Below are 60948 nucleotides of genomic sequence, written 5' to 3' on the forward strand. Positions count from 1 at the left end.
TTCTTGGTCCTTTCGGTAAAGTCACGTAGAAGGGAAACAATCAAATAATAAAATATAAAACAATAACATTCTCACGACGTTTCGACTGCAACACAAGCAATTATCTGGCAACAAAATTGACACCTTTTTTTACAAGGAGTCATGTTTGTATTGACCACAATACCTGCGGTCGTAATGAAAACAAAAAAACACAACGATGATCATCATTTGCAACATTAGCATTTTTTGTAACAATAGAGGTTATTCATTATGACCAAATCACCTGCAATGCAACCCTGAATAGTGCTTGGATGGATGACCACAAGCAGGGTTTTAATCAGATGCGAGGTTACATGGTGGGCAGCAGAGGGCAGTGCAGTACAAGCCGTTGTTATACTGTATGTCTATGCTCCACAACATTGTATACCCAGTGTATCTTCAAGAGACGTCGTGTGACTTGAAAATGATGTTAAATGTATTCTTTGCAAATGTGGATTTAACGTGTCCAGAATTTTAATTGGTGCATATTGCAGCAACCAGGAATGGCACATGCTGCAGAAACATTGTATGCACCAATCTTGGGCGGCAAGTTTTTCCCTTTTTCTACGACATCTTACATAATGAAACATGGATTATTTTAAGCGTTAAGGAATAGTTTTCACATTGCTTTGATGAAGTACAGATATGAGGCAAAGTCATGTATTCGAGGCAAGAATCTTTCAATACAGGGGGGCGGTGGAGCGGTGACGTGGCATGGGGTCTGGCTTAGTGTGGCATGGGGTCTGGCTTAATATGGCAAGGGGTCTGGCTTAGTGTGGCAAGGGGGTCTGGCTTAGTGTGGCATGGGGTCTGGCTTAGTGTGGCATGGGGTCTGGCTTAGTGTGGCATGGGGTCTGGCTTAGTGTGGCATGGGGGTCTGGCTTAGTGTGGCAAGGAGTCTGGCTTAGTGTGGCATGGGGGTCTGGCTTAGTGTGGCATGGGGGTCTGGCTTAGTGTGGCATGGGGTCTGGCTTAGTGTGGCATGGGGGTCTGGCTTAGTGTGGCATGGGGTCTGGCTTAGTGTGGCAAGGGGTCTGGCTTAGTGTGGCACGGGGGTCTGGCTTAGTGTGGCATGGGGTCTGGCTTAGTGTGGCATGGGTTCTGGCTTAGTGAGGCATGGGGTCTGGCTTAGTGTGGCACGGGGGTCTGGCTTAGTGTGGCAAGGGGTCTGGCTTAGTGAGGCATGGAGTCTGGCTTAGTGAGGCATGGGGTCTGGTTTAGTGTGGCACGGGGGTCTGGCTTAGTGTGGCAAGGGGTCTGGCTTAGTGAGGCATGGGGTCTGGCTTAATGTGGCAAGGGGTCTGGCTTAGTGTGGCATGGGGTCTGGCTTAGTGTGGAATGGGGTCTGGCCTAGTGTGGCATGGGGTCTGGCTTAGTGTGGCATGGGGTCTGGTTTAGTGTGGCATGGGGGTCTGGCTTAGTGTGGCATGGGGTCTGGTTTAGTGTGGCATGGGGGTCTGGCTTAGTGTGGCATGGGGGTCTGGCATAGTGTGGCATGGGGTCTGGCTTAGTGTAGCATGGGGGTCTGGCTTAGTGTGGCATGGGGTCTGGTTTAGTGTGGCATGGGGGTCTGGCTTAGTGTGGCATGGGGTCTGGTTTAGTGTGGCATGGGGGTCTGGCTTAGTGTGGCATGGGGGTCTGGCTTAGTGTGGCATGGGGTCTGGCTTAGTGTAGCATGGGGGTCTGGTTTAGTGTGGCATGGGGGTCTGGCTTAGTGTGGCATGGGGGTCTGGCTTAGTGTGGCATGGGGTCTGGCTTAGTGTGGCATGGGGGTCTGGCTTAGTGTGGCATGGGGTCTGGTTTAGTGTGGCATGGGGGTTTGGCTTAGTGTGGCATGGGGGTCTGGCTTAGTGTGGCATGGGGGTCTGGCTTAGTGTGGCATGGGGTCTGGTTTAGTGTGGCATGGGGGTCTGGCTTAGTGTGGCATGGGGTCTGGTTTAGTGTGGCATGGGGGTCTGGCTTAGTGTGGCATGGGGTCTGGCTTAGTGTGGCATGGGGGTCTGGCTTAGTGTGGCATGGGGTCTGGATTAGTGTAGCATGGGGGTCTGGTTTAGTGTGGCATGGGGGTCTGGCTTAGTGTGGCATGGGGTCTGGCTTAGTGTGGCATGGGGGTCTGGCTTAGTGTGGCATGAGGTTTGGCTTAGTGTGCAGTTGGGCCTGGCATAGCATGAAAGAAGGCCTGGATTTGTGTGAAAGATGGTCTGTCTTGGTGTGGCATGGGCTTTGGCTTAGTGTGAAAAATGGCTAGGCTTGGTGTGGCACGGGGCCTGGCTTAGTGTGGCATGGGGGACTGGCTTAGCGTAGCATGGGGTCTTGCTTAGTGTGGCAAGGGGTCTGGCTTAGTGTGGCATGGGGTCTGGCTTAGTGTGGCATGGGGTCTGGCTTAGTGTGGCATGGGGTCTGACTTAGTGTGGCATGGGGGTCTGGCTTAGTGTGGCATGGGGTCTGGCTTAGTGTAGCATGGGGTCTGGCTTAGTGTGGCATGGGGTCTGGCTTAGTGTGGCATGGGGTCTGGCTTAGTGTGGCATGGGGTCTGGCTTAGTGTAGCATGGGGTCTGGCTTAGTGTGGCATGGGGTCTGGCTTAGTGTGGCATGGGGTCTGACTTAGTGTGGCATGGGGGTCTGGCTTAGTGTGGCATGGGGTCTGGCTTAGTGTAGCATGAGGTCTGGCTTAGTGTGGCATGGGGTCTGGCTTAGTGTGGCATGGGGTCTGGCTTAGTGTGGCATGGGGTCTGGCTTAGTGTGGCATGGGGTCTGGCTTAGTGTGGCATGGGGTCTGGCTTAGTCTAGCATGGGGTCTGGCTTAGTGTGGCATGGGGTCTGGCTTAGTGTGGCATGGGGTCTGACTTAGTGTGGCATGGGGGTCTGGCTTAGTGTGGCATGGGGTCTGGCTTAGTGTAGCATGGGGTCTGGCTTAGTGTGGCATGGGGTCTGGCTTAGTGTGGCATGGGGTCTGGCTTAGTGTGGCATGGGGTCTGGCTTAGTGTGGCATGGGGTCTGGCTTAGTGTGGCATGGGGTCTGGCTTAGTGTGGCATGGGGTCTGGCTTAGTGTGGCATGGGGTCTGGCTTAGTGTGGCATGGGGTCTGGCTTAGTGTGGCATGGGGTCTGGCTTAGTGTAGCATGGGGTCTGGCTTAGTGTGGCATGGGGTCTGGCTTAGTGTGGCATGGGGTCTGGCTTAGTGTGGCATGGGGTCTGACTTAGTGTGGCATGGGGTCTGACTTAGTGTGGCATGGGGTCTGGCTTAGTGTGGCATGGGGTCTGGCTTAGTGTGGCATGGGGTCTGGCTTAGTGTGGCATGGGGTCTGGCTTAGTGTGGCATGGGGTCTGACTTAGTGTGGCATGGGGGTCTGGCTTAGTGTGGCATGGGGTCTGGCTTAGTGTAGCATGGGGTCTGGCTTAGTGTGGCATGGGGTCTGGCTTAGTGTGGCATGGGGTCTGGCTTAGTGTGGCATGGGGTCTGGCTTAGTGTGGCATGGGGTCTGGCTTAGTGTGGCATGGGGTCTGGCTTAGTGTGGCATGGGGTCTGGCTTAGTGTGGCATGGGGTCTGGCTTAGTGTGGCATGGGGTCTGGCTTAGTGTGGCATGGGGTCTGGCTTAGTGTGGCATGGGGTCTGGCTTAGTGTAGCATGGGGTCTGGCTTAGTGTGGCATGGGGTCTGACTTAGTGTGGCATGGGGTCTGACTTAGTGTGGCATGGGGTCTGACTTAGTGTGGCATGGGGTCTGACTTAGTGTGGCATGGGGTCTGGCTTAGTGTGGCATGGGGTCTGGCTTAGTGAGGCATGGGGTCTGGCTTAGTGTGGCATGGGGTCTGGCTTAGTGTGGCATGGGGTCTGGCTTAGTGTGGCATGGGGTCTGGCTTAGTGTAGCATGGGGTCTGGCTTAGTGTGGCATGGGGTCTGGCTTAGTGTGGCATGGGGTCTGGCTTAGTGTGGCATGGGGTCTGGCTTAGTGTAGCATGGGGTCTGGCTTAGTGTGGCATGGGGTCTGGCTTAGTGTGGCATGGGGTCTGGCTTAGTGTGGCATGGGGTCTGACTTAGTGTGGCATGGGGTCTGACTTAGTGTGGCATGGGGTCTGACTTAGTGTGGCATGGGGTCTGACTTAGTGTGGCATGGGGTCTGACTTAGTGTGGCATGGGGTCTGGCTTTGTGTGAAAGTGTATCTGGCTTTGCATGGCATGGGGGGGTGGGGTGTTCGAGGGAACGCGTGGAGGCGTGGGTAACCCTGAAAGGGGCGGTTCTAATCTGGTGGGCGGGGCTTACATTCGAAAGGGGGCGGGGTAGTAAGGTGTGGGTCGCCCCCCCCCGCCCCCTCGGTGCGCGCCGGCTCCTTAGAGCTGCCAGACGCTCCAGAGGGAGGAGGAGGTGGTGGTGGTGCTGGTGGTGGCGTGCGTGAGAGAGCGAGCGAGCGAGAGCGCGAGAGAAAGCCCCCTTTGTGTTTGAACGAAGAGGAAGCCCGCCTGGCAGGGGCCATGCAGGACGCGGGCGCCAGGCAGCGCAAGTCGGCCTCCAGCGGCAGCGGCTCCTCGGGTGCTGACAGCATGGGAGCTCCCTCCGCCACCGGCACCACCACGGGCACCACCACGGGCAGCAGCAGCAGCACCACGAGCAGCAGCAGCAGCAGCAAGGGAGCGCACGTGCTGGGTAAGGGTCGCTGCGCGGTCGTGACAGCGGCAGAGCGGTGGGAGTGGGGGAGGTGCAGGGGGTGGTGGTGGTGGGGGGTGGTGGGGGGTGGTGGTGGTTTGGGGGGGGTGGTGGTGGTGGGGGTGGTGGTGGTGGGGGGGGGTGGTGGTTTTGGGGGGGGTGGTGGTGGTGGGGGGGTGGTGGTGGTGGGGGGGTGGGGGTGGTGGTGGGGGGGGTGGGGGTGGTGGTGGGGGGGGTGGGGGTGGGGGGGTGGGGGTGGTGGTGGGGGGGTGGGGGTGGTGGTGGGGGGGTGGTGGTGGTGGGGGGGGGGGGTGGTGGTGGTGGGGGGGAGGCGCGGGTGGTGGGGGGGAGGCGCGGGGGGTGGGGGAGGTGCGGGGGGTGGTGGTGGTGGGGGGTGGCAGTACTAACGCAGTGCAGTAACAAGGCGGTGTGTAGCAAAGGCAGGGCTCCAGAACGACAACAACAACAAAAACCCACAACAAAGCAGCGCAATGCAGTGGGGACGTCGCGGCGCGGTTCCAGCAACGGCACCGCGATCAGCCCGGGGCTGAACTCCGGAAAATGTTTGCCCGCTTCAGCTCCCTCGCTGTTGGGGGTGCTGGACAGCCGCATGCAGCAACAGCACAGGACTGAGTGTGTGTGTGGACGTGGAACAATGCAGCAGTACAACACTCGGAGAATAACAGTGCAGTGTTTTCTGTATGAAACAGCAGCGGCAGTACGCGGTGCAGCTCGCCAACAATGCAGAGCTGCACGGCACAGCAGAGGGGAAGGCCAGCACAAGATGCAGCACTAGCAGTGCGCAGGACACACACGCGGCAGCACGCACAATAACAACACAGCAATGGGGAGTACGCAATGCGTTAGCAACACAGGCATAGCTGTAAACCCCTTAGCAGTGCCCTACCTTATTCGAGACAAATTCAGACCGTATTGGTCACCCCGTGCCCCTTTAAAATGTCAACGTTCATCCTACAAAGTCACATCACAGCAGCTCGCGATGCAGCACAACGCAGCCGGACAGCACATTACGAGCACAGTGAAACTCATTGCAGTATGCAGCAGCAGCAACAACAGCACGTGGTTTTCCTATCCTCTTGCAATACCACGTGAATGTAAGACATTGCAGGGTGCCACAAGGTGGCGTAGGACGCGCCCCCGCCGCGGAGATGGAGCAATGAAACCCCACGCCCTTGCAGGGGCTAGGCGGATTGTTGCCATGCAGGACCGTACATTTAGAGCCCTTTGTCAATTCACTCCTAGATGGGCCCCCATTGTCGTGTGGGCCACGGGAATTATTTTACCTAACTTGACCATGCTGGTTAATTATGGTCCAGGCACTATCCAGGCTTTAAGCCTGCTTAGCGTCCGAGAGCTCGTGAGATTGGGCGCAATTCTGGGTGATTTTCTCGCAAGCCCCAGTACAATATGGGACTCGAGCATTTCACTTTTCGCAGCACGGCATGCAAACCTGGCGCAACGTGGCTGCTTTGCTAAACCACGCTTTGTACGGTCCAGCAGCGCCAACCACTGGTCTTGACGCCGGCCATCGAGGTAGCCACCTTGATACTGGCCTTAGCCTACAGTAGGGTTCGCCAACTAAAACAACAAAAAGAGATTTTTTTTTTCGAATTCTGTGAAAAACCGCCAAATATTTCCAATGCGTGTGAATACTAGACGGGGGTCCTTAATAAATAACGCTGCGGAGCAGTCGTTTATCAGCCCCAGGTTGCTGACCCCTGCCCATGGTGAACTGGACTCCCATGGTAAACTGGACTTCCATGGTGAACTGGACTTCCATGGTCAAGGGTCCGCAACCAAAATAACAATAACATTTTTTTCGAATTTCAAGAGCCGCACTGCAGCCCTTAAAAGATCAGCAGGTTACCATCCCCTAGTCTAGAGGATCTGGCCTTGCCTGGCCATGACAAAGACCTCAACCTAAACATCTCCAGGCCGTAGCCTTGGCTTGCGCCTTGTGGCTCCCACGTAGACCTGCTGCCACCCTGTCACGGTTGTCCGAAGATTGTCCCCTTTATGTCCTGGGAAATCTAGAATAAGTCTTCCCCGTGACGTGAAAGGTCTTGCTTTCTGTCCGTTGCGTAAAAAATACACCATTCGAGACCATATGTTTACGTGGTTCTCTGGTCATCTTGTATTGTGAGGTTTTCATCTTTTTACCACGGTGTCTCCCCCCCCCCCCCCTGTTTTTAACTTATAGGTGTTAACCCTCGCTCATGGCCTCAGCCTCGGCCTTGGCCTTGCGGATCCAGGCCTTTAATCCAAAACTGGTTTCCGGCCAAAAGGTCGTAGCACAGCTTGGGAGTCTGTGCCGTTCTATTTTGATCAGATCACCGGGGGAAAGAATGCACGGCAGCGATAGGCGTCAGTGGTTGGCATGGGCACCCCCGGGTTGCAACGAATGAAATGGGGATGGTCCCACCATCCAATTTCCTCATTGCCCCTTTATAACCTGGTGCCTGGGCACCCTCACCCCCTTCGAGCTCCCCCCACACCACCGGTAAGCACGCTTGGCAAATGTACGGTGTGAAAGAAGTTTAAGCGTACACACATCCCGGTGGGGCTCGGTGAAGTTACGCCGCCTGCAGTTGTGATGGGACAAGTTGCGTAAAATATCCCCGAGTATAATTCTGTCGTAATTTGACAATTTGCCAACATCATCATCATTATTATTCGTGTTTTTTTAATTCCAGCTGTGCTGTAAGTGGTTAATGTCGCTCAGGGGAGGTCAGCCACGCTGAGCTGGTGCCACCGATTACCCGGTTTCAAATCTGTGCAAACAGCCGTAGTGTCTAAACCGGATTCTCAAGTGGAGCTAGTTGATTCTCTCATCCTGGACACCCTTGACTTCACACGCCGCTACCGCCCCACCACCTCCACCCTCTCATATGAAATCTGGTTTTGCATTAAATTTGACTACATTCCTCCTCGAAGAATGGAACCAATCAATTTTGATTGACATGTGATGAACACTTATTGCAAGGCATGTACATGGCGTGGCCCTCGAGTGGGATGAAGTGGCCTTTTGAAGTTGCTTAAGAAGTTGTTCTACGACGTCACCCAACGCGGCCATTCTCCGGCACGGGGTGATGCGCTGCTATCTTCGGATTTCCAAATGCAAAAATATTGCCCTCTTCGTGACGTGATACTGTTAGGGCAGTTGAAATATAATTGGGAGAGAGAAAAAAACCCATCAATTTCTACCGTGCTGCTAGTGTCATGATACAAAGACATTCTGCAGTGAGCAGTGCACCACCTTGTGTCAGAGAGTGGGCCCCAGAAAACAGTGTCGCAGAGAGACTTGTTCACCTGTTATTCAGCCAGGTGAAACGCACTTGAATTGATATCCCACACCTCCAAATTAGCACGGTAGGCTACGTACGGTGCGAAAAAAGTTCAGCATACATATTCCAGATGGAAACATACTGAGATTGGTGCAAGTCTGGTGATGGATTTTAAGATTAAGTCAAATGAAAGTTGAATGTATTGGTCATCATTGCCCTTCGTCAGGACTTCCGCTGTGATGTCTTATTTGTTTATTTACTTGCCAATTCCCATCGGTCACGCGCCATGAGACGAATCATGCACTCGGATCTCTCGGAACAGGGCCAATCCATCACGGTAGAGAATGTCCCGGGGAAGAAGATACCGCAGAGCCAGCTCTAAGAGCCCTTCGAGTGATATGCATATGAGAGTAATGTTCATCGTGTAACGATAAAACCGTTATTTTCATTTGCAGAGCTGTAATTTGGCCAAATTCGTTGCAGTGACGTTTAATCTGATGGGTTTATTTTTGTGCGCAGTCGTTGGTGACCAGGCCTAGTCCCATCAACTGACGACAATTTAGGTCGCCCATTTGCTCACGGGCGGCTGGAACCCGGATTCGAACCCAGGTTCTCAGCGGTGCCGGCTGTGCGCTTTGACCTCTTAGCCACCTGGTCATCTCGGCAGTTTTTTTCAAATAATAAAACAGACCTGGGTGAACCACGGTAAGGTGTTGGTTACGGTCGAGGGCACATTTGCCTCGAAAGATGATGTATAACGAGATAAGAATAACAATGACAGCAGCTTAAAGATCTTTTTCAAGGCTTCTTTTTTTCAAACTGCCAACAGTCAGGTCAAGTTTTCTCCGTACACCGTGGCAGGGAATGGTGGGGCGGCACTTGCCGCCCTTGCTAGCGCTCTTCACTCGTTTGCCGGCAGCGTTTCTCTCGTTCGCCGGGCTACTCTTGAAGCCCTGGGCGCAGCGGTGGTGCAGTGTTTAGCGGATCTCGCTTTGAATCCGTTTCCCCGAGTTTGACGACGAGCGGTGTCCGAGAGAGCCCTGGGTCCTCTTCTTTGCAACCACCACTGACCAGTGTGGAGGAGGAATCTCCAAGACCGAAAGATGGAGTGAGGCCTTCATTCAGCAGTGCATTGGTCATGGCTAATGATAATGATGATTCGCTTCTACGGCCGTCTGGAACGCTCTTCCTTCCAACAGGAATCCACTGGAGCTATGCACTTTTAAATAATCTAGATTGAAAACTCATCTCTTTAGAATTGCTTGTGGTATTTAAATTTTTGTCCTTCCCGGCACCTCCGATTAGCACGGTTGGCTACGTACGATGCGAAAGAAGTTCAGCATAGATACATATTTGACAGTGAGGATATAACTCTTTTCATATCAAGTGCTGTATGTTAAATATTGAAGGGGGGGGGGAAGTAGTGGCGAAGTGGCACAGCAGTCAGCAAAATGTATTTTGACCCTAATGACCTCGATTCAATTGCCAACCATGGCAAATACTGGTATCAAGTGGAGAGTGACATCCGAACTGGTTCTGCGCCCCCCCCCCCCCACAACTCTCGGAGCATAGTAAGGCCTTCGTCTAGCAGTGGATTGGCGAAGTCGTGGACATGTACACGACCTGGAGTAGTGGCCACCGGAGCAATGTGACGGTGTGCGAGACCGAACCCTGCACACTTGCGGCACATCGGCCGTAGTCGCGTGTGGCCGGCGCCTTGTGCAGGCGATGGTGTTGTCTCTCCGTGCGACCGCCCGACTCGGAGAGTGCTTTGCAGCACGTGGGGGTGCACAGAGCGCCTCAACCCGACTCGAGCCACGGATCCCGTCGACCTTCCTGCTTTTCCCGTCGACGTCTCTCACCTTTTCCCATGGACGTTCCTGCTTTTCCCGTTAACGTTCCTCCTTTTCCCGTCGACCCCTCGCCTTCTTCCCGTTGCTCTCTCCTCCTCCTGCAGCTGCGACACACGTGGCCCAGCTTCACGAAAACTCAGCTGCGATTAATGAATTTGATTCGAAACGATTTAAGTTTTTTTTTTGGCAGTCAATAGTTGGGGCGAATTGTCGCCCGGCTTTAGTAACTATGGAAGCGTTGCGCACGTCGCTCGGGAGCTGAATTAAATCGTTTTGGCCGACCAGAATGTCACACATTCACCAGGCTTGCTTCTAAAGCCGTCCGCTGGCTCGCAATCCTTGCCGACCTTAAGAGGTGCTCGCTCACGACACATGTCCTCTGCGGCCTACAATACTCTGTGCTGATGGGTCTTTGTAGAATGCAGCGGAGGAGGCTCTGTTGGTGGATCCTGTTGTGAGCGTTTAGCTGCAAAAGTAACGATTCTATCCTTGCGATTACTTGCAAGGAGATATTAGATACATGTGCTCTCCTGCCTGACTCCTGTTATCCGCGAAAATACGTGGATATATGGAATAATTTTCACCCCTGTAGTGGCCACTTTTGTAGATGCTTATTGTCCATGAATAGGGTGACTTTGCCTTGCTAATCTTGTAATTAGTAATGATGTGTGTACGGTGAACTTCTTTCGCACCGTACGTAGCTAACCGTGCTAATCGGAGGTGCGGGGGAAGGACAACAAACTAAACGATGACAACTTAATAAGAAAAAAATGTACTACCCTTCGTCAGTCCCCGGATGGATGAAAGGTCTCACTGTGCTCTTTCATTCACGGGGTGTCGTTTAACCGTACTTCACCAAACTGCTCGGTGCAGATGGGCGATGGAAGTGTGGGTAACCCCGACACACATTCAGATCTCACTCGCTACTGATGTTAGCCGTGGCTTGGGATTTTACTAATCGGGACCACCGCTGTTGATTGTTCGTATTCTAGATTTGAAGTTTTTGTGACTGCAATGATCCATACTCTTTGGTTCTTTCGGTAGTCACGTAGGTAAAAAAAAATGAAACCAACTAAATTAAATCACGACGTTTCGGGCGCAACACAAGCGTCCTTCATCAGGTGGGGACCACCACAGCGAAAACAATCGCTGAAGTGTGGATACTTCAGCGATTATTTTGTATGCATACTTTACCAACAGATCCGAAGATTGTACGAATCTTCTTGGTTCTTTCGGTAAAGTCATGTAGAATGGAAATAATAAAATAATAAAGTAAAACATTATAAGATAATTCTCACGACGTTTCGGCCACAACGCAAGCAGCCGTCCTCAGTTGAAGACCAGGTCTGTCGGGGAGACAGCTGTCTCCGTCGTGAGAATTATCTTATAAAGTTTTATTTTATTATTGTATTATTTCCATTCTACGTGACTTTACCGAAAAAACCAAGAAGATGAATCCCTGCAGTCACGAAAGCTTTAAATCGAGATTGTACGAATGTTCAACTTCCTTTGCACCGTACGTAGCCAACCACGCTGATCGGAGGTGCGACTGTCCAACAACGTGCTGCTCCTTTAATCAAGCCAGGAGCAATCATATGGGCTGACATTCGTGAAGATGATTCTATGTACGTCCTGCGTGTTTGTCATCATCACTATCTTCATCCATGGTCAATCCACTGCTTGTTTCATTGTATGTAACGGCAGAGATTAGAGATTAATAAAGTGCAACCATAACCACAATCATATAAACAGACATTTATTTAATAGCAATATACTGGAGGGGACATTTTGAGCATATTTGAATTTTGGGGGGGGGGGATGTGTCCCCCCAATATATATTATAATTACGGCCTTGCTTCACGGTACCACGACGCAACAATAGATTTTACTAATTACCATGGCATATAAAAAAAATAGTATACCACGTAGGCGCTCAAGTTTAATTTGTGTTATGTATTATATAGTTTTGCATCAAACTAGGACCGATTGGCACCGTTGGCTACGTACAGTGCGAAAGAAGTTGAACATACATAGCACAGAAGGTAATTGCCTATAGGGCATTTGGCAGTTTACCAGCGTTGATTTAGTCAAGCTGTGAAGCCTTGACTGCTGATGATGTTTTTGTGTTCTTTGTAGAGTGGCATTAATACAAATTGAATCTCACAATCGCTGAGGGACCACATGACAAGCGGGGAAGGCAGCGGCGGCCACGTGGTGAGCCTGCGCTCCCCACAATTGCCCAAGTTCTGTGGTCCTCTCCATACGGAATGTCGAAGGTGCTGCAGAGCTCGCCTGTTTAAAACCGATGCTACCGACAAAATTCTCTCCCGGAAAGCCTTAAAATACTTTTTTGTTTGTTTTACACGGAGAGGCAAATATGGGACGGAGGTGTATCATCCGCTAATTTAATTTAGTTAAAACAAAATAAACGCTGAATGTGCAGACATAGCAAGACTGTATTTGCCACGATCAAAGGGTAAGCAATATATGGCCGGTAATCAATGATTTAGGTTGAGTAACAACAAAGCCTGTTGCACTTTCTGGTGTCGTTGAAAAGTGAAAAGCAAAACTGCTCCTCGAGGATTCGTCAGCAGTCCACGAGGAAATGGTTGGGTTGCACGCAAGTTGCACGCAAGTTGCACACAAGTTGCACGCAAGTTGCACGCAAGTTGCACGCAAGTTGCACGCAAGTTACACGCAAGTTGCACGCAAGTTGCACGCAAGCTGCACGCGTGGTACGGGCCACCAGGATTGCGGGCTGTGACGACGCGACGCGCAAGGGCCACGCGGCACGCGAGTCGACGGCGTGTGCCCGCGTGCGGAGCAGCACAGCAAGTAGGTGGTGGCTGACCCAGCTGCCCCCCCCGTACCGTGAGAACCCGTTGTTGCTTGAAGGCTTCTCAAAGGTGGCTCTGCGGTGTCCGTTCCCGCGGGCCGTTTTCTCTTTTTGCGCGAAGGTTGTTGCGAGTCGATGGTTTGAGGGCGGCCGCCAATGACGGCGCAAGATCTCATCGAAATTTGGTACCCGCATTTAATTTTGGCTAAATTTCACTTCTGGGAATGAAACATTTCCGTCTTGACGTGTGCGTGTGTTGCTCTCTTGTGGCAATGACAGGAGGGCACTGCTGCCCCTTTAATGTGTGAACCGGAGGTTACTTAGAGAGACCTCGGCGGTAACTCTGTGAAGTCCACCTCAGGTGAGACCACTTCTCTAACCAGGGTGGGTTGCACATTCCGCTGCGAGAGATCCAAAACGATGCTTTGTCTCGTCACATGACGGGGGTTTATGTGGGCAAACAATATTTGCAAAGAAATCAGTCAGCAGTTTCTGCAGCACAGGCTGTACTTTAACCAAAAGCCGTCTAACCTCGGGGCAAACGTGATTGCATTACAAGATCCACACACGGTGGCATGGCATTAAAGCTGATGTGGAACTGTCCTGGGAGGGGCTTCTTACCTGTTTGAGTTTCTATTCTGAGCTAGGAGTTGTTATGGTGGTGGTGGGTGGTGGTTGGGTGGTGGTTGGGTGGAGGTGGGTGGTGGTTGGGTGGTGGTTGGGTGGAGGTGGGTGGTGGTTGGGTGGTGGGTGGTAGTTGGGTGGAGATGGGTGGTGGTTGGGTGGAGGTGGGTGGTGGTTGGGTGGTGGGTGGTAGTTGGGTGGAGGTGGGTGGTGGTTGGGTGGTGGTTGGGTGGAGGTGGGTGGTGGTTGGGTGGTGGGTGGAGGTGGGTGGTGGTTGGGTGATAGTTGGGTGGAGGTGGGTGGTGGTTGGGTGGTGGTGGGTGGTGGGTGGGTGGTGGTTGGGTGATGGTGGGTGGTAGTTGAGTGGAGGTGGGTGGAGGTGGGTGGTGGTGGGTGGTGGTTGGGTGGAAATTGGGTGGTGGTGGGTGGTGGTTGGGTGGTGGTTGGGTGGTGGTGAGTGGTGGTACGACTGCACTGGGCATCATGTTAAATACAACACAGAGTACATTGGCAGCCATTTTGCCAAGTTAACTGCTTGATGAAGGCCTCGCCATACCTCACCAGACTCTGTTTAGTGCGGGATCGTGAAGGCAGGTGCATCAACATGGGATTGTAGTAGAGTACGACAAGAGATTCCGCTGCCCACACACACACACATCAGCCTGTAACGCCTGTTCCATGCGTGCCTGTCGCCAGCGCTGTCCAGGCTCTACTGCCTGACGGGATCGGGCACATTCCGGGCGATTTGTTCAGGGGCTCTACAATGTGGAGAGTTGTACAGCGTAGACATGTGGCCGCATGTCTAGACGCGACAGACCCTAGAGCAACAGCAGGCATGTGTATTGTACGGAGCGGTTTTCTTCATTGCAAGATCCCGCGAGCCACTAACGGCCACTGGCGGCCCCGAGGGGCCTTCAGTTCGGGCCTAGACAATCCGCACAGAATTAAGTCGCCCTCCATCATCATCATCGTCGTCGTGCTGCTGTCAAACCCAGCAATGGTTTCAAATGTGTGGCGGCCCCCACATTGACGATGTCTTACCGGCCAAAGTGCCCCCACCCCCCTCCTCCTCTGAAAATGAGTGATGACCACCGGTGATGTACAGGGAGAAAGCCCGTCCAGTCAGAGACAGAGCAAAATACCAAAAGGAGCATCGTGATGCGCAAAGCCCAGCAGCAGATTGCGCGGCTTCGGTCGGCGGTCGGCACTCGAAGTGAGGACCGCGATCCCCCTCCCCTGTGGTCCCCCCCCCCCCTCGTACTCGCCCCCCGCGATCAAACAAGTCGCTGAAGACGCCAGTGCACAGCAGCCAAAAGCAGTTCATGCGAACGCCGTCGCAAGAGGTCACACGATCGGTGCCAAAGCCCCTTTCCGCTGACTGCGGGCGCGATGAAGGAATGAACGTCTCGAGCCTAGACTTGTTGTACACGGGGGCAGGGAGTCGACGGCACAGATGGCTGGGAGAAGGGAGTTCCGGACAATGGGGGGAGGTTGGGGCACAGGGGATAATGAGCGACCTCCCGGATAGCAAAATGGGTTGTAGTGGATTGGGCGGGGGGGATTCTTGCGGAAGCTCGGGATTTGGTGGCTGTCATGCCACCCAGTGAGTTTCGTGCAAAGGTCGTCATTCATCCCTTCGTCTGTGATGTCTTTGTTCCTCCATTTGTGTCTCTTTCCCCGTCACGGTGTTTTGCGTACGCGCAGAGCGCTTTGAGATGTCCCGGGCATTTGAGCACCGCTCGGTGAAATGCTATCTTTACCCAATGTAGCCGGGGAAGAGAGATTTTTTTTCACGGGAATTCTCCGGGAATAATTATTACGGAAGTTGCGGGCAGCATAGCATCTTAAAAGGGAATCGGGCTGGTCTTTTCCTCAACTATCGTAGGACAAACCAGAACAGCAACCGGTTCGCTCTGGGCTCAGAAAACCAATATCGTAATTGGGGGGGGAAAAAACGTGACCAAATTTTTTAACCGAATTTTAATGCCATCGTGACATTAAATGACGACAAAGAAAATTGTTTATAGTTTAGATCGCTCGGGTTGTTGTGACCCTCCCATGCGCCGCCCGCGCCCACCGTGCTCCCAGAACAAATGACCGCGACGACCATCGTGATGAACGCAGCCAAGTGACGAGGCGGGCACGATCATCTCGAGGACAACCGTCTCGGGGTACATTTGCCAAGGGCCAAGGCACCGGGACCGGTTATAAAGAATGTGACGGTGAGCCGGCCTCACGGAAGAGAGGAAACTGTGTCCAGCAAAAGGCACATACAGTCTAATAATTAATAATAATAAACACAACTCCGGTGCGCGTCTCCACATGTGAACAACAAATATGATGACGAGTAATTACATATGTGGGTTCAGCAGCGTAGTATGTACGTATGTTGAACTTCTCGCATTGTACGTAGCCAACCGTGCAAATTGAAGGTGTGGGGGAAGGACAACAAACTAAACGCAAAGAGCAGTCCTTAAGAAAATGAGTTTTCAATCAAATCTATAATGTGCCACAGCAGTGCATAAATGAAACGAGGCTGTCGTTGCACCTGGCAGGGTTGAGGTGGATCTTCTATCAGTGGAAGGAGACTGTTGCGATTCTGGGACACGGCAAACAGTGGAGGGGGGTCATCAGTGCTCTCGTCTACAGTGCGATGCCTCGCGAGGAACATTGGTCGACATCGTCCACTGCTGAGTCGCAGACTGAGCATTCCCATTGGTCAACATCGCCACTGCCAGGTGGCAGACTGCGCATTCCCATTGGTCGACATCTCCACTGCCGAGTGGCAGACCGTGAATTCCCATTGGTCGACATCGCCACTCTTGTGTGACGACGTTGCAGAGGTTCGCGGTTCGAGCACCGAGGCCTCCCTGGTTAATACCACGATAAATACGTGCTCCGCATCACAGTGGGCATTATCAGAAAATGGTCCACATATTGCCAAATTTGAAATATTGCTCGCGAAAATCACCTAATTGGCTCAGACCATATACATAGCAGCATCGCCCCAACTTTTAAACCACCGTCGACTGTAACAATTTAATATAAACATAGCGCCTCTGTGACATCCCTGCGCAATGAGAGCGGTGCAAAATACCCTTGATTTATTTTTTAGGTTCCCGCTAAGATACGATCTCCCTCCCAGCAAGCGTCCCCCCCACCCCCTGCCACGTCCGTCTCGGATCGTTAAAGGCCCCTTTTAAATCTCGAAGATTGCACACCTCGCCTAGCAGAGGTAAACGTTAGCGATTTTTCGCCCCCCTGAATCAGCATTTTGGCAAAGCTCTTGCCATTATATTTAACGCTCGAACGATTCCGGCGACAGCGGCGCGCCCTTGCACGTTCATAGCGTGCGGAGCCGACGATAAACGTGGCTCCCTCTTGGATGACCCAGATTCTCTCAGCTCGAGAACCTCCTGGGTAGTGGAGGAGGAGGGGGGAGGCCATGGGGTCGGCCTCATGCTGCATCAGATTGACCGCTCGTGTCGAGACTCGGGGATGGGAAGAGAGGTCACTTGGTGTCAGGAGGGACCCTTAGGACGGTGACTCGCTTGGGGGCTTTGAACCAGGAGGGGAACCCTCGGAGTTAGGGCTGGAGGAGGGTAGATGCCGCAATGCGCCGTCTCTGCGTAAACTCCCACGCTTATTGTGACTCGGTGCTCTGCTGCATTGGCACGGCAATCGTGAGTTTCGTCCGTGCTGCATTGTGGACTAAATTACTGATGTGGTTTTTTTTTTACTTTATGCTGCAATGCGGTGTCAATTTGCAGGTGGATTTTGCCTAGCAGGAACTGTGGCAGATCTTAGATGTTTATGTTAATAAGAGGATCGGTTGTTCAAGTGTTGTGGGTAGGTCAACGGGTCAAGAGGTCATCTGAGCCATTGTTGACGAAACTCAGGTTGCCGGGTTCATAGCGCAGAGCACCGACCACTGCACCACCGCTCCCCCCCAATATGTAATTAATTGGTTTTATCATGGATGTTTAGCCAGATCGTTTACAAACATTATCTGTTTCATGGAGACCCACAGCTGAGATAGAATCTAGATAAATTGCTTTACCGATGTTTACGCCGGGGTATTATTGACTACGGAGTGGTGGCACGCAGGCTGGCTCGCTGTTAACCATTTGCCGTCCTTAGTTTGACCGCTGTAAACAGTTAACATAAGTGTCGAGCCACCTGCCTCATCGCTGTAGCCACCACTCCCTCGTGGACTGATAAAGAGATGAATTAGGTACATTTTTGACTATGCTGGTATGTGGTCAGAGTGGTGGCGCAGTGGTTAACACGCTGCATCATGGAGCTGGAAATCCGAGTTTGACTGCAAGCCATGGCTAACATCAGTGGCCACAAGCAGCCTTCACCAACCCGCACTGACCAGCGGGTTGGTGAAGTATGGTCAAACAACCCCCATGACCTATACAGTGCGAGGAGGCCTTCACCCAGCAGTGGCTTAATGATGAAGAGGTCTGAAACCGATTGTCCATATTATTTGACGAATCCGATCATTAATCGGCCGGTGGTTGGGTGGGTGCCAGGCGGATTGTCGCATCATCGCAGGATCGCGATGATCGATCGATGGCGGTGGCGACAGGGCGAGGCAGTCGTTCCCTGCGTGGCCAACGCGGCAATCTCTGTTTGCGTGCCGCGTGGCCACGCTGGGTTTGATCGCACCCACCGCGCCAGCGCGCGCTGCCCCGATGGCGCGTGGGGCAGCATTATCCTCGCGAGCCACCTGGCCCCCCTGGCGATTTATCGGCTTTCGTCGGCGGATAACGCGGAGCCGCCGTGGCTCAACGCTTCCAGCTGGCCGGGGCCGTTTCACTTTTTGCCTCTCGACCGGACGGCTCTGGTTGCGGGCGCCAGCTCGGAGCCCGAAAGTCTCGAATGATCAAAATGTTCTCCCGCTGTAATCGATGTAAACTGGATCATGCTCATTTTCCTGTTGTACAACCTCGAATAAGTGGTGTGGAAGTTCCTCACCGCCAAATCGCTTATGAGGGGGGGGGGGGGCGACCGTGGCCGCAATCAATATACATGTGTGCTCGTGCAGCCATTTTTTTTTGTCAACATCGGAGTGTACTATGCCATGCTCACACACAGAGCCCGCCATAGGAACGTGGAGTTCCACCGCTGGCTCGAAGGTTGTCAAGGGGGAAGCCGCCCGCAAGAGATGAGCGCCTCCGCCGTGCTCGTCGGAGGAGAGGAGAGGGATGGACTCGATTGTCATTGTCGCGGTGGGATTGGTAGAACGAGGAAGGAACGTGCATTTTACGTGCATTTGAAAAGTCACTCTAGCGCTGGTGTGGGTCTCCCCCAGTTCTCGTCAAAGCCTTTTTAATACATTTCACAAATTATTTGGTGATGCCGCTGCTACTGCTGCGTTGGCAGTGGGTGCACAAGCGAAAAACTCAACACATTCCTCAATAACGCTGTGGCCTTAAAGTAGGCGATTTTTTGCGTAATCGCCCTTTGTATGTATGATGTGTTGAACTTCTTTTTTGCACCGTACGCACCCAACCGTGCTAATCAGAGGCCCTTCTCGATAACACACCACGTTTGATCTCACCCCGTTTCGTCGGTTTGGCCAGTTTTCAATAGGACGAGGCCCCAATAGCAACACGATTATACACGACAGTTCCGTTTGCATTGGATCATCGTTACTAGGGTCATCGCGACCCCACGTGACAGAAACAGACGGAACGACGTACAGACGTACGCACGGCTGAGTTTTCAAGAGGGTTAAGTCCGCATGTGAGCAACACGACTTTTAGCACTGCAGATGTATTCATATTTGGACGATCGTTACAGTTATTAAATAGCTCCTGCTCCCTCCTCCCCGTTAGGGACAGATGGGCGGCCAGAGCTGATGCATCAACGCTTTCAACCCGAGTCAGATAAAACAAAAAAAGCTGAGAACGTGTGACAGTGTAAATGATACAGACGTTGGCAAGCAACAAAGACATTGCAGTGGGAGGTTGTCGCTCATTCTCTTTCTGCCGCCCCTATAATCTGGAACTCCCTTACCCCCCCCGGCCATCCGTGCTTTGAAGACTTTGCTACCCTGTTCAAGTCCAGGCTCGAAGTGTTTCCTCCCCGCACCGCCACCCCCTCTGCCTGCGACTCTTCGAAAAACCAACCGTGGCCACCGTTGACGCACAGCGCACCCTCGTTATACGTGGCCGCGTTTAGGCGCAAATATATAACCCCGCCTCGCAGGTGCGTGACCTGTTGAGTTGTATCGTAGATTACATTTATCGTCGACGAGAGGAAAGAAACGGTGCAGGCGAGATAGACGGTACCGACTGAGTACACGGCAAGCGTGTATTAGGGAGCCACTGGAGCGATGCACTTTAAAATGTTGCCCTTCCCCCGCACCTGATTAGCACGGTTGACTGCGTACTGTGCGAAAGAAGTTCAACATACATACGTACGTACTCACACAGAGACCCATAGACGCATCACACAGAGATCCATAGACTCATCACACAGAGACCCATAGACGCATCACACAGAGACCCATAGACTCATCACACAGATACCCATAGACTCATCACACAGAGACCCATAGACTCATCACACAGAGACCCATAGACTCATGCTCATCACACAGAGACTCATAGACTCATCACACAGATACCCATAGACTCATCACACAGAGACCCATAGACTCGTCACACAGAGACCCATAGACTCATCACACAGGGACCCATAGACTCATACTCATCACACAGAGACTCATAGACTCATCACACAGAGACCTATAGACTCATACTCATCACACAGAGACTCATAGACTCATAGACTCATCACACAGAGACCCATAGACTCATCACACAGAGACCCATAGACTCATCACACAGAGACCCATAGACTCATCACACAGATACCCATAGACTCATCACACAGAGACCCATAGACTCATCACACAGAGACTCATAGACTCATCACACAGATACCCATAGACTCATCACACAGAGACCCATAGACTCGTCACACAGAGACCCATAGACTCATCACACAGATACCCATGGACTCATCACACAGAGACCCATAGACTCATCACACAGATACCCATAGACTCATGCTCATCACACAGAGACTCATAGACTCATCACACAGATACCCATAGACTCATCACACAGAGACCCATAGACTCGTCACACAGAGACCCATAGACTCATCACACAGATACCCATAGACTCATCACACAGGGACCCATAGACTCATACTCATCACACAGAGACTCATAGACTCATCACACAGAGACCTATAGACTCATACTCATCACACAGAGACTCATAGACTCATAGACTCATCACACAGAGACCCATAGACTCATCACACAGAGACCCATAGACTCATCACACAGAGACCCATAGACTCATCACACAGATACCCATAGACTCATCACACAGAGACCCATAGACTCATCACACAGAGACTCATAGACTCATCACACAGATACCCATAGACTCATCACACAGAGACCCATAGACTCGTCACACAGAGACCCATAGACTCATCACACAGATACCCATGGACTCATCACACAGAGACCCATAGACTTATACTCATCACACAGAGACTCATAGACTCATCACACAGACCCATAGACTCATTCTCATCACACAGAGACTCATAGACTCATAGACTCATCACACAGATACCCATAGACTCATCACACAGAGACCCATAGACTCATCACACAGAGACCCATAGACTCATCACACAGACCCATAGACTCATTCTAGATTTGAAGCTTTCGTGACTGCAAGGAATCATCTTCTTAGGTTTTTTCGGTAAAGTCACGTAGAAAGTAAAATAAAATAAAAACAAAAATCACGACGTTTCGGAGGCAACACAAGTCTCCGTCATCAGGTGGGACCGTCACAGCCAGATTAGCTGTATCAAGTGAGGCAATGATTCAAGATGTAATCCTTTAAAAGCGAGTTGAGGGGGGAGGGAGAGGGAGGGGGGAGCTCATCAGACTATGGTAGCCAATGAAAGGAACGTATCGGGAGGGAGGGGGGGCGAGGCCAAAAGGGTGGGCGATGGACGTGGAAGCGCTTGTGCGCAAGCGGCCAATTACTGCACACGCCAACACAATGGAGCGATTGTGCGCAAGCGGCCAGCCACTGCACCCGCCAACCCAATGGGCAGAGAGGAGGAGGGGAGGTCTAATACACATGATAGACAAAAGAACGAAAATGATGATGGGTACAAACTTAGGGGGAGCTCATCAGACTATGGTAGCCAATGAATGGAACGTATCGGGAGGGAGGGGGGGGCGGGGGGGGGGGGGCGAGGCCAAAAGGGTGGGCGACGGACGTGGAAGCGCTTGTGCGCAAGCGGCCAATTACTGCACACGCCAACACAATGGAGAGAGAGGGGGAGGGGGGGTCTGATACACATGATAGACAAAAGAACGAAAATGCCCATGTTTATACCAATGCTGGCTGAACAATGAAGAGAGTACTGTTAAAATAACTGGGGATGTTAACACTCGGTAAAGTACAGTAAAATAGTGCCTGTCAGATAAGATGGTCCAAAAAAATTGTGATTAAGTCTTTTTTGCGTGGTTGATAACATCTTTCCAATGATTACTAAGTTTGTACCCATCATCACAGTTGAAATTATGTCTGTGTTTGTATATTTGTATGGCTTCGTGTACAAACCTTTGATGGTAGCCGGGAGGTTTGCAGAGAACCTTGGTCTCGGAAAAGGCAATTTCATCTGTGAAGGATGTCGTTCCTGACTTACAGTATCCTGGAGTCTACAAATTGAGTTGCATTTGTGGTGATTGCTACATTGGAGAAACGAAACGTCATGTTTCTGATCGTGTCCGCGAGCACAAGTCAGATCTGAAACACGGCAGAACTGATTCTTCTGCCGTGGCCGATCATTGCTACAACTCGGTGGGCTCTCATGAAATTGTCTTTTCCGAGACCAAGGTTCTCTGCAAACCTCCCGGCTACCATCAAAGGTTTGTACACGAAGCCATACAAATATACAAACACAGACATAATTTCAACCGTGATGATGGGTACAAACTTAGTAATCATTGGAAAGATGTTATCAACCACGCAAAAAAGACTTAATCACAAATTTTTTGGACCATCTTATCTGACAGGCACTATTTTACTGTACTTTACCGAGTGTTAACATCCCCAGTTATTTTAACAGTACTCTCTTCATTGTTCAGCCAGCATTGGTATAAACATGGGCATTTTCGTTCTTTTGTCTATCATGTGTATCAGACCCCCCCTCCCCCTCTCTCTCCATTGTGTTGGCGTGTGCAGTAATTGGCCGCTTGCGCACAAGCGCTTCCACGTCCGTCGCCCACCCTTTTGGCCTCGCCCCCCCCCCCGCCCCCCCCTCCCTCCCGATACGTTCCATTCATTGGCTACCATAGTCTGATGAGCTCCCCCTAAGTTTGTACCCATCATCATTTTCGTTCTTTTGTCTATCATGTGTATTAGACCTCCCCTCCTCCTCTCTGCCCATTGGGTTGGCGGGTGCAGTGGCTGGCCGCTTGCGCACAATCGCTCCATTGTGTTGGCGTGTGCAGTAATTGGCCGCTTGCGCACAAGCGCTTCCACGTCCATCGCCTACCCTTTTGGCCTCGCCCCCCCTCCCTCCCGATACGTTCCTTTCATTGGCTACCATAGTCTGATGAGCTCCCCCCTCCCTCTCCCTCCCCCCTCAACTCGCTTTTAAGGGATTACATCTTGAATCATTGCCTCACTTGATACAGCTAATCTGGCTGTGACGGTCTCACCTGATGACGGAGACTTGTGTTGCCTCCTAAACGTCGTGATTTTTGTTTTTATTTTATTTTACTTTCTACGTGACTTTACCGAAAAAACCTAAGAAGACCATAGACTCATATTCATCACACAGAGACCCATATACTCATCACACAGATACCCATAGACTCATCACACAGAGACCCATAGACTCATCACACAGAGACCCATAGACTCATCACACAGAGACCCATAGACTCATCACACAGAGACCCATAGACTCATCACACAGAGACCCATAGACTCATACTCATCACACCGAGACCCATAGACTCATCACACAGAGACCCATAGACTGGTCACACAGAGACCCATATACTCGTCACACAGAGACCCACAGACTCGTCACACAGAGACCCACAGACTCATCACACAGATACCCATAGACTCATCACACAGAGACCCATAGACTCATCACACAGAGACCCATAGACTCATCACACAGAGACCCATAGACTCATCACACAGAGACCCATAGACTCGTCACACAGAGACCCACAGACTCATCACACAGAGACCCATAGTTTGTTGGCCTTCCCCCGCACTTCCAATTAGCACGGTTGGATACGTACGGTGCGAAAGAAGTTCAGCATGCATACAAGACAGGTACAGGCAGCATAAACACCAATTCACCAATTCCAGAATTCGGTCCTGACGAGCGGACCGCTGAATCTTCCCTAGAATTGGCAGTCGTCACGCGTGCGGTCCCGGTCCGAAACAGCCGAAGCTCCAAAACGACCAGAATTGATAAACCCGCGGTGAATTTTAATTGCCGTGTGGGTTGGCGGTGGTGAGAAGTTATCCAAGCCGCCGGGCCTGTGTTGGCTGCCTTGTTTAAAGACCAGTGGCAGTCATGCATGTGCCTTTGTTTTAATGACGTAAGTAAGCCGTGACAAAGGGGACCTTGTTACGTTCGGAGCCCTTTACAACTGGAAGCGACAGCGGCCGTGCGCTGTTTGCTGAATGGGGCTGCGATGTCGCCCAGCGTTTGTTAAGCCCTGGGTACATTTCCCCATCCTTCTCAAATGACATTGACGTCCGGTAATTTCCCATTGTTAACCTGACTTGTAAATACCTCTCAATTTGCTTCGGTGACTGATATCCCAGGTCGCCGCACACACGCACACACACAACAAAGACAAAGGTCCGCCCCCCCCCATACAGCCTGTAACAGACTGTACGGGCAAGTGCTGTTAGCGAGTGGCACCTATGGAGGCCGGCACGGTACACGAAGGGGTGGTGTGACCAGCATCACGCCCGGCCGCCTTTGTCTCACCAGTGGCGATGTTTACACACTGCACCAGGCGCTCATTTGAGGCTGAGTCGACCTAGGGGAGGTCCCGGACCGGTTCAGATTAATTGTCACTGGTGGTGGCCGTGAGCGGGAATCGAACCCAGGTGGCCTGGTTCGTAGCGCAGTGCGCTAACCGCTACACTACCGCTCCCACACACACGCACACACGTACACACACGCACACACACGCAAACACGTACACACATGTACACACACTTACACACACGCACACACGTACACACATGCACACACTTACACACACGCACACACGTACACACACGCACACACATGTACACACGTACACACATGCACACACACGCACGGCCGTTGATGGACCCGTGCAATGCTATAGGTGTTTTACCCATGATCCTGAGCAGGCTAAATATGCTTTAAAGAACTTGTTGTAAAATGTGAAGAAGTGTGGTCGAATATACCCTCGCAAGTCTGCACGGTTGTGTTGAGCTCCTCATCCAGCAGTGGATTGATGAAAAGGGCTTTACATGCGAATATTACAACTACAACAGTAGAGGCTGGATATAAGCACACCCCTGAGGAGTAATGCGCAGCTGTGCTACAGTTTGATGCAATGAAAGATGATGGAGGCAGGGTGGTGGCACCGTGGTTAACGCCCGTGCCTCAGAGCAAGAAGGGGCTAGGAGATGTTAACTCCCTCGCCTGGTATGCAGCAGGTCGTGGGTTCGATCCTGGACCCTGACACCTGCTGCTGTATATTTGGAGTTTGTGGTGTTTCTCTCCCCGTGGTCGCGTGGATTTTTCTCCGGGTCCTCCAGTTTTTCCCTCCGCATTTAGAATGAACGTCACGCCTGGAGTATTTGGCTGCTATAAATGTCCACGTGATAAGCCACTTTGTTGAGCTATCATTTGTGGCCAGGTCGCTTCTGAAAAAGAAGCTAAATAGCTCAGTGGGCATCACCTGGAAAAAGAAAAAAATTGTTTATTTTATAGTTTTTAAGAAGGACCTGGGTTCGAGTCCAGACTCGGGTGCCTTTCTGTGTGGAGTCTGTTTGTTCTCGCCCTGTTGGTTTCTTCCGGGTTCTCCGGTTTCCTTCCATAGTTAACCCCCCCCCACCAACACGATCTATAACTGGTATTGGCCAAAACATCCCAATGCTGAAAAAAACTTTTCTCAATGGGGATTACACAGCAGCAGCATCGCCCCTGGATTGCAAAGCTTGGCCGGATCCTCCTGACAACGAGTCCTGAGACTCGGTGAGCATTTACTGAGTAAACCAGCGGGATCATCGCATGTGGAATAATAATAATAATGAACATAACTCCGTTCTGTGCCTCCCCATAAAACGGGGTTCCATCGTTTATTTGGAGTGCGCTTGCCAATGACATCTGCTGAATCCCGCACCGTTTGTCGGACAAGTCTGGCTGCTCATGAGACCCATCCATCTGAAACCAGTCCAGAGTTTGTTCGCTCAAACAACTGCCGAGGGATAACATTGGTCTGGAAAGCCATTCGGCTGGTGGGAGTTGTGTTTATATTTGCCTTCACCCATAATGCTTCCCGACAATGCATAGCGAAGTTTGCGTTGTCGAATATGTGAGGATGTGTTGCTTATATTCAGAACTGTGCTTGTAGGGTTTGCTTATATCCAGTTTCGACTTAAATTATAAAACAGCGCTCAAAAGTGAAATCTGTTCTATTTGTAGACTATTTTTTGCCCAGAAATCTTACAATACGATACAATTTTTATTTTCTAGCGTCGCAATGCAACCGCTTCTCCGGACGCTGCACGGGAGACGTGTAGCATCGACATGCGATGGAATCGAAACATTGAACTAAAAACCTCTTTAGCCGTACGGTAGAAAGTGGGTCCCCAAATCTCGACTTGAACAAGGGGGGCAGAGAGCTGCGGTTGTCAACGTCGCATCAGCGACGCACATCCTGGTGTGCTCGGTCATTGAACCGCAGCATCGATCGGATGCCCAACCCCGCACCGCGCGATGTTTACGCACGTGCTGGGGAGAAAAAACTAAAGCATACGAGCGCTTTAGTTTAGAGAGTGATACGAGTGCTTTAGAGAGAGAGAACCGCAGAGACGCTTTCAACCGGCGGAGAGAGACACGCGCATGCAGACGCGCGCGAGATCAAGCCCCACGACCGCAACCCACTCGTCCCTTGTGGCCGCAAGACGACGCCACTTTGATTCGTGTGGGGTAGCGCTTCCCCCATGCGTCTGTCCGCCGAGAAAGGAGAAAGGGATAAACCGCCACCCAGAGGCTTTTAGAAACCAATTTGAGGTCCAAAGCAAAGGTGACGGATTTTTCCATCGGGAGGTCGCTGGGTGGGAGCGGCGGTGCAGCAGTTAAAGCCGCCGCCCGTGAACACGGCGGAGCCGAGTTCTCGTCCCGGCCACGACTAGCGCGTCCGCGTCCATTGATACCTGAAACCGCTCCTTGCGCGTCTGCCGCTTTCGCTAACCCGCACTGACCAGCGTGGTGAAGTATGGTCGAATGCCTCGTGATGCGTGTAGCTGCGCCCAGTGTCTGGGGTGGAGCGGTGGCGGAGTGGTGAGCGCACCGTGCCATTTCCTTGAGTTTCATTCCTGGCCACGGCTACACATCAGGGGTGATTGATATCTCAACCGGTCCTGGGTAACACCGCAACACTTGAACACTTAACCCGGAGTATTTTCTTAGTCAGTATCGGCATTATAGGTAAACATTTCTCGAATAAAAATTAAATAACAAAAATGGCTCAACATTTACGGTATTTACTTTTTAATGAAGAATCTCAACGTCGTCGTCCCCTCCCGACAGACGAATGCTCGCTTGCTGGCCCGGTGTCTCCGTCACCTCGTGCTGCACAGGGGCAGCAGTCGCGAGTGGTGGGAGGGGGTCCCCTAGGCTAAAAATATTAGTAAACTACAGCTGGGCCTTTGACATTACAGTATTGAGTTGCGATGCAAGGCGCTTTGAGATGCCGGGGTGGGAGAGCGGGTATTTAAGTGCCCAATGAATGGACCTCCGATTAGCACGGTTGGCTACGTACGGTGCGAAAGAAGTTCAGCACGCGCAAGTACACACATCCTAATCCTTGAACATACGCGACCGTTTGATTGAAGGCTCGCTGTCATTCTCACCTGGGTGCGTTGCGATCCCCTCCACGGATGAAACCGCTGTCATCTGTGAAAAAGAGCTTCATAGCTCATCGGATTCCTCCAGTCAGACAACTTGAGGCACTCCACTGGCGACTCTCTTCGCTTCGCTGGATTGGCTGTTGGAATTCTCAGCTGAGCTCGCCCCTCCATCGCCTCCCCCTCTTCCCCCCATCTCGCTCCCCCTTGCCCCCCCTTGCCCCCCCCTTGCCCCCCCCTTGCCCCCCTCTTGCCCGCCGCTCGCCCCCCCTTGCCCCCCCCCCCCCACAGCTTGTTCTGGCTTAATTACACAACGGCGTGTGATGATTATTCCGCTAATCCCAAACCTCTCAAGATTAGTCTCCGGTTTCAATTACGCAGGATTTGCCATCCATCTCAGGCTTTACGGATCGCACAAAGACAAAGAAATATATCCCCCAGTACAGCCTTAACAGACTGTTGGGGCAAGTGCTTTGAGCGAGCACCTATGATGGCCAGAACAGCACACGTCGGGGGGGGGTGAGTGGCCAAAACCACGCCCGGCCGCCTTTGTCTCCCCAGTGGCGATGTTTACACACCGCACAAGCTACTCATTTGAGGCTGAGTCGACCTAGGGGAGGCCCAGGACCGGTTCAGATAATCGTCACCAGTGTTGGCCGTGAGCGGGAATCGAACTCGCTCACGGCTACCAAAGACCAATGAAATATCACCGCTGGGGAGACAAAGGCGGCCGGGCGTGGTTTTGACCACTCACCCCTCGTGCGCCATTGCTGTCCTTCATAGGTGCCACTCGCTTAACAGCACTTAGCCTGTTCAGGCTAAATTTCGATTTAAAGCTTTCGTGACTGCAGGGATTCATCTTCTTGGTTCTTTCGGTAAAGTCACGTAGAAGGGAAGTAATTATTTTATTACTGTTCAGGCTACACGGGGGATCTTTGTCTTCTTCGTAGAGGCTGCATGCTGGCATCTTCACAGTGGTGGGGGGCCATCACAGTTGGCCCGTGAGCGCGGGGCACTAATTGGAACTGCGTAAAAGAGCACGTGAATTATGAATGTGGTGGCGCAACAGCAGGGGCAGCAGCAGGAGCAGGAGCGCGTGTGTGTGTGTGGCCGTGCAAGAGGCAGAAGGGCAACCCTGCAATTGCTTTCTCGCTCGCGCCGCCGCTCGTGGCGGCTGAGCAGTCTCTCTTCGAGAGGGAGCTCTCGAGATTCCCTCTCGAGCGGGGTTCTTCGTTGCAAGGTCCCCGCGGGCCACTGGCGGCCCCTGGTGGCCTTTAGTGCGGCCCCTGATGGATGTGCGGCCCCAGACAGTCCACACAGAGTGAAGTCGCCCCCCACCATCATCATCGTCGTCGTCGTCGTGCTGCTGTCAAACCCAGCAATGGTTTCAAACTCGTGGCGGCCCCCACACTGATGATGTCTCATCGGAGAAAGTGACCCCCACCCCTCTGAAAATGAGTGAAGGGACACCGCTCTAGAGGGCACTTGGTCTGCTCTTCTACCCACACTGACCGTCCGTCTTGCAAGGGACGTCTGGTTAAGCATGGCCACGTGCGTGTGTGTGTGTGTTACGTGAATTCCTGGATTCACACGCCCGTTCGGTTTAGCCAGCTTCATCATCGTCGTCGTTGTGATTGTCATCGCCCATGATGAAGGCCTTGCCAGAAATTTACTTTTCGGAATGGGAGTGAGTGCCGTCTCAGCACGGCCAATGCATCTCTGCGCCGTGCAAACGGAACTGCGCGAGTTACGTTGTTGTAGGGCACTTGTGCCCACGTGGCCCCCAAGATTATTTTTGCGTTTCCTTTCGTTTGTCCTTTCCGCGCACCTCTGACGAGCATGGTTGGCTGTGTGCGGCACAACGCAAACTCGACATGCCTTAGGTCGTAGTCGTCGTCGGTCATTGACGGTCGGGTAGCTCGGAAGGTCGGAGCGCCGAGTCGGCACCGTTGAGACGCCGTGTTGGATTTGAGCCGCCCGTGCTTTGACCGGGTTCTCAGGTTCGGCGAATTGACGGTCTCGGCACGATCGCCAATGTCTGCGTGAATGACACCGCATTCAAGAGAGCCCTTCGCTTTATCCGACTAAATTCGTACTCTGGGAAATTAGATTATTGGTTTGGCAGGCAATGCTGTCAGTCGCAGTGCGGGCTGGCAGAGTCGTGCTGCCCTTAACTCCGTACACCAGCGGTCACGTTAAAGCATCTCCTAGGTAGCTCTGTGATATACACTTCCACAGGCCAGCCACTGGCGGCCACTGGGTGGCCTTTAGTGTGCCCCCTGACGTGCGGCCCCTGACAATCCACACAGAGTGAAGTCGCCCCCCATCACCATCATCGTCATCGTGCTGCTGTCAAACCCAGCAATGGTTTCAAACGCGTGGCGGCCCACACACTGACGATGTCTCATCGGAGAAAGTGACCCCCCCCCCCCCCACCTCTGAAAATTAGTGAAGAACGCAGCTTTCACACGATGGCGTGCACTGCCCTACCACTGATCTGAATGGATGCTCGTGACACCGTGAGCACGTTCAGGATGACACGGTGGGAAGAAAACACGGAACGTAACAAAACGCCTGCAACGTCCGCCCTTGCTTGGCTTTTTGCGGTCAGCCGTGGCATCTCAGACCACCTCCCCGCGCTGCTGCGGTGGCGTACCATGGTTGGCACGGGCTTCGGTGTCTCCGTGGCCAGTGATGGACGGCGGCTCCTACCGTGGTGGCTGGAGTGGCGGGCACAGCGGTTAGCGCTGCACCGCGCTCCAAACAGCACGCGCTGTGACTTTGAGTCCCGGCCACGGTCAACGTCGGTGGCGAGTGATGTGCCAACCGGACCTTGGGCCCTCTCCTGGGTCGACTCGGCCTTAAATGAGGACTTGGTGATGTTGTGTAAACCTCGCCACTGGGGGTGAACAGTGGCCAGGCGTGGTGCAAAGGATGAGGATTTCCACGTGTTGGGCGTTTGAATGGCCTCGGCACCTGACATCTCGACTCGTGATAATATGGTTGTCCCCTTTCTGGCAATGAAACAGTTGTGTTAAGATGTTAAAACACCAAACTGAAACCTTTTGCAAGGAATCATGTCTGCATTAACCACATATACTTGTGGTGAACATGCAAACAAAATAACATGCTCTGACAGTATATGCATTGTCTTTGAAACTGATTGGTCCACACCAGAAACAGCTTTCTTTAGAGCCGAGTCTCAAACAGCGTTAGATCAGAGGACGCCAAACGGCGAACAGCACAAAGACAATGCCACTGTCAGGGCATTGAGAGCTCGGGGTGAGCAGCTGCATCATGAGACCTTCTTTGCCAGTATTCAATTATGATAATAGGGGTTTCCCCTTTCTGGTAATAAAACAGGTGTCAGTTTCAAAGACAATGCACATACTGTCAGAGCATGTTCACTACAAGTATATGTGGTTAATGCAGACACGATTCCTTGGAAAGGTTTCAGTTTATGTGTTTTATCATCTTAACACAACAGTTTTATTGCCAGAAAGGGGAAAACCCTATTTTCATAATTTAATTCTGGCAAAGGAGGTCTCATTATGTAGCGTCTCGACTCATCTTTACCATTCGAATTCCCAGACTGCAGTCTAGCACAGTGTACGCAGCACGGGCCTGCCAATGTGCCGCAGGCCGATGCTGGCCACGCTACTCCCTCGTGCGCTGTGGCCCCCCTTCCCCCCGCCCGCCCCCCTCTACTTATTTATTAGATGATCTCAAACAGCACTTGCCCCCCCCGACAGTCTGCGTAGACCACGTGGGGCGTCCTCTTTGTCTCTGTGGTTGCACAGACAAGCTGTTTGGCAAGAAGCTGGCGCACACGCTGGTGCAGACGCGCTCCTGGATGAAGACCGTGCCCACCGACGACTGCGACGTCCTCATGGTCCTGCCAGGTACAGACTTCATCGTCGTGAGCCATGTTCTGTCCACTGCTGGGTGAAGGCGTTCCCCGCGCCGTGTGGTTGCGCTGTGGCGTGGTGACCCTCTGTGTGGTTGTGCTGCGTGGTTGTGCTTCGGTGATCCTGTGTGTGGTGTGCTGCGTGGTTTCCTGTGTCGTGGTGACCCCGTGTGTGGTGTGCTGCGTGGTTTCCCTGTGGTGTGGCGACCCTGCGTGGTGTGCTGCGTGGTTTCCTTGTGTCGTGGTGACCTTGTGCGTGGTGTGCTGCGTGGCTCCCTGTGTCGTGGTGACCCTGAGTGGTGTGCTGCGTGGTTTCCCTGTGTCGTGGTGACCTTGTGCGTGGTGTGCTGCGTGGTTTCCCTGTGTCGTGGTGACCCCGTGTGTGGCTGCGCTGTGTTGTGGCTACCCTGTGCGCGATGCGCCGCATTGTCGTGACTCACTGGAATCCGCGTGTGGCCGCCGTGGCCCCCGCGTGCTCCCGGCAGAGAAGACGAGTGACGCCACGCTGCTGTGGCTGCTGAACAAGCTGCGCGTGGGGCTCCCCGAGCTCGTCGTGCAGGTGCGCCACCACCCGTGCACGCGCGCCTACGGCCTCTACCTCACCGCCTCCTACAGCCAGTGAGTGGACCCGCACGCAGAGGGGACAGCGGTGCCGCCCCGCCGGCGCCCCCCCCCCCACACACACACACCCCCCTTGCGCCGTGCGTCAGAGATCGCAATCGGGTACCTGATACCTGTACCCTACCCGATACCCGGCTACCCGTACTCGGCCGGGTACGGGTAGCCGTTTGCGACCCTGGTGCGGCCGGGTACGGGTAGGCCGTGAGTCACTGGTGAGTAACCGTTTGTCACTCATTTCCCAACGCCTTGTCTCTTCTCACAATTCAAGTTCCTAGAATCAACCCACCCGCGCCTGCAACATGGCTTCATCCCAGAGGTCGCAATCGGGTACCCAATACCCGTACCCTACCCATACCCGGCCGGGTATCGGGTACCCGTTTGCGACCCTGGTGCGGCCGGGTACGGGTATGGGTAAGGAATCAAAACCCGTTTGCGACCTCTGCCGTGCGTAGCCCTGGAAACGGACCGTTGGGGCGAGCGCTGTTTTGCGAGCGCCTTCGAAGGGCTGGCACGCCCACCGGCCCGCCCGCCCGCCCACCTTGTCTCCCCGCTGCCGATGTTAGCTACGCACCGCACCAGGTACTTATTCGAGGCCTCGGCATACCGTCGCTGTCGCTCGCCGCTGTTTATTGGTCACGAGCGGGGAATCGACCCGGGTTGCCAGGCTCGTGGGCGCGGCACGCCGACCAACCGCGCTGCCGCTTCCCGCGGTCCGCACACATCTCGCGACCCGCCGCGGAGACGCGTTCGTGCTCGAGCGGCATTTCAAGCGTGTCCCGGTTTGGCTCACGAGCCAGGTCGGGGACGAGAGTTGGCCGGTTTCGCAATGGGCAGTGACGCGGCCCGCCGCTTAATTGCGGCGGTTTGAACGCTGGAGGTCGCCCGCCCCCCCGGTGAATCCCGCGGTCGCGTGCGTGCGTGTTCACCGTTAAAAAGCACCATGCGCCGCCCGCTTCGCGGTGGACGTCATTCGCAAAGAGCAGGGCGTTTCATGCCGGTGTCTTGGTCCAAGCTTGCCGAGTTTGACAAGTGACCTCAAATGACAACTTGATGCCGGCAGACCGTACCCGTCTGTGAAACGTGGCACCTTCATCGTAGCCCGGCGCTATAGGATGACGCAAATACCTAACGTACTAAAATATTATTATTGCGTTTTTGTTATCTGGTTCTACGTCTTCCCATTTGTCATTTGATGGTATGTGTATCTTTGTGTATCTGTGTGTGTGTATGTATGTGTATATAAGTGTCATGTGGTGTCGCTTTTCCAGACACGCCGGGGAAAGGCTTGCGGAGCCCCATTGTGGGTTCAGGCCGGGGCAGTCCTGCACTGAAGCCATATTCTCTGTCCATTCGCTACAGCGGATGCATAGGGAACCTCCATCTCTGCTTTATCGACCTGGTCAAGGCCTACGATACCATCAATAGGCCAGGCCTCTGGGTTATTCTTCATGCTTTTCGGGGTCCCTGACTCTCTGCGAGCCTTCGACCTAGCCTGGCACAAGCGCCGTGGTGACATCACTGCCACTTAGTGATGAATGCCGTCGGCTGTTGTTGTTGACGTGCTTTGTGTGTGTTGCTGTGCGTGTCCCCTGCGTGCAGCCTGCTGTGCGGAGTGGAGCTGCTGTCGATCCGCAAGCCTGTGAGGGCCGAGTTTGGGGGCGGCATGCAGCCCTTCATGCGCGACGAGGACATCTTCGAGAACGTTGACAACGAAGCCCTCTTCCTGTCGTCCCAGGTCGGCGCGCTCACCCCGCGCTCACCCCGCGCTCACCCCGCGCTCACCCCGCGCTCACCCCGCGCTCACCCCGCGCTCACCCCGCGCTCACCCCACGCTCACCCCACGCTCACCCCACGCTCACCCCACGCTCACCCCACACTTACCCACACTCATCCACCCAGCCCCACCCAGCCCCACCACACTCACTCAGACTCGCCCACACTCCGCTACGCTCCACACTCACCCACGCTGCACCCAGCTCCACACTCACCCACGCTCACGCTCACCCCACGCTCACCCCACGCTCACCCCGCGCTCACCCCACGCTCACCGCACGCTCACGCCACGCTCACCCCACGCTCACCCACACTCATCCATGCACCACCCAGCCCCACCCAGCCCCACCCAGCCCCACCACACTCACTCAGACTCGCCCACACTCCGCTACGCTCCACACTCACCCACGCTGCACCCAGCTCCACACTCACCCACGCTCACGCTCACCCCACGCTCACCCCGCGCTCACCCCACGCTCACCGCACGCTCACGCCACGCTCACCCCACGCTCACCCACACTCATCCATGCACCACCCAGCCCCACCCAGCCCCACCCAGCCCCACCACACTCACTCAGACTCGCCCACACTCCGCTACGCTCCACACTCACCCACGCTCCACCCAGCTCCACACTCACCCACGCTCCACCCAGCTCCGCCATATTCACCCACACTCACTCAGAGCTCCACCACACTCACCCAGGGCCCAGCCATCTCCACCTAACTCTACCAATCTCCACAGTACTTCACCACACTCCACCCTACCTTACCACACACTCCACCGCACTTCACCATGGCCCTGCCACCAGGGTTGTGCGATAGCGATGATGTGGCCGTGTCGTTATGGCGATTAGTGTTTGTGGCGTTGGTGTTGTGGTGTTGTTGTGGTAATGTTGGCGCAGTAGGGGGGCACAGCTGGTGCATCTGCCAGTCATCTCAGTCAGTCAACCCATGGCACCTGCCGGGCCTGTCCCGTGCGTGACCTCCTGCCAGCGATCCCAGGACACTTCACGTGGCCTCAAAGTGTACCTGGCCTGGCACGGGCGCCGCGGTGACGTCACCGCCGCTTCGTGGCGAACGGCGGGTGCTGCTGTTGTTGCTGTTGTTGTGGTGGTGGTGGGCGGTGGTGGTGGTGGTGGTGATGCGTGTGGTCGTGTCTCGCAGGAGAGGCAGAGCATCATCTTCACCTGGCTGCAGAACCTGCGGGCAGGGCCTGGGGAGAGGCTGCATGACGTCTGCTTCCTGGAAGGACAGCCCATCGGTGGGCGCGCACATTCCCATCGTCGGAAAACAGGGGAAAAAATACTCGCAAATTACTTGAGAAATACCACTTGGAAAACGACTGTAAACTAACTCGCTTGCGTATCTGTATTTTACCAGGTAAGGCCCACTAGAGCTATGTGGCTATTTTTCAGACACGACCTCGGCACAAATGATCGCTCAACGAAGTGGCTTTATCACGTGGAAATTGAAGGGTTTTTTGCCATGAAGAAGGATCATTGCCTATAACATGACCTGTTCTATATTTTTCCTTTCAAAGCCATAGTGTTATCGATGAATGTGAGTTTGTTTCTGTGTATATTCATGTATTATGACACAGGGTCCATCATCACAGCTCCTGCGTGAGGTTTCCCCCGTGAGCGGTGGCGCAGCGGTTAGCGCACTGCGCTGCGAATCCGGCGACCCAACTTTGATTCCTGCTGACAGCCGCCAACCCCAGTGACGATTATCCAAACCGGTCCTGGCCCTCGCCTAGGTTGACTCGGCCTCAAATGAGGAGCTGGTGTGCTGTGTAAACATCGCCACTAGGGAGAAAAAATGCGGCCGGGCGTGGTGCTGGCCACCCAATCCATTTGTGTATCGTGACCGATCTTCATAGGTGCTCGCTTAACAGCACTTGCCCTAAAAGTCGGTAAAGGCTATACGGGGGGATCTTTGTCTTTGCTTCCCCCGTGCAGTGCTGGAGCTGCTGAACAGGAAGGTGATCGACCAGGTGTTCCCGCTGCACGATCGCGGCACGCTTACGAAGTTCATGAAGAGCTGGGTCCGGCCGTCCTTCCACCAGCAGCCTCTGGGTGGGTGTTGGTGGGTGGGTGTTGGTGGGTGGTTGTGGGGGTGGGTGTTGGTGGGTGGGTGTTGGTGGGTCGGTGTGGGTGGGTCGGTGTGGGTGGGTGGGTGTGTGTGGGTGGGTGTTGGTGGGTGGGTGTTGGTGGGTCGGTGTGGGTGTTGGTGGGTGGGTGTTGGTGGGTGGTTGTTGGTGGGTGGTTGTTGGTGGGTGGTTGTGGGGGTGTGTGTTGGTGGGTGGGTGTTGGTGGGTGGTTGTGGGGGTGTGTGTTGGTGGGTGGGTGTTGGTGGGTGGTTGTGGGGGTGTGTTGGTGGATGTGTGTTGGTGGGTCGGTGTGGGTGGGTGGGTGTTGGTGGGTGTTGGTGGGTGGGTGTTGGTGGATGTGTGTTGGTGGGTGGATGTGTGTGGGTGGGTGTTGGTGGGTGGGTATTGGTGGGTGGATGTGTGTGGGTGGGTGTTGGTGGGTGGATGTGTGTGGGTGGGTGTTGGTGGGTGGGTGTTGGTGTGTGGGTGGGTGTTGGTGGGTGGATGTGTGTGGGTGGGTGTTGGTGAGTGGTTGTGGGGGTGTGTGTAGGTGTGTGTTTGGGGGAAGCGGTGGCGCATGGTAAGCGCACTGCGCTACGAAACCGGCGACCTGAGTTCAATTCTCGCTTGTGACCAATAAGCGGCGAATATTTGAACCGGTCCTGGGCCTCCCCTAGGTCGACTCAGCCTTTAACGAGTACCTGGTGCGGTGTGTAAACATCGCCATTGGGGAGACAAAGGGGGTCGGACGTGGTGTTGGCAACCCCACCCCCTCGTGTGCCGTGCCTGCCTTCATAGGTGGTCGCTAACAGCACTTGCTCCAACAGCCTGTTAAGGCTATACGGGGTATCTTTGTCTTTGTTTGCGTGGGTGGGTGAGTGGGTGGGTGCTGACATGGCCAAGCAGGTTCTGCAGTGCAATCACGGCAGCCACCCTGGTTAATACTGCGGGCGTTTTGTGAATGTCAAACATCCGATGACATTTTTTGCCGTGATGCAGAGAGCACAGTTGGAGTAAATTGTAAGCAAAGACAAAAACACATTGAACGTATTCGAATTGTATCCAAGATGAAAGCTTTGTGTACAATAGTAAGATGATGATGAGTTCCTGAGAGTTGAAGATATATTGTGTATGATTGAGAGACATGGGTGCTTGTGTGCCAGCGTGCAATTGGTAAATTGGGTGCCACGGTAGCGAGATGTTCACCGCCTCGCCTGGTATACAGGAGGTCGTGGGTTCGATGCCGACCCTGCCTACCGCCTGCTGCTGTATATTTGGAGTTTGTGTGTTTTTCTCCCCGTGGCCGCGTGGATTTTTCTCCGGGTCCTCCGGTTTCCCCCTCCACATTTAGAATCAACATCACGCTTTGAGAGTAGTTGGCTGCTATACATTTGCACGTGATGATGATAAGCCACTTCGTTGAGCTATCAATTGTGGCCAGGTCGCTTCTGAAAAAGAGCAAAACAGCTCGGTGGACCTTACCCGGTTAAGCAAAACAATTGTGCAGTTTAATAGTAACAAACATTCCGTGAATTAATTGGGATAAAATTGTGGATTAATAAAAAGTAACTTGGCCATGGGACGTTCACGCGCTCATCCAGCTCGGCGAAACATCCCTGGATGAGCATTCCAAATTTGGAAGCGTTCATCAGCAGCAGGAGTGGCGTCGCCCAACGTGCGTTTGCGTTCGCCCCTCCCGTGGTGTCCCGCAGACGAGGTGTGCGAGTACTTTGGCGTGAAGGTGGCCATGTACTTCGCGTGGCTGGGCTACTACACGTCGGCACTCGTCTATCCGGCCGTCTTGGGCCTCCTGCTCTGGGTCTACTGCTACACCACGCAGGTGCTGGGGAATGAGTCGAAGCACTGGTTGCACTGCCCTTGCTCCAGCGATTGTCGAGAGACGCCAACAGAAGCGGGTCAGTCAGTCCATTGTCTAGAGACGCCATCAGAGGTCGGTCAGTCAGTCTATTGTCTAGAGCAGGGGTCCCCAACCCCCGGGCTGCGGACGGGTACCGGTCCGTGGCCTGTTAGGAACCGGGCCGCACAGCAGGAGGTGAGCGGTGAGTTCGCGCGTATCCCGCCCATTATTTAATTATTTGCCACTTCCGTCCGCGCCTCTTTCCCGCACTGCGCCACTTGTCTCAGTCACCGTTGTGGTAAGCACACAAGCTGCTAACACCGAGCCACAATGAGTAAAAAACAAACGTCGCTGGAGAGCTTCTTTGAAAAGGGGGAAAGACCCAATGATGACCCCCCCCCTCCCCCGGTCCGTGAAAAAATTGTCTTCCACGAAACCGGTCCCTGGTGCCAAAAAGGTTGGGGACGGCTGGTCTAGAGGCTCAATCAGAGGTCGGTCTGTCAGTCTATTGTCTAGAGACCCCATCAGAGACAGAAAAAAGAGCCAAGCTTCTTCAATGCCTCTTTAGCCATTATAGTAATATATTCCTGGACAGGGTCAGATGAGATTGTTGTGCCAAGGCCGCTGAATGGCATTACAAGGGCTAAGAACAACACTGATGAATATCACGGGGCATTACCCCCGCGAGCCACCTGGCCCCGGCGATTCATCGGCCTTCGTCCACGGATAACACGGAGCAGCGTGGCTCAACGCGGCCAGCTGGCTGGGACCTATACAAGTGGACTCGCAGCAGCACCGAGCACCGAGCCGTGCCAATGTTGAGGGCTGTTTAGTCATCGCGCGTCACAAAGATCCCGTGAACATATTTGTCATGCGCAAGAACAGAATTATTCGTGTTATCAGGGGGTGTGGATGAGGGCAATTTATTAACGCCAAATGGGAACATAAGAGGGCAAATTACTTGATTGGGAAGTCGCTTAGCAACTTTTATTCATCACACGTCACAAAGACAAAGATCCCCCAGACTGCTGTGGAAAGTGTTGTTAGCGAGCACCTATGAAGGCCGGCACAGTATACGAGGGGGTGGGTGGCCAGCACCACGCCCCACCGCCTTTGTCTCTCCAGTGGCAATGTTTACACACCCCACCGGGTACTCATTTTAGGCTGAGTCGACCTAGGGGAGGCCAAGGACCGGTAGTTCAGAATAATCGTCACCGGTGTTGGCGGCCGTCGGCGGGAAATCGATCCCCGCTCGCCGGGTTCGTAGCGCTAACCGCTCCACCACGGCTCCCCACACGTGCGTGCGTGACAGTCCAGCCAGGACGCGGGCTTCGTGCTCTTCTCGCTGTGGAACGTCGTCTGGGCCTCGGTGTTCCTGGGCGGCTGGAAGCGGCGAGGCGCGGAACTGGCGTACCGCTGGGGCACGCTCGACGCCACTGTCGACCTGCTGGAGGAGCCGAGACCCCAGTACCAGGTGGGGGGGAAGGGGTATTGGAGGGGGGGGGGCGGTGCTGATTGGGCAGCGCACGGGAGGGCAGCACTCTGGCAGCACGGGGGGCAGCGCTGGAGAGACTCACATGGGGAGGGCAGCACTCTGGCAGCACGGGGGGCAGCACTGGGGAGACTCGCATTGGGGGCAGCGCTGGAGAGACTCGCATGGGAAGGGCAGCACTCTGGCATCATTGGGGGCAGCACTGGAGAGATTCGCATGGGAAGGGCAGCACTCTGGCAGCACGGGGGGCAGCGCTGGGGAGACTCGCATGGGGAGGGCAGCACTCTGACAGCACGGGGGGCAGCACTGGAGAGACTCGCATGGGGGGCAGCACTGGGGAGACTCGTACGGGAGACTTGACCATGGCCGCCCCTCCATCCACCTTCATCCACCGATGACATCTCTCGCCGCGCGTACAAGTCACACACGCACGTGCCCCCCCGAGTCTCCCGCTCTCTCTCCCCCCACCCACCCTCCTCTCTCTCGCTCTCCCCCCCCTCTCCCCGCCGCGCAGGGCGAGAAGCGCGTGAGCAACGTGACGGGCCGCGAGCAGCTCTACTACCCGAGCTGGAAGCGCGAGCTCTTCCGCTGCTTGGTGAGCGTGCCTGTGTGCGTCGCCGGCCTCGCCCTCGTCTTCGTCACCATGCTCGCCTGCTTCCAGCTGCAGGTACTTGGGCGAAGGGAGGGAGTGGGCGGGGGGCGGGAGGGGGGACAGGGAGGGTGGGAGGAGGAGTGAAAATCGCACGAAGTTTAATTTTCAAGAGCAGAATGAACGATGCTTGAACCACGCGTCGTTTTGTTGATAACTCAAGCCTATCGCCTGCAAAACGAGAGCCAATTTCATCGCTCCATGTCCACTTGGAACGTCTCTCTCCGTTGTTGGGAGTCTCGATCAGCGGCCATCGCCCCGGCCACGATGTTGTCCTGCCCAAGCCCATTTCACCAGAATCAGGATCTGTATTTATACTGGAGGAGGAACGCCAAGAGCTATAAAGATGTTCAGTAGGGGCGGGTCACAATGTTACAACAACACAACAATACACAAAGTATAGGAAAGGTAAACAAATCACTCGTAAAATATATACAAATAAAAATAAACTATTTTTTATCTTCCCAGGTAAAGCCCACTGTGGTATTAACTTATTTTACAGAAGCGACCTGGCCACAAATGAGAGCTCAACAAAGTGGCTTATCATGTGGAAATCTATAGCGGCAAAATAATCCCGATAATTGAAAGATGGTGTCACACGTCTGGCTTCTGTTCGCGCTGTAAATCCGAGTTATTATTTTCGTTAATGATGCACCTCGCCCAACCCCCTTCTGGGATCACGCCGCTACTGCTGTCACCATCCTAGAATCTCACCCAGAGCCAGATGAACGCTGCAGCTGCTGCTGCTGCCACCATCCTAGAATCTCACCCAGGCCCAGAACAACGCAGCTGCTGCCACCGTCCTAGCATCTCACACAGACCCAGAAGAACGCTGCTGCTGCTGCCACCATCCTAGCATCTCACCCAGAACAACGCTGCTGCTGCCACCATCCTAGCATCTCACCCAGACCCAGAAGAGCGCTGCGAGCAAACTGAGTGGAACAACGTGGACGTCCACAATAATTGCCTCATCCCAGACCGAAACGTCACACCTGCTCCTGGCTTTGACATTCTGCCTCGAAGACCCCGGTGGTGGTGGTGGTGGTGGATCCATCATCCCCATCAGAACATCACCACCAGGCCTATGATGCTCACCTCTCCCTCCTGAGTAGAAAATTAAAGACACAAGCCACAGCAGTGCGTTTTTGCCCATGGACCACGTGGTAAACCACTGTAGTCTACTCTCCTTCAACGGAGGGGGAACAGCAAAACTACACAAACTATCTCCTTGAAGTCCTCTCGTGGCTATAGCAGACCCCAACATTGGCATCGATCTGCTGAACATATTTGTCATACGCAAGAACAGAATTATTCTTGTTATCAGGGGGTATGGGTGAGGGCAATTTATCAGCGCCAAATGGAAACACAAGAGGGCAAATTACTTGATTGGGAAGTCGCTTAGCAACGTCGCCCCCTACCGGCAGACCAAGGCCTGCTTTGCGTCCTGTGCTGATGGTGCCACACAGGGCCAGCTCTCGGCTAGGCGTCTCTGGATGTAGTGCACGACAGACGCGGTGTAAATACGATGTGATGGTGGTGATGATGATGATGTCGTTAGCTGATGTGTCTCTGTGTATGTCTTTATCTTGTTTGTTGTGCTGGAATATTGGGTGATGGTAGAGTAGTGGTTAGCGGGCTGCTCTTCGAACCCGGCACCCCGAGTTCGATTCTCGCTCGCGACCAATAACACAGGTGAATGTCTTATTCGCTTCTGGGCCTTGCCTAGGTTGACTCGGCCTCAAATGAGTACTTGGTGCGATGTGTAAACATCGCCACTGGGCAGCCAAAGGCAAGCCGGGCGTGGTGTTGGCCACTCACCCCCTTATGCGCCATGCCAGCCTTCATAGCTGCTCGCTAACAGCACTTGGCCCAATATTCTGTTAAGGCTATATGGGTAATCTTTGTCTTTGCTGTGTGCTGGAGTGGACGTGCAAGTGGTTAGCGTGCCGTACTACGAACCCGACAACCCGAGTTCCATTCTCGCTCGCGACCAAATAACAGATGTGAATTTGGTTAACTGGTTCCAGGCCTTGCCAAGATAGACTTATAGTAAACATCAGCACTGGGGAGACAAAGGCGGCCGAGCGTGGTGTTGCCCACCCATCCCTAACTGCGCCGTGCCAGCCACCATAGGTACTCGCTTAGCAGCACTTGCCCCGACGAGTCCGTTTTAACGGCTACGCTGGGGATCTTTCCGCCTGCGTTGCAGGACTACCTGCTGAGTATGGAGGGCGTGTCGGACTGCGTGCACTACCTGCCCAAGGTGCTCCTCGCCATCATCGTCACCCTCCTCAACGACGTTTACAACAGCATCGCCTACTGGCTCAACGACAGGGGTGCGTTCTACAGCTCCGGCAACGTCAATCGGTGGCGAGATGTTAACTACCTCGCTTGGTATGCAGAGGTTCGGTCCTGACGCTGATGTCTGCTGCTGTATATTTGGAGTTTGCGGTGTCGCTCTCCCCGTGGTCGCGCAGACTTTTTCCCAGGTTCACCGGTTTTTCCCTCCACATTTAGAATAAACATCACGCGTTTAGAGTATCTGGCTGCTAGAAATTTTCACTTGATAAGCCACTTGGCTGAGCGATCATTTGTGGTGCTATATAGCTCAGTGGGCCTTATCTGAGAAAATAAACAATAGTTGAGTTTAATCAACAATCCATAGTCTATTCACTGCTTGATGAAGGCCTCCCCATGCTGTCATCTTCGTTCAACCGTCGTGAGCTACAACCTCAAATCAATTAGCAGCCTCTTTCCAGTTGTACAGGGCCGGTGCTTGATCAAGAGTTGGAGTGGATGGCCCGTGGCGTAACGTGTAACTCTTCCGCCCGTGCCTGTAATTAATCTGCCGGGCTGGGCTATCTATTCTCCTGCGATGTTCCGGCAGAGGAACGACTAATGATCCATGCCGGGAGTGAGTTAATGGAGCCATTAACTCTGCTCAAATAATTATCGGACGCACGCGCCCACGCACACGCACGCGCGTCCCACATTCTCTGAACGTGATGCGACGTGTCGCCCACACGCATGCGTTGTTCTGAATGCCAAGTCGTTTTTATTTAAGCCGTCGTCTTTCTGTTAATGCCGGTCTTACTCTCGGCACCATGCCCCGCGACAAGACGTCGGGCTCCTGCGCACGGTCTTGCTTCTTCTTTGTTTGCAGCGAGAGATATCCACAATATTCGGCTTCTGCGTGTCCGCCACTTTAGCCGCAACTCTTCCGTTAGTCCCGACCATCGGATCATTGTCATTCTTCGTAGCCGTGACGTGCCCTGTGCAGAGCCCACTTGACTTTTTTTAGCAGTCCAATTGATGTCCCCTGACGCATTCCTATGCCAATCCTCCTGCCTCTCAGTATTATTCCAACGGTGTGTTTCTCTCAGCGATTCTTTTGCGCACCTCGATTAAACACCGTGATGTGTCTGCTTGCACTTTCTCGACGGTCCACGTGACGTCCCTGTCTTGCGTTTGGACCGTGCGCGCCACTTTCCGTGCAATTGCAGGCATCCACCTCTCCACGCTTCTTTGTGCCCCCATATCAGTTTTCGCTCCGCTTTTTTTTTTCCCGTCACAGTTTTCACTTTTTTGACCAATGTCTCGTAGTTGCTCACGTGCACCGGTATGTTGCTCTTCATTAAATTGTGTTGCTTTGCACGGTCTTCTTTGAAATGAACAAATCGCTCCAATCTACTGGCTCGCTCGCTCGCTCCGTCACGTTTTAATTTTTCTTGCGCAGAAAACTACCGGCTGCAGACGACGTACGAAGCCCATCTCATCATCAAGCTGGTCATGGTGAGAATAAAAAGGAGTGGTCGTGAATATTTTACCGTGAAATGGATCTGAACTCGCGGCTCTTTAACCCGTGGCACGGAACGGGGAGTCGAGTCAAGGAAAAATCGGGAGCAAAAAAAGTGTGAAGAGGTGAAGATAGGCAGGCAGAGGTGAGGGGAGATGAGAGGAGAGGTGAGGTGAGGATTGTGCAGGCAGAGGCGACAGGAGGGCCTCAACGCTGTCGTACGGAGCGGCGTCCGGGAGTGGGGGGGTGGCCACACGCAGAAGACACGTGATTTACAGGAAGGCTTGAGCTGATTTAGATATCAGCGATGAATGTTTACGGATGAATGCTGGACCATTCACAAGCTGTTGTTTTCCAGTTTCAGTTCATAAATTCCTACCTGAGCCTGTTCTACATCGCCTTCTACCTCAAGGACATGAAGAGGCTGAAAGAGGTGCGTTTCCACCTTTCGCAGCACTCTCTCTAAATTCATGACACTTACGGGGCCTAGTACAAAATACATCAGCTGTCGGTGCTTAAACATTTGTAAACAAAAAATACATTTGATTGTTAATCACAACCCAATTTGTGCTCGTCAGGCCCATGTTAATGAATATTAATGGCTATTAATGAATGCTTCCCAACAAATACGAATGTCATTCACAACTTTGACGGTGCCGTTTTGGAACCTGCGCTCGGCAATCGTGATGAAAAATATTTTATTCAAATCAATTTTTATTTTCACTTTCCGTGCAATTGCAGGCATCCGCCTCTCCACGCTTCTTTGTGCCCCCTGTTCAGTTTTCGCTCCGCTTTTTTTTCTTCCCATCACAGTCTTCGCTTATTTGATCAATGTCTCGTAGTTGCTCACGTGCACCGGTATGTTGCTCTTCATTAAATTGTGTTGCTTTGCACGGACTTCTTTGAAATGAATAAAATCGCTCCAATCCACGCCGTCGCCCGGGCAGATGCTGGCGGCGCTGCTGATCACGCGCCAGCTGATGCAGAACCTGCGCGAGGCGCTGCAGCCGTACGTCATGGAGAAGCTGCGCCGCATGGACCTGGCGCGGAGACCCCGGGACGCGACGCACGCGCCGGACCCGTGCGAGGGCATCTCCCTGCATGACTACTCGGACGCCTCCTCCTCCTCCTTATCATCACCCCCCCCCTCGTCCTCCTCGTCTCCCCCTACCGACTCCTCATCCTTGTCATCGGCCGCGTCGCCCGGTGTTGGTGAAACCGGCGGCGACGATGACCGCAACCGTGGCGGCGGCGGCGGCTTCCGTCAACTGACCGTGGGCTCCGTGTATGGCCACGAGGACGAGTGGGGATTCTCCGAGGTCGGCGGCGCCGAAGAAGCGACGGTGGAGGAGGACGAGGCGGAGGGCGAGGTTGGAGGAGACGTGGTGCAGGAGTCGGACGTGCCGGTCGGCTGTGGCGCGGAGGTGCCGGGGGCCAGGGAGACGCAGGGAGAACGGGGGCTGTCGGAGAGTGGGGGGGCGGCGGACTCGGTGAGGTTGCGGGCAGCCAAGGCGGGGGCAGCTGATGCTGCTGCTGCTGCTGCTCAGACCTGGGGGCAGCAGGAGGCTGGGGGAAGAGGTGGGGAGGAGCAGACGCACGAGGGGGAAGAGGATCATCCTCCCATCGCCCAGGCCGAAATAGAGAGCTGCATGGACCAATACAAGGTGAGCGGGCGTGGCGGTGCGATGCTGTGATGCTTCATTATGGCACCGTGACGGTGTTCACGGAATGCACGGCCCAAATACAAACGGCTCGTCTTGTAGATATTGCTGACTGTCCGTCATCCGCGTGCGGATTGTCCGGGTTGCGCGTTTACCGTGCTTGTGAAGAGAGAGAAATGAATAGCAGAGGGGGGAAGGGGCATTGCTGCACGCTCGTCTGCACGTGTTACGTGCTCGCTGTTTCTCTTGCGTGCACTCGGTGACCGATTTCTCTGCAAAAACATTTATACACTCCCAGAAGGCCGTGCAGCCGAGGGGGTGTGTATATAAAAAAAAATGCCGTTATTTTGTGTGTGGCAGGGGACAGCTATGTGAAGAAGGAGACCGGTGGTATTGTCCGCTAATATTTATCTCGAGACTGGAATTGTCCACAGCGACGCCGCTCATTATTCCGCGTTGGTCACGGCGCAGCATTAAAAGCCGCCGCGTGCCGTTTGGCGACTCTCCCCTTCCCCCCGGCGTGTGCCTCCCTAGGACACGATCGAGGACTACCTTGAGATGTACGTGCAGTTCGGCTACGTGGTTCTCTTCTCCTCGGCATTCCCGCTCGCCGCGCTCTGCGCCCTCGCCAACAACCTCATGGAGATCCACACGGACGCCTTCAAGCTGTGCACGGGCCTGCAGAGGCCCTTTGGGCAGCGCGTGCGCAACATCGGCCTCTGGCAGGTCCAGCCCCCACGCGCCCCCACAGGAGCCGACCGGCGACACGTTACTTGAGCGGCGGGTGTGGAAGTTAGGGTGGGGGCGGGGGCCACACTTGGGTGTCCGCTTTTTTGGTTTTGATTTAGGCATGGGAGAACTCAAAAAGAGGCCAGGGTAGTCCACATTGGCATGAACTCTACGTATTTCTTCTTGAATTCGTTCGGTAAAGTCAAGAAATTCAATTAAATCAAAACGTTGTATTCTATTATTATTTAATTAAATTTATTTCTATGTGACTTTACCGAAAGAACCAAAGAGTAATTCCTGCAGTCACGAAAGCTTTGAATATAGTTTCTACGTATTTATGTTCAACTTCTTTGGCGCCGTACGTAGCCAACCTTGGCTAATCGCAGGTGCGGGGGAGAGGACAGCAAATGAAACACACAGAACAGTTCCAAAGACGCGGGTTTGTCATTTTAAATGATGATTTCAAACTGCATAGCTCCCGGTGTGCTTCCTGTCATCGGAACGAAAGAGCGTTCCAGACGGCCAGCGAAACTGATATGTCACGGCGGTCGCGCACAACGTCGCTGAGCCGCCGCTTTCTCGCCGCGCAGGACGCCATGGAGTTGATGGTGTCGGTAGCCATCATGGTGAACTGCGCCCTCATCGGCCAGAGCGGGCAGCTCAAGAGCCTCTTCCCGTCGTTCAGCTCCGAGGGGATCGTCCTCGCCATCGTCCTGCTCGAGGTTTTGCAGCAGCTCCCCCCGGTGTCTGTGTCTCTCTCTCGGTCTCTGTCTTTCTCTCGTTCTCTCTCTCTCGAGCCCACGTGGAGTTTCTCCTCACAGGACAGCCGAATTCCATTGGCCAGCAACCACACTTTAGCAAAGACAAAGATCCCCTCGTGCAGCCTTGACAGACTTTTTTGAGGCGACTGCTGTTAGCGAGCACCTATGAAGACCGACACGGCACACGCCCGGCCGCCTTTGTCTCCCCGGTGGCGACGTTTATACAGACACACACCTCTGTCACTGCAAGAGGCCCTAGCAGTGACACAAGCGATTGAGTGCGCTGTTTTTAGAGGCTAATTGTTGTTGGCCACCCACCCCCTCGTTTGTCGTGCCAGCCCTCGTCGGTGCTTGACAACGGCACTTGCCCAAACAGTTTGTTAGAGGCTATATGGGAGATCTTTGTCATTGTCTTGTTGTGCTTCCGTGTGATAGAGGCTCGCTAACAGTGCTTGCCCCCAACAAGCTTTACAAGGGCGTTGTGTCCCCTCGTCGTGTGTGCACACAGAATAATAATATGTATTCATACTGGAGGAATCCAATGAGCTATATAGCTATTTTTCATAGATGTCCAGTATGGACACGGGGTCATAACGTTGCAACAACAAACAATACAAAAAACGATGGGAGTTCAAAGCATTGGATTGGTAATCAAATCGCTTTAAATATATATATACAAATACAACTAAACAATACATTTCGATTTAAAGCTTTCGTGACTGCAGGGATTCATCTTCTTGGTTCTTTCGGTAAAGTCACGTAGAAGGAAAGTAATAAAATAATAAAAATAAAACACAATAAAATAATTCTCACGACGTTTCGGCTACAACGCAAGCAGCCGTCTTCAGGTGAAGAATCTGCTTGCATTGTAGCCGAAACGTCGTGAGAATTATTTTATTGAGTTTATTTTTATTATTTTATTACTTTTCTTCTACGTGACTTTACCGAAAGAACCAAGAACAACTTAACAATGTTTTTATGTTACCAGGTAAAGCCCACTGAGCTATTAGCGTGTGTGTGCCTGCGCGTGCGTAGCACTGCGGGCTTTTGCTGAAGTACGCCATCCTCAAGTTGATCCCGGATGTGCCCTCCTGGGTCGCTGAGGAGATGGCCAAGCTGGAGTTCCAGAGGAGGGAGACTTTCAAGGTACATCCACGACCACCACCACCAACAACGACAACGACAACCGCCATTCGCCACTGAGTGGCGGTGACGTCACCACGGCGCTTGTGACAGGCTGTGTGCACGTTAAGGCAACGTGCCGGTAGGAGGTCACGGGACAGACCCAGGTGCCATGGGTCGACTGACTGAGATGATTGGCAGAAGCCACCTGTGCCCCCTACTGTGCCAACTTGCTGTGCTTTAAGCCGCCGGGCGTTGTTGTGAGCGTCGCTACTCTGCCCTCCGTTGTTGCTGGAGGGCAACTGCCTCCAACTGCCCGGCAGCAGCAGCAGCGTCCTTCACGAGCCTCCTCCACAGAGACCGATCTTGACACCGCTGATACCGGTCATCAGCAAGTCCACTCAGCTCCACATCCTCTTGTACCACATCACTCCACCACGACCACTGCCACCACCGCCATCACCGCACTCCCCCTTGTCACATGCCTCCATAAGGCCCGCTACAGGAAACAGGGACAGCTCCACTCCCAGATATGTCTCTAAGACACTTTTACATAGTTCAAATCATTTCTTTTGCTCATTCGTCTGTGTGTTTGGATTTTGGCCACTGTTGTAGTTTTATGCTACAATTGCTGTCATTAACCCCTCCACCGTCATCAAGCAAGATTGTCATCTCTACTCGGATATTTATTTATTCGAATACATTGCCACGTATGTTCGCCATGGTGGTGATGTTAACTACCTCGCCAGGTATACAGGGGTCGTGGGTTCGATCCCGACCCTGGCACCTGTATATTTGGAGTTTACGTGTTCTCCCTGTGGACGCGTGGATTTTTCTCCAGGCCCTCTGGTTTTTCCTTCCATATTTAGCATCAACATGCGTTTAGAGTATTTGACTGCTATACATTTCCACACGATAAGCCACTTCCTTGAGCTATCATTTGTGATAGCCAGGTCACTTCTGGAAAAGAGCTACATAGTTTAGTATTGATCATATTCTGACTAATAAAGTTATATCATCGGTGGCTTAAGACTTTTAATGACTGAATTCAACATCAATGTACGACTACGTTTTGCTCAGAATATTTTTGGGCTTTGCTTTGAGCTTCATCCGGCAGTGAACTCGGAAGACGAGTGAGATGCATCGACTGCCTCCGTGCTTTCGTTGTGTTTGGCTATGAAAAGTTTTAAGTTAAGTGCCGTTTCTCTGCAGTCGATATGGTGACATGACCTCGTGTTGAAATACAGAACCCGGCAAAGGGGCGTCATCGCTCGCCCAATAGCACAGCATAGCAATCGAAACGATGGCGCGTTCACCAGCGGTGTGATGGCACGTTCACCAGCGGGGTATGATGATTCGTTCGTCAGTGGTACGATTGCGCGTTCACCAGCGATGCTATCATGCGTTCACCAGTGATACTATCATGCGTTCACCAGCGATGCTATCATGCGTTCACCAGCGATACTATCATGCGTTCACCAGCGATACTATCATGCGTTCACCAGCGATACTATCATGCGTTCACCAGTGATACGATTTCACGTTCACCAGCTGTACGATCGTGCGTTCTTCAGCGGTACGAGCGAGCTGCCCAGCTGCGGCGGCAGCAGAAGGAGGAGGAGGAGAGGCGCGAGCAGCTGCGGGAGGAGAGGGCCGCTCACCTCCGCGCCAAGGACGCCGCCCGCGAGAGCAGCAAGGCGGACGAGCGAGCCGGGCACGGCTCGGCGCAGGGTGCGGGCAGCACGCCAGGATCGTCCGGGTCCACGCACGGCGGCGACAAGCAGCAGCAGCACCAGCAGCAGCAGCACCAGCAGCAGCACCAGCAGCAGCACCAGCAGCAGCACATGAGCGGCGGTAGCAGCGACAAGCCCCGACGGCCGTGCTCGCTGCCCAAGAGCATGAAGCTCAAGCAGATTATCCCCATGCAGGGCCGCATGCTCTCTCCCTCGTCCACGACAACAACGACAATGACCGCGTCAACGACGGCGGCGGTGGTGCCATCTGTTTCAAAGGCGGCGCAGTCCGTGGCGGCCGCAGGCGAGGAGAGGACGGTGTCCGGTGCCACCAAGACGCCCGCCGCCACGCAGTCGCCCAACGGCGAGAGCAAGCTGCCGGGCTTCCTGAGCCGGCGCTTCCTGCGCTCGCCCTCGGCGGAGAGCCGTGCGGCTACGGCGGGCGCCGCCGCAGCCGCCGCAGCCGCCGCCGGGTCGGGCGGGGGCCCCGAGCGAGCGCAGTCGCCCACGAAGCTCGGGAAGCTGTTCGGCTTCGTCCGCGCCGACGGCGGCGGCAGCAACGGGAATGGCGCCGGCGCTGCCGAGAAAGAGGAGGGCTCTGGGGATCAGGTTTTGACGTCTCCGCCCGTGTCGGCGTCGTCGTCGTTGTGCTCGGCCGCTCCGGTCGTCGCACGGCCCGAGGGGGCTGGCGGCCCGTCCCAGATTTTGGTGCGGGATAGCAAACACGAGGAGGCGTACTCGGAGAAGGGAGACTGAGACGAGCGTCGCCGGGCCGTCGCCGAAATCCGGCAGCGCGAACCGCTTCTTTCTGAATTCGGTTCCTGAAGAGGGTCGCGGCACACGAAGCGAAACGTCGGACAGCGCGTGCGGTACGGCCCGATGCAACACATCGGAGCGATATACGGCCCGACCGCGGAAAACCGACATTGTGGTGGTCTTCGCAACGTGACCGTCTCTCTCTCTTTCTGTGCTCTAGCATCGTTGGCTCGACTCTGTGGTTGAGAGCGAGTTTTATTTATTACGTTCTTTGCGGCCGTGTCATTTGAGGTTTATATCCATGTGCTTTGCAATGGTGTGGTTGACTGAATGAGAAGAGCATATGCAAGTGTGGGTGTTGACCTCGCAGGGAGTGTGGGGGAGGAAGGTGGGGGCGCTGTTATTGAAATGCGAATGATCTCAGAGTAGCGGGTGGAGAAGATTGTGCGTGCTATTTTGCCAACTGGAGATTTTGATGAGGTGAAACTCCGCGAGTTTGCTGCTGCGAAACAAAGAGACACTAAATTGACGCCGTTTCGATTCGCCATGGGAACGGTAGCTTTCCACGGCAGCCGCAGCGTTCCATATTCTCGGCGACCATTAACGTGTTCGCGGCTCCCAGCATGCACCATGGCGTTGTGACAAAGTGAGGGGCCAGGAGTGGAGGGGAGGGAACTTCGGCGTGCCTGTGGATGCCACCAGATGGCGCTTCAGCGGTGCGCACGATAGTGACGTGACTGTTACTTAAAATGATTTTGTTTCGTCTCTAACGACAGCCCAGAGGTCGCAAACGGGTTTTGATTCCTTACCCGTACCCGTACCCGGCCGCACCAGGGTCGCAAACGGGTACCCGTACCCGGCCGTACCCGTACCCTACCCGTACCCAGCTGGGTACGGGTAGGGTACGGGTATCGGGTACCTGATTGCGACCTCTGGGATGAAGCCATGTTGCAGGCGCGGGTGGGTTGATTCTAGGAACTTGAATTGTGAGAAGAGACAAGACGTTGGGAAATGAGTGACAAACAGTTACTCACCAGTGACTCAGGGTCTACCCGTACCTGTACCCGGCCGCACCAGGGTCGCAAATGGGTACCCGTACCCGGCCGGGTACGGGTAGCCGGGTATCGGGTAGGGTACGGGTATCGGGTACCCCGGTTGCGACCTCTGCGACAGCCCCTAGGGTGTGTCCCAAAGTGAGGAGAGATCTTTATTGTTTAGTTGCATTTTTTTAAGAAATAAAAAAGGATAATTACTCACTCTGAGCCTTGGGAACGTTAACAAATGACGTAATGTCTGGATTGCAAGACGCTCCACAAAGTACGACTCACACACTCACCTACCGCGCACGTAAGACGCACGCCCCAACGTTGGCTTGAATATAAAGGGGGGGGGCGAAATATTTGTCTGGTGATGTGGAGAATATGGTTTGGGTTTTTGCTATGATTTTTGTTATTTTTCCCTTTTTTTCAACCTAGACAGGGGGATTTGCCAAACCATGCTGCTGGGTTACCAGAAATAATTCTGGTGGTGCAATAGTTCAGGGGGTGGTGGTGGAGTTGGGGCCAAATGAGGTGGAGCGGCACGGTTGAAGACAAAGTGACCTTGTGGAAAGGGGACAAACGCTGGACGTGGCTATGTACATATGTATGTTGAACTTCTTTACCACCATACGTGGCTAACTTTGGGGCTCTCTGCAGGTGCAGCCCATTCGTCGCTGGGAGGAGAGGGCCTTCCCACGCTTCTCGAATCCCTGAGCGATATGTTGACCACGTTTCGTCACCACATTGGTCGGTGCGGGTTGTACGTGCCGTACGTACGTTGAACTTCTTTCGCATCGTACGTAACCAACCGCGCCTATCGGAGGGTCGGTGAAGTTCAGGGCGGGGGAGTGCAGACCAAGTAATGGATTTTGTCTGCACTTCCCTCAACTGCCCACATCACCCACTCCTCCTGTCGGTTGTGCACGGTGGCAGTCACCCATCCAAGCACTATCCAGGCTCAACTCATGCTTAGCTCCCCGAGATCTTACGAGATTGGGCGCAATCCGGGTGATTTGGTCATTTGAAACGGAGTCCGCTGTTTAATGATTTTTCCGGCAATTTGTAGTGCTGGCTCGGTGGTGGTTGTTGTCAGACACTCTCATCCAGCCAAGTGTAGAGCCTGGGTTCGATTCCAGGCAGCCACCTGCGATTAAACCGAGTCCTCGCACGTCGTGAATTGACGATCTCAATGGCTGCAGAAAAAAAGGATCCCATCCATTACGAGTCGGGTTTTCACTTCATTCAGTCTTGACCAGGTCTACAAAACAAATCTAGTTTGTTTGTTGACACGAGGTGAGACCGGCTTCACCGGAGCCGTCCTGAGCCGTGCCAGCAGGTCGCTGACCGTTCGCACACGATGAACACTTGGAGACGCGTCTAGACGATGCGGCGGATGCAGTCTTCTCGCACTCTTCATGACGAGCAATCACACACGACGAATGGGTCGAGAGGCGTTTGTAGGTTACACGACGATGCAGCGTCCCCGCAGTGACGTCAAACGCAATGATTGCATCATTGGCACTGCCCCCACATGGCCCCGCTTGGCCCCGCTTGGCCCCGAGCCAAATTCAGATGCCTTTGTGATGCCAGTTTTCAAAAATGTATGTCTCCTGGTTTGGTTCTGGATGGGCAAAACAAATCTCCTGGACAAATGCGAAAAAACGAGCTTCATAGCTCATCGGATTCCTCCAGTCTAAATAAACATTCTGATTCTGCATAGCCAGTAGGAAAAGAGAAACGAGTTTTCCCGTCTACGGCAAGGTGCGTTTTTTATAGCGACGATGGTAGAGAAATTCCAGCCTGTCTAACCAAACAGCTTTGACCGACGGTGAACTTCTTGTCACCGCAGGGAGCGCAGGGTCCCCCCCGCGGGCGTTAGCTCCACACCGATGATGATGTTGTCCACGCTGATGATGTTGTGCGTAGTGTTGCATTTCGGGCCGAACCTGGACGTTGCCCGATGCGTATTTCACGTGGCTAAGCACAGCGCGGCGTCCTCAACGTTACGCGGCGCGACCTCTAAGCTCAGGGGTTGGCGAGTGTTCCTGCGTCGAGTGAAGATTGAATGTCGCCCCTTTTTCTACAGCTCGTAATGTCTAACTATTTATTTATTTTGGAATTACAACTAATTATTTCGGAGAAAAAGCAGCGCAAGACAAAAAGGTTATGGAAACATGAATACGCACACCGCGGGAGCTGCCGGAAAACCATGAGTCACAAATTCTGCATTGCTCGCAGAGCCAGCCCTAAAGGAGTCACAGCGGAGAGAAGTGAACTGTTGGAATTTCCTGGCCGCGTGACGATGCCGCGCTGGGTCGAGACTCGGCCGCACAAACGGAGTCGTCGGCGTTGCTTCGAGTGTTTGGGGGTAAATGGTTGTTCGATGTTCGAGAGCTCTATGGACTCCGTCCGTATCTATGGGACCCTTTTTGTCAGCGTCAAGATATTGAATGATTAAAAAAAGGCTTTACCCTGGTATAGGCCAATCAGCTTCAAGGACAGACCATATATTATCAAAGCATATTCGTTTAAAACATGTTTTACCACAAAGCCCGTGTGGCTAATGCAGACTTGATGATGCCTTGTATGTTAGGTGTCTTATTTTGGCGTTCGAACATCTTGACACCGCCTGTATTCATGGCCAATAGGGGGTAAAGCCTTTCATTTTAATCGTTCAAATCGCGTTACAGTTGTAGAGAACGACGTTCGCGCTTTGACTTTGGGGAGTGCCAATTTTAGTTTTCTGCCTTCCCCCTTCAATCTTCAGTGACCCCCCCCCCACTCCCGCATCACCCCCTGCGTGATCTCCTGGGACGCGTCGTGGTACCGAGCAAGCGGCGTTTACACTGCTCGGCCTGCTCACGCGCACGGCGCGACGGTAGCGGCCACCGTTGCCGGCAGTGGCGCCGGCCCCCTCGGCACCACTGTCGATGTCTCTCTGCGGGGCCCTCCGGGACGAGTGGGCGAGGAGAGCCCTCGATTGCCATCGCGACGTTCGTCACCACGTTTGTCACGGCGGCTGCCAACGTCTCGTTTTTCGTTAACAAAGGGACTAACTGTAAACGTGTCAACATTTTACGTGTTAATTTAAGCAAATTATATTTCAGATTTTTTTTTTACAATTTACGTTTTGCTAACACTGTAGTTTTGTGTTGAAATTATGATTATTTCCAGCTGTATCCAGAGCTTAATTTCTCCACCTCCTGCCGATGTTTCCATAAAACAAGCAAAAAAACATCTCCGTAGCTTGCGATGCTTTAATCGGGTCGTGCCGCGTATTGGTCGGCGTGACGTCCGACGTTTCGTGACAAATGCTGGGGGCTTCCGTGAAACGAAAAAACAAAAAAAAATGATCTCACCTTCAAAGTTACTCACAAAGCTTCCCCCGGCAGGATGCTGGAGCGAAATGTCGGGACACCGTGCCGAACGGCGGAGTACGGCGTGACCCCGAAAACCCATCTTAGATCTGCTAGGCAGCACTACCGCGAAACAAACACCCTAACCCAGCGCTGAATTATAAACGGGCGATTGAAACTTTGTGTGACGTGACGTGTGGGTGTCGGGGGAGGAGTGGTGCTCCAACCAGGACCACTCATGGTAGGGGGTAGAGAGGGAGAGACTCTGGGATAATTTGCAATTGAGCTTTGAAAAATACCTCTGAGTGGTTCTGGGCTACAACAAGAGGGAGGGGGGGAGGGGTGAACGGTCAGTTCCAAACAATCTAGTGTGTGAGAAGGGTTACCATCTTTCATAGCCGTCGGATGAATACCTGACGGTTCCATACGCCCTGTCTTAGATCACCTTATTTAGGATGTTTTAACTGAAAAATGAATTGACGACAACAACAACAAAAAGTGCCAAATCTGGATAACGAGCGGAGACAATCCACAGGCAAATTTCGACAGAGCTCCACTCGGCACTCCTGACTCAGTGCCTTCCACCGAACGGATCTCTTCCTGGGAGAGTGAAGCGAGTTGCGATTGAGCACGTGGGTGCCACGCGCGGGTCGCGGGACCTATTTGTGACTGTACTTCACCACACTTGCCCTCTGCGGCTTGGTGAATGCCGCAGGGAGCATAGACGCCCGGAGCATAGTACGGCACAACGTTGCATCTTGCTGCCCCCACTGCCCTCACTGCCCTTGTGCGGCTGTGGCAGCTGCTCGATACAGTGGCCGCCAATCCAAGCGCCGTCCAGGCTCAACTCGGCTTAGCCTCCGCCGAGATCCGATGGGATTCCAGGTGGCGTGGTCGGAGGCTCGACCTCATAACAACGGCTCCATTCTTTGGTTCTTTCGGTAAAGTCGCGTAGAAAGAAAATAAATAAAATATAATACGACGTTTCGATTGCAACACAAGCAGTCGTAATGAGGTGGAGCATGAGCAGTCAGCGCGTGCCTGTTACTATCTCAGTATGTCACCAATGTAATGTTTGTAGACCCCTTCATTTCATGTCCTCGCCTTCCATACTCCAGGTAACTTATTTCACGTATGTGTATAAAGATATTTAGGCTCGCTGGTCTCGTCATGAAACTGCAATGAAAAAGCACCAGGGGAGGCAGCTATCACATCTGCCTCACTGACGGGGACGTGTCTAACACGCCTCCCTCAGTGAGACCACGCCCCTCTCCGTGAGGCCACGCCCCCCTCGGTGTGTGAATCTGGCTCTGACACGAGCCAGTGCCTCCCCAGCCATTGACCTCACCGCACGCCACTGATGCACACAAACTTTCCGTCATTCTTTCCCAGCAGGTTTTGCGCCATTCAAACTCGATGGAATTCTCCGCCCTAAATGGGTCACATTTGTGAGTTGGTTCAACGGGTGAGAGGCCACATGCGGCCGAGATTCACCGCGCGGTTGCACGCTCTATCAATGCCACTGGTTCAGCGGTCGAAGATTTTTTCCCGGTAGGTTTGTTACGGTGTCTCCTCCGTTCCGCCCGAGTGCATTTGTTCGACTGGCCGGGTGGTGGAGTGCCTTGCAGTCCACTGCCACCTTACACCGCTGCGTCACATCTTGGGACATAGTGTCGAGACGTTACGTTTTTTATATTCTTAGGTTTTTTTCGGTAAAGTCACGTAGGTAAAAAATTAAAATAAATAAAAGTAAAATAAAATAAAAATCACGACGTTTCGGAGGCAACACAAGCTTCCGTCTTCAGCACGATAGCTGTATCAAGTAAGACAAATTCCAAGAAAACAGTCCTTGTAAATATACTGGTTGAGGGTGGGAGGAGCCAAGGTAGGCCCTGAATATTATTTTTGTGAGGTTCGGTGCGGCTGAAGCACGCTGTTAGGAATGAGCCCTTGTTGTGTAAACTAGGTGCGGCTGATGTAAAGGTGCGTGTAAATGGGACTGAGCCTTTTGTTATGTAGAGGTGGTGCGGCTGAAACCCTGCCAGGAATGAGTCTTTGTTGTGTAGAATGGTTAAACTGGGAGGTTCTAAGAGTTGTTAAGGTGCGGCTGATGTAAAGGTGCGGCTTCTGTGAATGGGACGTTTTACCTTTTAAGGAACAGCACTGCTATTAATATTAACAAGCACCCGACCTGAAATACAGCACAGGTCGAGGCGAGGGTTGGTGGTTCACACAAAGCTTCATGAGGCCTCCTTTGCCAGTACCAAAATATACTAATAGGGGTTTTCCCCTTTTCTCTGGCAACAAAACTGACCCCTTTTGCAAGATAGTCGCACAAAGCTTGTGAAGCTCCCTTGCTGCCAAGGTCTGGCTCGCAGGGAAAGTAGCAGTACAGCAGGTGGATTCATTACCGTATGTACAGGGTCTGAGTGTTGCCCTCTCTCCCAACCACCCCGCCTTAACATCCACGTGTACGTTTTCTCCACGTGCTCGCCCCCCTTTTCTCCCACGTGTATCGTGACTCAGTTATGGAGTTGAACAAACATCTCGATATATACAGGGCCACAGAACTTGGGCGATTGCTGGCGGGATTCCGTTCTGGCCGCCTTCCCGAATACCCGCGGTTTCCCGCGTCCAAGGAAAGTTGTGCTCCTGACAAATACGTGACCTTATCTTTGTGTTCGCTCCTACGTACACAATGTACGATCGCCATCCCTGAGAATGTGACGTTTATAAATTGCGGTTTAATTTTAACAGGTGGCTTTCATCTTTCCCCTGCTGCGTCCTTATACAAAGTTGACTTTGGATCTGGCTCCCTATATCGATTCCAGATTAACGTTTTTATTTTATTTATAAATGTATCCGTTTTGTATTTATTCATTGTTGAAAGGGCAGCGGCATTCCCCGCGACGCAGTTTGCCATCCGCGGTGGGTCAACGGTGGCTCTGTCGGTGCCGTCACCGGTGACGCGGAGAAAATCGCCACGTCTCTCGGGGACATCTTCAGGCCCCCCGTTCCATTTCATGCCGAGGAGGGGGGTGGGAGCGTTGCCACCGTGCATTTTGGCCGCGCACCGTAGACTTGCAAATCCTAAGGGCGACGCCGCCTCATTATTTCCATCTCCCCGGAGCGGCGGTTGAAATCTCGAAAGGTTATTTCTGAAATCCCACCGCCACCCCGCCAGCCGCCTCTGGATAAAATGAGCACGCACGCGTCAATCGATCGATCGACGGGGGATGAGGTTCTCGTTCCCGTCTGAATGGTGGGGCAAAGTGTGGGCGCTCCCACCTCGTCCAAAAGACATCTGGCTAGCGTGGGAATACCGGGACAAAATACCCCGTCGAGGGGGGGGTGGGGGGGCTCTGGAGCTCCCTCTCGTGGGGAGGGCCTTCCGCATAACAGTGGCGTGAGCGGGCAGTTGCAGGACTGCGCCTTTACCTCGAGTACATTTGACGTCTCTTTGAAGGACCTTAACGCGACAGACTCGCCGATGTCTCCAGCCGTTTGTTTTTTGCCAAAAAGGCCGCCGCGGTAGTTTTTTGTTTTTAAACTTTGGCGTGGCGAGGGCGAGGCCACGTGCGCCAACTCGCCACCGGCTGCTCGCACGCGCGCGCCACGGGAGCCAGGATGAGCCTGTTACCAGCAGCCTACGGGCATTGCCCTGAACGGGGTGGGGGGTCACCTCATGCCCCCCCCCTCCCCCCCAGGGGTCAACGTTCTTGAGTCCCAGCACCCGCTGAGGCTCTGAGTTTCGGTCCCAGGTTTCATCCACGCGGTGATCGATAACCGGGGCCTCTCACGGCGATGTTCTCGGCTTTGATCGCCAATTTTAGCTACACACCCCCGCCCCCCCCCCCCCTTTTCGGTTGCTATATTAAATATTGACGTGGTTCTAACCCTGCCGTGGTCAGAGACGCGACCTCAAAACAACAGCTACGTTTTACGTAACGGCTGCCTCTTGCATTCCAGCGGCCGCAGTGCGCTGACTCCAACGAGAATTTCGTGCTCGTGACGAATCTGCCGCTCATCACAGACGGGCTTGCAAGTGGCGTCGTAAAACGGTCGCGCTTGCTGCCAAATATCCACACTGCAGTACAGTGTACTCTGCGGTACGCTTCACTCAGTCGTGAACATCGTATACATGTACCCGTGTGCAATGTTTTAATTCGGCTTCGACTAGCAGACCTGTGCAAGTATGAATGTACGCTGTTATTGCTTTCACATTCTCTTTGGTTCTTTCGGTAAAGTCACGTAGGTAGAAAAATAATAGATCACGACGTTTCGATCGCAGCACAAGCAATCGTCATCAGGTGGTACAACCACAGCAATAAACTGCTGAAACTTGCTGTGGTTGTCCCACCTGATGAGGATTGCTTGTGCTGCGATCGAAACGTCGTGATCTATTATTTTTCTACCTACGTGACTTTACCGAAAGAACCAAAAAGTATGGATTCCTGCAGTCACGAAAGCTTCAAATCAAGATTGCTTTCACATTCTCGCGTGTTTCTTCCAAGGCCCGGTTCAAATTTCCATTAAGCGTGCTCTGGCGAACACCCTGATACAAGCAGTGAGCTTCGTTCCAGTTTAGCACGCAGTAGGCTTTCGCGACCAATATTATCCATAATAGAGGTTTTTTTTGGGGTGAAATGGCGTAAATATATGTGTGTCGTTAAACCCGACACGGGCAATCCGTAATGATTGTCACCGACACGAAACTTGCAATTGGTTCCGTGTTCAGCACACCGCTGGGTTGGAGAGTTAACCCGCAACATTTTCAATTCGAGTACGGCGTTTCGCCGGTAAATACAACCAGCATCATCAGGCGACAGCCAGAAATGTGGAGACATCCTCCTCCTGTTTAGGTCTTAAATCGTTCTGCAAGCGCTTCCTTGCAACGAGGCCACACAAGAGCTATATCGATTTGAGTGTCTTGCGATGAACATTTTCTCTGAAGCCAGGTAACACGTGGTAAAGGCACAGTGCCCTCGCGGTATGTGGATGACACTGGCCGCTTGATGGGATCTCAGAAGTTGATTCTGCGATGCCCGCTTCCGTGGGCCATTCTCCGACACGGCGTTGTGATGCATCGCTCTGGATGGTTTTGTTCGTGTCGTTACACGACGGCCGTTTGCACAGTCGCGACATGGGGCTAATCGCGACGCAACCTCTGCAATTTCCCATTTGGCCAAATGTCACCTCGAGTCAGCTGCTCGTGGTTTTGGAGCTTTCCTGAAAATTAGCGATATTCTTCAGGGTATAAGGTCCCTTAAATTGCCCTTAAATTGCCCCTTAAATTTTTAAGAAAAACTTTGCTTTGGAGGCGTAGGGGGTGTCTTATACGATAGGTGTGTGTGCGTGTACGAGAGACCGGATTTGTACGAGTTTTTCTGTAATGTCTTACTTTCCGGAGCATCTTATAATCTCCAGAATTACGTTAATATGTTGGACCCGTCCGGCATGTTTCACAACTGTCGTTAGCCATTCCCAATCTACAGCTGGACGGGGAGGCCACTTTACGCTGGCCCAGGTCTGGCCCCACGTTTGGTGCTGCGTCACCTGCGAGGCAGTGCGGCCGCGACACGTCCGCTGATTTCCATGACTCCATCTCCACTTTGGTCGTACCCCACGCATCGTTCGCCCTCTTGCTTGCCGAGACGTGACGGGAGCCTGTCAGTTTGCTTGGACAAGCTATGCACTGTGCCTAAGGTTCCCCCCGAATTTATCTGGCAGCGATTCAAGGTACTTACAATGTGCGTCTGTGTAATTTAATGTTTTACCGCTGCAACCGCGACTGTGGGTTTTCCCGGTTGTGACGTACAGATTGATGTGTTGTCTGGGGGGGTTGTGTACCGCGTGTTGTGTACGGAGAGTTCCGCTGCGCGACCCCGGGAGATTCCTCAACCCAGCACTTGCAGCGAAGCGTCGGGCGTCGTTCCTAACGGCGCTCAGTGGAAGCCTGAAAACGACGCATCGGAGAGCAATGCATATTTACATTTCGCCGTCTCTGTCTCTCGGGTCACTTTAAAGTGTGAACCTTCCCCTTCTTTGGCCCGCGTCGTCCAGTTTTATTTTTGCCGGGGGGGGGTGGGTGCGGCCCCGTGTTTGTGATGTTTA

The 60948-nt window shown here is 53.4% G+C and overlaps 1 protein-coding gene across 2 annotated transcripts; it reads left to right on the top strand.

Moving 5' to 3' along the window:
* The first annotated feature begins 4352 nt into the window (after positions 1-4352).
* On the top strand, positions 4353-60617 carry ANO8 (anoctamin 8). Of its 2 annotated transcripts, XM_078874553.1 has the most exons (17): positions 4353-4663; positions 31292-31393; positions 31884-32016; positions 33619-33754; positions 34957-35053; positions 35751-35867; positions 37594-37721; positions 39052-39213; positions 39746-39898; positions 42090-42216; positions 43617-43672; positions 44035-44109; positions 44624-45340; positions 45872-46063; positions 46657-46788; positions 47863-47973; positions 49524-60617. In XM_078874553.1, exons 1-17 carry the CDS (start codon positions 4492-4494, stop codon positions 50436-50438), a joined length of 3525 nt encoding a protein of 1174 aa, XP_078730679.1. In that variant the 5' UTR covers positions 4353-4491; the 3' UTR covers positions 50439-60617. The 2 variants fall into 2 exon arrangements, with proteins under 2 accessions (XP_078730679.1, XP_078730680.1); XM_078874554.1 differs by lacking the exons at positions 4353-4663; positions 31292-31393 and having other exon boundaries at positions 31891-31957.
* The last annotated feature ends 331 nt before the right edge of the window (positions 60618-60948 follow it).

The sequence above is a fragment of the Lampetra fluviatilis genome, chromosome 39 (assembly GCF_964198595.1).
Source record: "Lampetra fluviatilis chromosome 39, kcLamFluv1.1, whole genome shotgun sequence".
NCBI lineage: Eukaryota > Metazoa > Chordata > Hyperoartia > Petromyzontiformes > Petromyzontidae > Lampetra > Lampetra fluviatilis.

Bases quoted from the DNA above. Each gene is read 5' to 3' on its own strand.
- ANO8 (XM_078874553.1), top strand. From the start codon at position 4,492: ATGCAGGACGCGGGCGCCAGGCAGCGCAAGTCGGCCTCCAGCGGCAGC. The intron at 31,394-31,883 runs GTACAGACTTCA...TGCTCCCGGCAG, and splicing joins CGTCCTCATGGTCCTGCCAG to AGAAGACGAGTGACGCCACG. The intron at 45,341-45,871 runs GTGAGCGGGCGT...GTGCCTCCCTAG, and splicing joins GCTGCATGGACCAATACAAG to GACACGATCGAGGACTACCT.